The sequence below is a fragment of the Bombina bombina genome, chromosome 2 (assembly GCF_027579735.1).
Source record: "Bombina bombina isolate aBomBom1 chromosome 2, aBomBom1.pri, whole genome shotgun sequence".
Classification (NCBI taxonomy): domain Eukaryota; kingdom Metazoa; phylum Chordata; class Amphibia; order Anura; family Bombinatoridae; genus Bombina; species Bombina bombina.
In genome coordinates this window covers 657,179,033-657,251,121 of record NC_069500.1, presented here as the reverse complement: position 1 = coordinate 657,251,121, position 72,089 = coordinate 657,179,033, and positions in this window count along the sequence as shown.

The following is a 72,089-nucleotide window of genomic DNA, read 5'->3' as shown; positions in this document are numbered from 1 at the left end:
GTATGCTTATTGAACCTGAATTATTTTTGATAATAGTAATATGGGTTTTGATGCACTGTTTTGTAATACATTTCTCGATTACGCTATTACTCTGTATAGTGCTGCCAATTCTCTATGAATATTTACTTATTGTACTGCACTAAATAGGCCCACACAGCCTGTGTATCAGGTATGCTCCATGGTTTATCTTATGTTCCTTATAGTAATGTTGGCTTTGGGAAGGGATGTGTTTAGCTTTATTATAACTCTGTTTATAACTGCCCAGCTATAAGGATTATTTAGTTTTGGGGTTCAGTGATGTTTATATTGTTTGACTTTTTGTATTTACTATACACTGTAAGTCTGGTTGCTATGACAACCATTTTTGGCGGTTTTTCACAAGGGGGAGGGGTCTATGTATGTTTAAATGTTGGCTTCACTTGTATGTTGTTGGTCTGATGAAGGGGAGCATTCCCCGAAACGTTACCTATTAAACTATCTGTTTGAATTTAAGTCCAGAGAGTGCTGTTTTCTATTCTACTACATATCACCTACTCTAGCACCCTGGCCCTTGGAGAATTGTTTGTGAGAGTGCAACTGACTCATTTTGCTTATATATATATATATATATATATATATAATACAATCATACCCTACATAACACAAGAAGATAGAGTGAATTAATTCAAATTATACACATTCACTATAGTTGTTAAACAATATATCCCCAGTTCCCCTAACGTAGTATGAAGGGTCAATATATATATTTATTTATTTTTTGGCATTACACACTATAATATAAGATAGAAATTTTGTTTATGATAACATGAGCACATACATCACATTCCACATAACACATAAACGCTAAGTTAAATCATCAGTTAATTTTTTATATCACATAAATTATAGTATTAGTATTGATGAGAACATCGAATAAACAGCATTGGTTCACCTATTGCTATTTTACAAATACTGCATAGGGCTGAGAGAATCTCGGTTGCGGTACAGTTTTGGAACAACAATGAGCTTGCAGATTGTGATTTTAATTGTGACACCCACTATAAGGCTTAGTCACCACCTACGACTGAAAATCTCAGTTGCGGCGCAGATTTCAGTTGTGACACAAACTTTAGTTGTGACAGACAGACCATTATAGGGTCCAGCAACTTGATCAGCGATCAAGGGGTTGAGTGTAAATCTATCATTGTTACATTTAACCGATAGTACACACGGACCAATTAAAAAATAACATGAAAGGGTAAAGCATGCAAAGGCCAATCCTATAGGTTCTAGGATAAGTGGGCGGTTACAAAAACGGACATACCTTCGTTATGATAGGTCTCACATATTTGCCCTCATCAGTGAAGATATACATTGGCTAAGCAAGTGATCAAATGCTCAGATAGAGCATTTGATTTTGCAATCCTGGGTGCTTGCAGACTGCATATGCCTATCAGAAGTAGTCTATAAACAATCTGATATATGCGGTTTTGTGCAAAAGAGAAAGGGAGAATTAACTGATCACACACACGTGGATATAAAAGTAAGATGAATTTGGCACAACAATATACCATAAGAAAGGATGGAGGGATTTATTTTAATTTAATTTAAATTTTTCTTTGAAGTGGGTTTTTGTGAGACAATATTATATCATATGAACTGGTGATTTATATAAAAAAATCACTAATGACGATTCTGATAAAATGTAACAGACTGAAATGTATTTTCTTCCTTTTTCTGTTTAACCCCTTAATGACCGAGGACGTACGCCACACGTCCTCAGAAAAAAGGCAGTTAACGCCTGAGGACGTGTGGCGTACGTCCTCGGTTTGGAAAGCAGCTGGAAGCGATCCTCATCGCTTCCAGCTGCTTTCCGGTTATTGCAGGATGCCTCAATATCGAGGCATCCTGCAATAACAATTTGTACCCCTCCGGTGCAGAGAGAGCCACTCTGTGGCCCTCTCTACACCGGCCATCGATGGCCGCAATCGTTGGTGGGTGGGAGCTGCAGTGGGAGGCGGGTGGGCGGCCATCGATGGCTTCAGATTCACAGAGGGGGGCGGGATCGGGGGCGGGAGAGTCAGGGGCGCGCACAGACACGCGCGCGTGCACGGGGGATCGGCGGGCGGGCGCGTGCACGGGAGGGAGCGGGTGGGAACCACTTACACTACAGAAATAATTATGTAGTAAGTGGGAGGAAGAGGGGGAGTAAATGCCCCCAAAAACTAATCTAAGGGATCTGGGAGGGGGTGGGGGTAGGGGTTGGTCGTGGGGAAGCTACACTACAGCAAAATGTAAAAAAAATAAATACAAAAAGAGGAAAAAATATTGTTAACTGGGTACTGACAGACAGCTGCCAGTACCCAAGATGGCCCCCAATAAGGCAGGGGGGGGGGTTAGAGAGCTGTTTTTGGGGGGGATCAGGGAGGTTGGGGGCTAAGGGGGGATCCTACAAAGTAGCATATGTAAATATGCTAAAGATGTATTTTTTTTTTAAAAAAAAAAACTTTTATTTTAGTACTGGCAGACTTTCTGCCAGTACTTAAGATGGCGGGGACAATTGTGGGGTGGGGGAGGGAAGGGAGCTGTTTGGGAGATATCAGGGGGTCTGATGTGTCAGGTGGGAGGCTGATCTCTACACTAAAGCTAAAATTAACCCCGCAAGCTCCCTACAAACTACCTAATTAACCCCTTGACTGCTAGCCATAATACATGTGTGATGCGCAGCAGCACTTTGCGGCCTTCTAATTACCAAAAAGCAACCCCAAAGTCATATATGTCTGCTATTTCTGAACAAAGGGGATCCCAGAGAAGCATTTACAACTATTTGTGCCATAATTGCACATGCTGTTTGTAAATAATTTCAGTGAGAAACCTAAAATTGTGAAAAATTTAGCGTTTTTTTTAATTTGATTGCATTTGGCGGTGAAATGGTGGCATGAAATATACCAAAATGGGCCTAGATCAATACTTGGGGTTGTCTACTACACTACACTGAAGCTAAAATTAACCCTAGAAGCTCCCTACATGCTCCCTAATTAACCCCTTCACTGCTGGGCATAATACACGTGTGGTGCGCAGTCGCATTTAGCAGCCTTCTAATTATTAAAAAGCAAAACCAAAGCCATATATGTCTGCTATTTATGAACAAAGGGGATCCCAGAGAAGCATTTACAACCATGTATGCTATAATTGCATAAGTTTTTTGTAAATAATTTCAGTGAGAAACCTAAAGTTTGTGAAAAAAATTGTGAAAAAGTGAACATTTTTTTTTATTTGATCGCATTTGGCGGTGAAATGGTGGCATGAAATATACCAAAATGGGCCTAGATCAATACTTTGGGATGTCTTCTAAAAAAAAATATATACATGTCAAGGGATATTCAGGGATTCCTGAAAGATATCAGTGTTCCAATGTAACTAGCGCTAATTTTGAAAAAAAGTGGTTTGGAAATAGCAAAGTGCTACTTGTATTTATGGCCCTATAACTTGCAAAAAAAGCAAAGAACATGTAAACATTGGGTATTTCTAAACTCAGGACAAAATTTAGAAACTATTTAGCATGGTTTTTGTTTGGTGGTTGTAGATGTATAACAGATTTTGGGGGTCAAAGTTAGAAAAAGTGTGTTTTTTTCTATTTTTTCCTCATATTTTATAAAAAAATTTATAGTAAATTATAAGATATGAGGAAAATAATGGTATATTTTGAAAGTCCATTTAATGGCGAGAAAAACGGTATATAATATGTGTGGGTACATTAAATGAGCAAGGGGAAAATTACAGCTAAACACAAACACCGCAGAAATGTAAAAATAGCCTTGGTCCCAAACGGACAGAAAATGGAAAAGTGCTGTGGTCATTAAGGGGTTAAAATATATAGATGAAGTGAGGTGTACATTCAATCTTTTATTTTTAATTCTTATGCTATCTCTTGATGGAAAAGGTTCTGGGTTGTGTATTGTGATTGCCACTTCATACATATTTGGATAGTGCAATATAACACAGCAAACACAGCCTGGAGTTTTTTTTCCAATCATTAAGATATAATTAGAGTATGCAGGTGTGCCCATTTAATCAAGTAGAGAACACGCCTCCTTAAGGCTTGAACATGGTTCATTTGTGTTAGGTAGGAACTATATAAGGCAGATGTATTGGTAAGGTAAACATTATGCCTGAGGAAACAGCCCTAGAGCTGAGAACCCCGTTGCATGTATAGGGGGTTATTTGAATACCCTTTTTTCACTCTTTGTACTTTTTTTTAAATCCTTTTTAATAAATACAATTTTTTATATACAAAACATCTTTGAGTGGAAATACCTTACCTGCCTGCCTGTGTTCATTGATTTTGGAACACACTTACCAATCCTCCCCTACTCCTGGATCCTGTTCCTTGGGAAAATCCTTGGAGGTGAGCTGACACACCCATTTGAAATCTGCCAGCCTGCTTCTACCAGCACATTGGTGTGCTTGGACAGTATTGCATTCTCTCTATGCTTTATATATTCACTGTAGCACATAGGAAATCCTAGCTGGGGGTGAGCTGTTACACCCAATAATTCTACAGCCTGCACCTACTAGCACATTGGTGTGCTCTACTAATATGAGTACCCATTTGGCTCATTTTGTATTATACTCATATATATATTTAATGATCCTGCACATGAGGTGCCCCTCTATTTTTCTTCATATTCTGTATATATATATATATATATATATATATATATATGTGTGTGTGTGTATATATATATATGTATGGATCTCTGTGTTAGAGCCCTTTGCAGTCTCTTTGTTTTCTATCACTCATCTTTAAACATTTAAAGCTTTTTATTGAAAATAGTTTTTTAAAATATTTTTGTATTAGACAATGTTATTATGAGTGTAACTATATTTTTAAATATAATTTTCATGTGTTTTGTGCAACTTTTTTGTCTTGTGCTATCCCATCGCTCGTTAAGTCCAATTGTGCTTAAGAGAACTTCTTTACTTTTAACTCCTAATACGCACGCTACCTCCACTGCAATAAACCCCTTTCCGCATGCACGCAACTGTTAGCGTTGCACTCGTAATCTAGTCCTGTATGCTGAAAGAAAAAAAAAATTGTTAAAGTTATTGAGTATATTGCAGTATTTTTCATATATGTAGATTTTTATTTTTTACTCTAGTCTTTGGGAGCTTTACAGAAAGTCATCTTACCAAAGATCAATGGAAGCAATAACTTTTTCTTTTCTTAAAGGGACAGTCAACACCAGAATTTTTGTTGTTTACAAAGAAAGATAATCCCTTTATTACCCATTTCCCAGTTTTGCATAATGAACACAGTTATAATAATACACATTTTATCTCTGTAATTACCTTGTTTCTAAGCTTCTGCTGACTGCCCCTTTATTTCAGTTCTTTTGACAAACTTGCATTTTAGCCAATCAGTGCTCACTCCTAGGTCACTTCACGTGCATGAGCTCAATTCTATCTATATGAAACACATGAACTAATACCCTCTAGTGGTCAAAATGTATTCAGATTAGAGGCAGTCTTCAAGGTCTAAGAAATTAGCATATGAACCTCCTAGGTTTAGCTTTCAACTAAGAATACCAAGAGAACAAGGCAAATTGGTGAGAAAAGTAAATTGGGAAGTTGTTTAAAAGTACATGCCCTATTTAAATCATGAACGTTTTTTTTTGGACTTGACTGTCCCTTTAATTGAGCTCACAAAAAGTACATTATTTTATTGATTTTTTTTATCAAATGATCTTGAATTAGTCTGATTGCTAGAAAGAGATTTATACTCCCTGATGTCACAATATAGATCTCAAGCTGATTAGTATCTATACAAGTAGTTAAAATACCTGCAATTTTAAATGCCTTCCTATAGGGAGGAAACAATGGAGTATATTTGCATCTGACTGGTGCATGTTTTACTATTAAGGTATTTCTAAAGATTAATGTTAATCATGTTAACTGGTCAGATGCTTAACTCCGTGCCATGATAACTGGTCAGATGCTTAACTCCGAGATCCCTTATACATCTAAATTATTAAAAATTATTAAAGATACTGTCAAATATTCTATATTAGCCATAGAATATATCCATATATTTTACAGTATGTTTAATAATTTTGTAATAATTGTATTAGTTTTTTTTATATTTTATATGTAATATTTCAGTTGTGCTCCTTAAGAATGCTAACCCGACGCATTAAGATCTAAATTGTGAAACACAATGCACAAACACGTGCTTAGAACCCCTTAGACACAGCAGCCAGCAGTTCCCTGAAGATTTGGCATTGACGGACGATAAGTTACTGAACTAGGTAGGCCTTACAGTACATAAACCTAAAAACTACACCTTCAAGAAAGGAGGAGGACAAACACATGCCTAGAGCTGGCTGAAACTGGCTGCTCTACCAGAGGGGATGATGGTGGTGAAGGAGGGGGAGAAAATAAAGGAGGAGAAAGTGAGGAAGTTGTGCTACTGCCTATCGTGCACAGACTCTGTGGTGGAATCTCTTCCACTATCTCCTCAAGTTCATAATCAAATTCCTCCTGGTCCATAGTAAAGGCTATAGCAGACATGCTGGGAGCCACAGTAATATTCTCATCACTCTAAACATATAGTGGGGAAACTTGCTCAATACTTCCCTCTTCTCCCTGACTGCTTGGTACAATGAGATTATCTATATCTCGTGCATTTACCCTGCTGCTACAGTTGAGTGCATTTGCAGGAGAGTGGTGGAACTGGCAGCAGTAGAAATGATAGTGGAACTTGGGCAAACACTAGTGCAGGTAGTTTTGGGAGTAGACTGTCTAAAGAGCTGACATGTACAGAGGCTGCTTGGTAAGCTCTTACCTTCTCCCAACCCTACAACTAGGCTTGAAACCAAACAATGTCATTTCAGCATCTACCCCTTTAGTTACCCACATTGTCCACTTTTGTTTTATGGGTGGGTTCAGATGACCTTTATTGATGCTGCTACTAGTCATAGTAGAGGTGAGCCCTGTATATCTCCTACTCCTAGTGGACATGGGATTACATGTATATGCTACAGCAGATGCTGAATATGAACCTTCTTCTGCTGCCGCAACTACTGCTGCTCCTCTAGATGCTTGAGTTTGAGGAGCAGACAATGGCATTGAACATTATATTTGACAGGTTGAAGCAGAGGCAGCAATGCTTGTCCCACTTCCACACATTAAGTAGAAGCAGACACAGACTCCTTTGGCAAGATAACAAGTTCTGTGATATGTCTTTCCTGCATGCAATATAGTCTTTGCACGCGCTAAGTTCATTGACTTGATATTAAAAGTCGCTTATTCTGTCTTTCCCGCATGTGATATGGTATTTTCCGCAACAAACCATTTTGCACTTGAAGAGCTGTGCTATCCTCCACATCGCAAAGTGTCTAAATACACTCTTAACCCCTAAATAGCCACCCCCCAAACCTGTAATGGCAGCGCAATGCAAAACGCGAAAAAGTCATATTGATTTGCCGAACGACTTGTAATCTAGGTCCTCATTGGTAGTGATCATGCTGGTGGCAGTAGTACTACTTGTGATGGTGGTGGTGGCAGCCAGAAGCATACTACACTCTGAATTTTATGTCATGTAATATAATTATATATTATTAGCTACAAGGTTTTTTTTTGGTTGGTGCCAACACTGCAATAACAAATATTGTTTCAATTAGATGAGGGGTACACCATACTACAATATATGTAAAACAGATGGTATACTAGTAACAGTATAAGAAACAGGCATGCACTTTGTACAATATATCCAGTCACTGAGAAATTATTGTTATTGTTGTTATATATTTTACACCCAAATTAAAAGGTATGCTACTTAGAAACTATTGTGCTGTAGAGAGCCTGTAGAAAACTGTCAGGTACACATGGTGACCCCACTGCATTAACAAATATGCTTTCAGTTAGATGAGGGGTACACCTTACTACAATCTATGTAATACTGATAGTATACTAGTAACAGTATAGGCAACAGACATGCACTGTGTGCACAATATAGCCAGCCACTGAGATATTGTTAATATTAATTATTGTACTTATACATTTTACACCCAAATAAAAGGTATGCTACGTAACTACTATGGCGCTGTAGAGAGACTATAGCAAACTTCCAGGTACCCACAGTGTCCCTACTGCAATAACAATAAGGGTTTCAATTAAATGAGCGGTACACCATACTACAATATATGTAATACTGATAGTATACTAGTAACAGTATAGGTCCCAGACATGCAATGTGTGCAATATTGCACACCACTGAGAAATTATTATTATTAATTATTGTTATTATATATTTAATACCCAAATTAAATGGTATGCCACATAACTACTAAGGTGCTGTAGTAAATTGCCAGGAATCCACAGTGCCCCAACTGCAATGAGGGGTACAAGTAATATTAATATAATATCTCTAATTATATATTATATATATATATATATATATATATATATATATATATATATATATATATATATATATATATATATACATATAAATATATATATACAGTATATATATATATATATATATATATATATATATATATATATATATATATATATATATCCTGTATATATTAAATAATATATATTTTCTAACTATAGGAAAAAAAATATGAAGTACAATCACTGCAAGAAAATAAAAATATGCACACAAAGGGTTAAATTAAAACCTTCCCCCAACAAAGGCAGGCGACCTACCAGTTCAGCAAAGCTCACACTGCAATATAAATATACATTCAATTAAACTGTGATGCACTCACTGAAAGAAAAAAATATTTGGCACACCGGAGGCTAGATTACTAGTGACGCACTAACGTTAGCGAGTGCGCAAAATCAGAATAACACAGGAGCGTTAATTTACACCCCTTATTACAAGTTGAATGTTACGCGCAATTAAATGTAGTGCATGTTAGCGTGACTGAAGGCCTCACGTAAAGGGTTAGGGATAAAAAAAAAAAAGTATGCATCAAACACATTATAAATACATTAAAATAAACTGTTACACTCATGTAAACTCTATCTAATAAAAATGATTTATATAAACATTAAAGGGATGTTAAACAGTCTGTTTCATTGTTGTAATAAAAAAGCACTTGCTTATGCTTAATAGAAATAATAGCAATATGTATGATTCATCTATTGAAATGTATTTTACTTTTTTATTTATTTTTTAAAACTACATTTGTGCTTTCTGTCACAGCCCTACAAGGATGGCTTTGTAGGAAATTATATCTTAGCCTGATGTAATAAAATGTCTAGGCTAGTAAATATACTAGATAACAGGGAGTCAGATATGCTCATGCCTTAGAACTGAAAGAATAAAAAAAAAAGTTTTGAAAATTCTCTGCTCTTATTCCACTGGGGGCAAGGGCTACACTAAGAATTTCTAAATGCTAATTTTGCAAGGAAACAAGTAAGTTATTTGTAGGGATGGGTGAATGTTTCTAAAAATTCGAAATTTAAAACGAATGTCGATACATTCATTTGTTCAAATCGAATTTCAAATATTTATATAACATTCTAACATTCTATTTTTGAATTTTCGTTTTTCAAATTTTTCAATTAAATTCGAAAATATTTGTTCAAATAATAGAATTTTTAGCTATGTATTCATTCAATTTCGAAATGTAATATTCAAATTTGAATGTGACATTAAAATTCGAAATAGTATTTCTAGTCTACAACTGTTTTTAATAAATGTAATATTTGAATTTGAATGCTACATTCAAATGTCACATTCGAATTTGAATAAGTATTTCTAGTCTAATACTGTGATTTAAATGTAATATTCAAATTTGAATGTGACATTCGAATTCGAATGTCACATTCAAATTCAAAATAGTTTTTCTAGTCTAATACTGTGTTTATTAAATGTAATATTCGAATTTGAGGAATAGAAGAAAATAGAGGGGCGCCTCATGTGTAGGATCAACAGATATAAAAATCAGTAATAACAGTAGTAGAGCCAAATGGGTACTCACACACTTCACAAGCACACCAATGTGCTTCCAGTAAAATACAAATATTTATTAAAAACAAAAGTTAAAAAACACAACAGAACAATTGCTGTGTTAGGTGGATAAAAAAGGGGTTAACGGGGGGCGGAGCTTGGCCGCACTTGTAGATGGCCGCTTGCTAAGTTAGCTCTGAAGCCCCAGTGCATCTATGTGAAAAGCCTGAATAACCCAAAACCTGTCAGAACCCCAATTCTGCTACACAACGAATCTTGAACCCAAGCGGATACTAATATTTGAAGAAGAAGACCGCTTACTATCAGAAAGACCCCCCCTGGGTGAAGACAAACTGTGAGGCCTGGTGCGCGGAGTTTTACCGCGACGTGACTGCACTGCTGCCTACCCGCGGGCATATATCGCCCGGAACCAGGGACTCTCTTGCATCTTACCGGAGGTCGCCTTGTGCCGGGAACATCACACCGGCATACAACACAGGCCTGCTACGCTACGGCTCACTGCGTGGTGCGGCGGCCCTTCCCTAGCCACACGCACACTAACCCAGAGACCGGTTAAAACACAGAGAGGCTTGGAGAAACAGCCTGAACATCAACCAAGTGCGACAGAGAGATTGGAGGCCCTGGAAGTGCATTTTGAAGATCTGCCCTGTCCCGGTAGAACCGCACCAACGCAGAGCAGGTGAGAACACCAAATAATAACAGGGCCCAGGAGGAGTGGGACAGCTAATGTGTGTAACCTGCATTAGACCTCAGGGTGACAAAATTCCTAACTGCAGGGCTGCATTGTTCCCTCACTGAAAGAATAGGCTCCTAGAGTGGGGGAAGAAGATAATAAAGAATAATATATTACCCACGAGGCCTGCCTCTCTCACACAAGAAGCTTATTAGGCAATCAGGAGTATAGTGAGGTTACCTTCCTATTATCAGTATGTCCCAGAAACGACTTGCAAAATCAACTAAGGGCTCTCAGTCCTCTAGTTTGGAGAACTACCTTATTGCAGCTGATACCCAAACAAATACCACAAGGGAGGCCACTGAATCCAGCAAACAGACTGCAGCTGTACAAACTTCCAGCGCAGACCACATTTTCTCTAGTTATGTTACCAAAGAAGATATTAGGCACCTATCTTCCAAAAATGACATTAAAGAAGCAATGACGGATGTGAAAATGTTATTTGGGGAACTGAAAAAAGATATAGCTGCAGTGGATCACAGGGTCACACAAATGGAGGAAGTACAGGAAGAACTCAGATCTGACCTGCAACAACAAGCTAGTAGTATACAGTCTCAAGATACAACAGTACAAAGCCTCACAGACAGAATAGAGGATTTAGAAAACAGGAGCAGGCGTAATAACCTGAGGCTCCGTGGAGTACCTGAGACAGTTAATCCGCCTGACTTAAATCAATATATACAAGAACTGTTTAAATATCTGAAAAACACTCCTAATGCAGCTGAGATCCCAGTTGAAAGAGCACACAGGGCGCTCAGACCCAAGCCACCAGCCAGAGCCCCTCCTAGGGATATCATTATTAAATTACTCTCATACAAGGACAAAGAAGACATTCTAAGGCATTCCAGGAACAAACACCCCCTAATATTTGAGGGCACAGAGATTCAAATTTATACAGATTTATGTCCTGCTACACTGCAAAAGAGGCGAGACTTACGCTATATTACTTCTATCCTCAAGGAGCAGCAAATCCAGTACAGATGGGGCTTCCCCACATGCATAATAGCATCTAAAGAAGGCACCTCTGCCATCTTCAGGTCGCTGGATGACCTTAGCGCCTTCAATCAGGCATTCGGCCTGCAGATTAGACCTCCGGGAGGAGCAGCTGCTCGTGCACATCCTGGACTGGGGATGGCTCGAGGTGTGGATGGCCACTGATTTCAATCTGGATTCCTACCACAAAGGGACCTGACCCACTGTCATACTATGCACCACCTGAAAGACCCCAGAAATGGGAAACTTCCTCCACTTGAAACTACAACCCAGCTAGACTTCCAGACAGATAAGTAAAACACCTTCCACCCCTTTATTGCATCATGGAAGTGTCACATTCCCCTATTAGCTTAATTGCCCTTAGCTTATTTAATCTGTGTACAGGGAATAATGTCATTTTCTCTAATATGAGGGGGCAGCTACAGGCGGGACGGACTGATATTTGGACTGTAAAAAGAACCCTGTCCTGTGGCTGTACTCGCAATCTCTTGAACACTGGGACAAATGGGATGTTTTGGTTTATGATGTTTGTTTATATTATCACTAACTTGTCATTGCCAACACGTTTATAGTGATAGTGATATAGTGCAATTATTTTCTGTTACTTTAGACACAATAACAGGATAACTGGTTGATTACGCTGAAGGAAATTAGGTTTATGAGATACCATGCTATGTTACTAGTTTCAATTACAGTAGTTCAATATAATAAAAAAAAAAAAAATCTTAGATATGTATGTATGCATATACATAAAAGTTATATCTGAATGTATTCATATTCTTCCCTTAACTTACTGACCCTTGGCTCATGTACCTAAGCACAAGGAATTATGTGATTTTCTCTAATAAGACAAGGCAGCTACGGGTGGGACGGACTGATGCTTGGACTGTACAAAGGGCCCAGCCCTGGAGCTGTTCTTACACCTTTCCTCCAACATTGTGATAGTTTGGATGTTTTTACTTCAGTAGATTGTTTTTATTGCAACTAATCTGTCATAACCAACATATTTACAGTAACAATTCACAAAGCATTTCTTTTCTGTTATCAAAGAAATAGCAACTGATTGATTAACTATTTACACTAAAAGGAACTGAGCCTATGAGAAGCCATGTTTTATTCACAGTTTAAGCTCCCAATAACACATTTCAATATATAAAAAGAAAAGGGGGGGGGATGGGAGCCAAAAAAAAAAAAAAAAAAATTTAAAATGTATACATGCATAGATATCATATTTGAACACTCAAGTGTACCCCCAACACTCTGCGAAGTGGAGCTGGGATTTGAACGTCCATTTCTCAACCCTTATTAAAGGACAGACAGTGGGGACTATAACTTAGGTTCCCTTCACCTCGTTTTAGTTAAAAATAAATTATCCGCAATTGGTTCATACACACGTTCTGACGATTACTTTTTAGATAATTTAGGGTTATTTCACCTACAAAGTTTATCACCATAATTATAATCTGTATAGATGTTCTGGGGCTAATACCTCCTGCTATTTAACTACTCTTGTTTTACAGATTGTTCCCCTTTTCTTTTTTCTTTTTCCCTACCACTCTCCACCCCTAGAAACTAGGAACAGCGACCTTGGATCGCTACTTTATCTACCAGACAATCTCCCCTCCAACCCTCTACTAAACACCTTTTTAAGACTCACTCCCTTTCCCACTGTCACCTCTTTCCCCTTCCCTGACGACCTCAATAGCTCATTTATCTTAACAACCTCCACCCTATCCCCTTCCTACCTCCTTACCCTCCCCCCTTCCCCCCCCCCCTTTTTTTTCCCCCCCCCCCCCATCCGCTCCTTAGCTCAATATGCATTCACAGGCCAGGATACATACCTTAGATCTTGTTACTATCAATGTCAAAGGCTTAAATAGCCCAGAGAAAAGATCGGTCGTCACCAGAGACCTTAATAGGCAGGGAGGAGATGCGATTTTCATTCAAGAAACACACTTCGCTAAGACCAGAGAACCTAAATGGTTCAATAGACACTACCCGACCGCACACTTCGCATCTGGACCTTCCAAAAAGAACGGAGTGGGGATCTTGTTTCGCCACTCCACACCATTCCAGACCGAACAAGAATTAAAAGACCCCAATGGAAGGTACTTAATTTTAGTAGGTACGTTATATGGTAGACATATGACTCTGGTTAACCTCTACTTCCCAAACACTGCCCAAGACTTATTCTTTAAGAAAATTGTGCTTAAGATCCTTGAAATACAGAAAGGGATACTTTATGTGGGAGGAGACTTTAATGTCTCCCTAGACCCAGCCATGGATACCTCGGACGGTCTTTCCAGTGCCCCGAGCAGAGTAGTTAAGCACCTGACACGATCATTAAGGGATATGGTTCTGCATGACATCTGGCGGACCCTACATCCGAAAGAGAGGAATTATACTTTTTACTCGTTCCCTCACAAAAAATACACGAGGATAGATTACCTCCTCACTGACTCCGCGGGACTTACAGTCACGACGGATTGTTGTATCAATCCAATAACGTGGTCAGATCATGCCCCTGTCAGATGTACAATAGACTGGCCCAATACCCCGATAATACCATATCTTTGGAGATTGAACGAAAACCTATTGGATGACAAATCTCTAATGCAAAAACTACAAGATGGGATTAACGAATACTTTCGTTTCAACGTAGATGAGACTTTGGCAGACTCAGTAGTATGGGAGGCACACAAGTGTGTTGTCAGAGGTATACTGATGAGACACAGCGCAATGTTGCGCAGAGCAAAAAGAGACACCTATAATGCCCTCCTAGCTCAAGTGAGCCAAACGGAATTGGCTCACAAGGAGCAACCACACAACCGGGAAAGGCAAGAAAGCTTGTCTGAAGCTAGATCAGCCCTGCTGAATCATTTGCAGAAAGAACAGCATAGGAAAGCACTTACTTTGCGCCAACAGTTCTTTGAGCATAGTAATAAAGCGGGTAAGCTTTTGGCCCGGGCATTGGCTAGGAAGAGACTGCGCTCCTATGTTTATGAGATGGTCGACAAACAGGGCGAGAAACACAATGACGGGCAATCTATTGCTAATATCTTCGGACAATATTACAAGTCCTTATATAATATACGTGACTGTGTCGCTGGACAGGGTGCCCTAGAGGATGAGCAGACCCCTACACAGGAAATCCTAGATTACATCTCGAAGGCAGAACTCCCATGCCTATCAGGGGAAGAAGCAGAAGCTCTTGATTCTCCCCTTACCTGCGAGGAGCTCCTATCGGCCATTAAAGACCTCCCAGTAGGCAAAAGTCCTGGCCCCGATGGATTTGGGACACGTTACTATAAGAAATTTGCGGGTCTTTTAGTTCCTCGCATGCTCCGCCTATTCAACCAGTTATCTGAAACACCAGAATTGCCACACTCAATGCTTGAGGCATTTATCTCAGTAATCCCGAAACCGGGTAAACCAGAGAATCACCCTAGCAGTTACAGACCCATTTCTCTGCTTAACTGCGACATTAAAATCTTGGCCAAGGTATTAGCGAATCGCCTTAAGAAACTCCTCCCACAGCTGGTAAGTACTGATCAGGCGGGATTCATCCCAGCCCGTGAGGCACGTGACAATATTCTCAGAGTCATCCAACTGATCTCACATGCTCGGGCTGACTCCGCACCGTTGGTACTTGTATCAACGGATGCGGAAAAAGCCTTTGACCGGGTAAATTGGACCTTCATGCAGCATACCATGAGAAAAATGGGCATGGGGACAGATTTTATAAATTTAGTCCTCTCCCTGTATTCCAAACCTAACGCCAGAGTCCGGGTGAACGGCTTGTTCTCAGAGCCCTTTCCCATCACTAATGGCACGAGACAGGGGTGCCCACTTTCACCTCTGCTCTTTGCACTTGTTATGGAGGTTCTGGCAAGCCACATCCGAGCCAACCCTAATATCAGAGGCATACAAACAGGAGGACTGGAGCATAAGCTGGCAATGTATGCCGATGATGTTCTGTTGACATTGGCAGACAACTCTCGGTCCCTGCAATCTGCACTGGGGGAATTTGAGGTGTTCGGCAGGGTTTCGGATTTCTCACTTAACCTTTCTAAGTCCGAAATCTTGAATATATCAATGCCACAAGAAGCTTTCCTAAGCCTTAAAAGTAGCATCCAAACATTTGAAATATCTGGGCATTACCTTAACATCATCAATTTCAGATATAGTCGATGTGAACTATAAAGCTATCAGAGACGATATTCAGAGAGACGTTAAGATGTGGGAGAACAAAACCATCTCCTGGATGGGCAGGATTCATGTCGTTAAAATGAATATCCTGCCCAGAGTCCTATATGTCATGCAAGCGGTCCCCCTAGCTTCCGCAGGTCATCTAATTCACCAAATACAAGTGGCAATGGAGACATATGTCTGGATGGGACGGAGACCGAGAATACAAAAAAGGACAATGTACCTCCCCAGGAACAGAGGGGGGGCAGGAGTTCCCCGCCTGAGTGAGTATTTTACAGCAATCTCTTTGCAGCGCATAGTTGAATGGTGCCGGGGATCGGCAGACAAGGCGTGGATAGCCCTTGACAGGGAGATCCTGCAGAGGGGGAACGTGGGAGCGCTGGCTTGGATTAGTCCTAGCTCCCGCCCAGACCAAATAGCGCGCTACCCCCTGATTAGAGATGTTTTGCAAATCTGGGATAGAGCACTCAAGACGGGGAGTCATATCTCCTCCATAGCTTCCCCACTAATACCCGTTCGAGAAAACCCGGATAATGGCATTGCCAACAGAGCTTATTCCACGGGCTCAAGTTATCCACTGTCCGTAACAATGGTCTCTAACGCCTTAATAAATGGGAAATTGAAAACGCAGAGGGATCTTGCAGATTGGGATCAGGAGCTCTTCACTTCTTGGTTCCGAGTCACCCAACTTAAACATTACTTCAGCACTCTAGGGAGCAGAGACTCTTTAAACAAACAGAGAACGCTGTTTGAAACACTCTGCACATCAGAAATCCATCCTCGCCATTTGATCTCGACCTTATACAAACTCCTAATAGAAGGAGGAGAGGTAGCGCTGCCCTCTTACACGATTGCATGGCAGAGAGACCTGGGAGTGGAGATCGATCCCAAAACATGGCTGACAATCTTTGATAGAGCTAAACGAGCCTCTGTATCGGCAAGATTGCAGGAAATGCACTTTAAGTTTCTGAGCAGGTGGTATCTCACCCCTCAGAGACTGAAGAAAATATACCCCCACGCCGGTGGGGAATGCTGGAGGGGCTGTGGAGAAGAGGGATCCATACTGCATGTATGGTGGCAATGCCCGCTGATACAACATTTTTGGACGGCAGTTCTTGGAGAAAGTAGCAGACTTCTCCGGGTGATCCTCCCACCAAACCCCAATTACCTAATCTATCACGAACTCCCCAAGATGGCTTTGGTAGCCAAACGCCATTTACTCCTTCTCATGTTGAATGGGGCCAAGAGTCTCATTCCGAGACATTGGAAGTCGCCTCAGGCACCGAGCCTGGACGAATGGAGACGGGAGGTAAGAGATCTCCTGAATCTAGAGAGGTATCATTACCTGCGAACTGGGAAACTAGAGCTGCATGAATACATGACTCTAATTTGGGAAGGCAGAGACATATAAGCCATTGCTGATTTGGCAGAGTATACAAGACCTGACTTACATGAGTTACTGAGATAAACCCGTGAAGAGTGGAAACCTCTCCCCTCTTCTCCCCCCCCCCCTCTCCCCCCCTTTTTTTTTTTTTTTTTTCTCCCTCCCCCTTTCTGACCCTCGCATACCCCCCCCCGACCTGAACTTCTTAACCCCTTTGCTGATACCTTTGTCCCTCTACTAATGCCCCTCTTATTCATCCCTTCCCCTATACACCTTCACTTAACACTTCTTCAACCTCCTTACAAAGACCTGACCAGGCTGAGTGTGCCGAATAATCAACCAGCTATGATATACGGCAAACTTAGATCCTCAGATTACAAACAGTTTAGTTTTACACAACAGAGTTATACCGAAACACTCGGCTTGGAATGATTAAATTGCTTTTTGTGTTAAGAGTTTTTCTGATATAAAAAATGATCGGATGCCTTGTTATTACATAATGTTCATAATGCTTTAAGATACGCACAACACAACGTTATTTTGAATTATGTGGAGCTCTGTGCATTTTGATATGTCACTGTGTGATAATGATTGTAATATGATGTCTGATCATTCAATAAAGCTGATTTAAAAAAAAAAAAAAAAAGGGGTTAACAGTGACCCCGATAATGCAACGCGTTTCTCGGTTTTGCACCATTTCATCAGGCATAAAATTGTTCAATTGTTCAATTTTTATGCCTGATGAAACGGTGCAAAACCGAGAAACGCGTTGCATTATCGGGGTCACTGTTAACCCCTTTTTTATCCACCTAACACAGCAATTGTTCTGTTGTGTTTTTTAATAAATATTTGTATTTTACTGGAAATACGCCTTTGAGTGGATATCTTTACCTACCTACTGCCCTGCTGATACATAAGAGTCTCTCTACCTTTTTGGGACTTTGTGTTATCTATTGGAGCCATTTGATTACAGCATTAAGAAATCTGATCTGGGGTGAGCTGCTACACCTGCCTAAAATTTGCAGCTTATTTCTACCAGCACATAAGTGTGCTCATGGAGTATGTGAGTAACCATCTGTACCACTGAAAATATTGTTTGTTATATTTTTAACAGTCTGCACATGTAGTGCTTTTTTGCTGTGTCTCCTTTTCCATCTCCAGCATCACAGTACTACCTGAGAGGTGAGCTGCCACACCTATTTGAATCTGCAGCCTGCTACTACCAGCACATTGGTGTGCTTGTGAAGTGTGTGAGTACCCATTTGGCTCTACTACTGTTATTACTGATTTTTATATCTGTTGATCCTACACATGAGGCGCCCCTCTATTTTCTTCTATTCCTCATAGTTATACCCGGACCAGTCGGCGAGGAGGAGGCAGCCACCACAGGGCTTTTCCACTTGGCTTTGAAAAGGACTCATTTTTGCCTTGATTTTGTAATTATATTTGGACTTCCCTCATTTGAGAGGATTCTATTTCATTTTTCTTTTATTTTGTTTTATTATTTTTTTTATCTGTATTGTATACACAATTACCAATTTGCACTTCTTAAAGAGTATATAGATTAATATCACTATCTATATTATCACTAGCGCCCCCTTACTTTGCTGTAAGGCTATATATACATAATATTCGAATTTGAATGTGACATTTTAATTCAAAATTTTCTAGTTTACAACTGTGTTTAATAAATGTATATTCGATTTGAATGTGATATTCGATTTGAATGTGACATTCGAATTCTAAATAGTATTTGTAGTCTAATACTGTGTTTTATAAATGTAATATTCAAATTCGAATGTGATATTCGATTCGAATGTGATATTCGATTCGAATGTGACATTTGAATTTGAAATAGTGTTTCTAGTCTACAATTGTGTTTTATAAATGTAATATTCTAATTTGAATGTGACATTCAAATTCAAATGTGACATTTGAAAACTGTAAATAACATTTGAAAATTGAATTTTTAAGAATATTCTTTCTTATCATTCTATTATGTAAATCGAATTTCTACAATAACATTCATTCTAACATTCGAATTTGAATAAAAACACATTCACCCATCCCTAGTTATTTGCTGTTTTTTTACACAGTTTCTTTTTATATTCACTTAGATTTAACATAAGGAGCACTATTTAATATCCTTTTAATAAAAAAAAGTTATAAGGGTTCAAAGGCTAAATGGCTATAAATATATATGTATGTGTGTCTAAATAATAATTCTATAATAATATTTCATAATGTGCTTAACTGTTTATTTACTGTACATATTTCACATTCCAATGTTCTTCACAAGTATGTTATTTTATGTTATTATGTTATTTTTATTTTAAACAGATAGATGAATATACCTGTATATCTATTCCTATAGATATATAGGTATAGATACAGTTGTGCTCATAAGTTTACATACCGTGGCAGAATTTACGATTTATTGGCCATTTTTCAGAGAATATGAATGATAACACAAAAACGTTTCTTTCACTCATGGTTAGTGTTTGGCTGAAGCCATTTATTATCAATCAACTGTATTTACTCTTTTTAAATCATAATGACAACAGAAACTACCCAAATGACCCTGATCAAAAGTTTACATACCCTGGTGATTTTGGCCTGATAACATGCACACAAGTTGAAACAAAGGGGTTTGAATGGCTATTAAAGGTAACCATCCTCACCTGTGATCTGTTTGCTTGTAATTAGTGTGTGTATATAAAAGGTCAATGAGTCTCTGGACTCCTGACAGACCCTTCCATCTTTTATCCAGTGCTGCACTGACGTTTCTGGAATCTGAGTCAAGGGGAAAGCAAAAGAATTGTCAAAGGATCTGTTGGAAAAGGTAGTTGAGCTGTATAAAACAGGAAAGGGATATAAAAAGATATTCAAGGAATTGAGAATTCAAATCAGCAGTGTTCAAACTCTAGTCAAGAAGTGGAAAATGAGGGGTTCTGTTTGATAACATACTGCATTCATCTTGCCATCAATTCTGACCAAATTTCCTGTGCCTAGCTCACACATCTCCAAAACATCAGTAATCCACCTCCGTGTTTCACAGTAGGAATGGTGTACCTTTCATCATAGGCCTTGTTGACTCCTTTCCAAATGTAGCGTTTATGGTTGTCACCAAAAATCTCAATTTTGGTCTCATTTCTCCAAATGACTTTGTGACAGAAGGTTTGTCTCTGTGCTGTTTGGCGTATTGTAAGTGGGATACTTTGTGGCATTTGCGTAGTAATGGCTTTCTTCTGGCGACGCGACCTCCTTATTGTGCATCTTGAAACAGCCACACCACATGTTTTCAGAGAGTCCTGTATTTCACCTGAAGTTATTTGTGGGTTTGTCTTTGCGTCCGAAACAATTTTCCTGGCAGTTGTGGCTGAAATTTTAGTTGGTCTACCTGACCATGGTTTGGTTTCAACAGAACCCCTTATTTTCCACTTCTTGATTAGAGTTTGAACAATGCTAATTTGCATTCTTAATTCCTTGGATATATATTTATATCCCTTTCCTGTTTTATACAGTTCAACAACCTTTTCCCGCAGATCCTTTGACAATTCTTTTGCTTTCCCCATGACTCAAAATCCAAAATCGTCAGTGCAGGACTGGATGAAAGATGCAAGGGTCTGTCAGGAGTCCAGAAACTCATTGACCTTTTATACACACACACAAATTACAAGCAAACAGATCACAGGTGAGGATGGTTGCCTTTAATAGCCATTCAAACCCCTTTGGGGGGTAGTTATCAAGCCGTCTACTTTACCTGCCTTCGCCAGTTCAATATGCCCACCTAAGCTCGCCTACCATTGCTGCCGCGAACCTGCAAAATTTTGCCTAAGTTATCAAAAAATAAGTGTCACGGGGCGATGAGCAACGGACTGTGATAGTTATCACTCATCCGATCTCGCTGCTCTTCAGCTTTTTGACAGCTTTATTGCTAGCCTGTCACTAAGCACCCACACTAACTACACTGTTCTACCCCCTACATCAGCGCCCCCGGAGCCCCCCGCAAATAAATAAAGTTATTAACCCCTAAACCGCCGCTCCTAGACCCCTCCGCAATTATAATAAATGTATTAACCCCTACACTGCCGCTCCCGGACACCGCTGCCACCTACATTATACCTAGTAACCCCTATTCTGCCCCCCCTATCCCGCCTCCCTCTATAATAAAGTTATTAACCCCTATCCTGCTGATCCCGGACCTCGCCGCAACGAAATAAATAGTTTAACCCCAAAAACGCTGCTCCCGGACCCCGCCGCAACCTATATTAAACTTATTAACCCCTAATCTGCCCCCAATACACCGTCGCCACCTATATTAAACTTATTAACCCCTAATCTGCCCCCCCTACACCTTCGCCACCTATAATAAATTTATTAACCCCTATCCTGCCCCCCACTACACCGCCGCCACTGTAATAAAATTATTAACCCCTAAACCTAAGTCTAACACTAACCCTAACACCCCCTAACTTAAATATTAATTAAATAAATCTAAATAATATTTCTCTTATTAACTAAGTTAATCCTATTTAAAACTAAATACTTACCTTTAAAACAAACCCGAATATAGCTACATTATAAATAATAATTATATTGTAGCTATCTTAGGATTTATTTTTATTTTACAGGCAACTTTCAATTTATTTTAACTAGGTACAATAGCTATTAAATAGTTATTAACTATTTAATAGCTACCTAGTTAAAATAAAGAGAAATTAAGCTGTAAAATAAAAACTAACCTAAGTTACAATTACACCTAACACTACACTATACTTTAATAAATTATTTATATTTAAAACTAAATACTTACCTGTAAAATAAACCCTAAGATAGCTACAATATAATTAATAATTAAATTGTAGCTATTTTAGGATTTATATTTATTTTACAGGTAACTTTGTATTTATTTTAGCTAGTTAGAATAGTTATTAAATAGTTATTAACTATTTAATAACTACCTAGCTAAAAGAAATACAAAATTACCTGTAAAATAAATCCTAACCTAAGTTACAATTAAACCTAACACTACACTATCATTAAATTAATTAAATAAATTACCTACATATAACTACAATTAAATAAAATTACATAAACTAACTAAAGTACAAAAAATAAAAAAAATAAGTTACAAACATTTAAAAAATATTACAACAATTTTAAGCTACTTACACCTAATCTAAGCCCCCTAATAAAATAACAAAGCCCCCAAAATAAAAAAATGCCCTACCCTATAAAAGGGCCTTTTGCGGGGCATGCCCCAAAAAATTCTGCTCTTTTGCCTGTAAAAGAAAAATACAACCCCCCCAACATTAAAACCCACCACCCACATACCCCTAATCTTACCCAAACCCCCCTTAAAAAACCTAACACTACCCCCCTGAAGATCATCCTACCTTGAGTCGTCTTCAGCTAGCCGACCATCGATGGAACCGAAGAGGAGATCCGGAGCGGCAGAAGTCATCATCCAGGCGGCGCTGAAGAAGTCTTCCATCCGATAGAAGTCTTCATCCAGACGGTGTCTTCAATCTTCATCCATCCGGAGCGGAGCGGAGCCATCTTCAGACGAGCCGATGCGGAGCCATCCTCTTCTTCCCGACGACTAACGACGAATGGATATTCCTTTAAGGGACATCATCCAAGATGGCGTCCCTTCAATTCCGATTGGCTGATAGGATTCTATCAGGCAATCAGAATTAAGGTAGGAAAAATCTGATTGGCTGATTGAATCAGCCAATCAGATTGAAGTTCAATCCAATTGGCTGATCCAATCAGCCAATCAGATTGAGCTTGCATTCTATTGGCTGTTCTGATCAGCCAATAGAATGCGAGCTCAATCTGGTTGGCTGATTGGATCAGCCAATTGGATTGAACTTCAATCTGATTGGCTGAATCCTATCAGCCAATCGGAATTGAAGGGATGCCATCTTGGATGACGTCCCTTAAAGGAATATCCATTCGTCGTTAGTCGTCGGGAAGAAGAGGATGGCTCTGCGTCGGCTCGTCTGAAGATGGCTCCGCTCCGAATGGATGAAGATTGAAGACGCCGCCTGGATGAAGACTTCTATCGGATGGAAGACTTCTTCAGCGCTGCCTGGATGATGACTTCATCGGATGGAAGACTTATTCAGCGCCGTCTGGATGATGACTTCTGCTGCTCCGGATCTCCTCTTCGGTTCCATCGATGGTCGGCTGGCTGAAGACGACTCAAGGTAGGATGATCTTCAGGGGTTAAGTGTTAGTTTTTTTAAGGGGGGTTTGGGTTAGATTAGGGGTATATGGGTGGTGGGTTTTAATGTTGGGGGGGTTGTATTTTTCTTTTACAGGCAAAAGAGCAGAATTCTTTGGGGCATGCCCCGCAAAAGGCTCTTTTAAGGGCTGGTAAGGTAAAAGAGCTTTGAACTTTTTAATTTAGAATAGGGTAGGGCATTTTTTTATTTTGGGGGGCTTTGTTATTTTATTAGGGGGCTTAGATTAGGTGTAATTAGCTTAAAATTGTTGTAATATTTTTAAATGTTTGTAACTTATTTTTTTTATTTTTTGTAACTTAGCTTTTTTTATTTTTTGTACTTTAGTTAGTTTATTTATTTGTAGGTAATTTATTTAATTAATTTAATGATAGTGTAGTGTTAGGTTTAATTGTAACTTAGGTTAGGATTTATTTTACAGGTAATTTTGTATTTCTTTTAGCTAGGTAGTTATTAAATAGTTAATAACTATTTAATAACTATTCTAACTAGCTAAAATAAATACAAAGTTACCTGTAAAATAAATATAAATCCTAAAATAGCTACAATGTAATTATTAATTATAGTGTAACTATCTTAGGGTTTATTTTACAGGTAAGTATTTAGTTTTAAATAGAAATAATTTATTAAAGTATAGTGTAGTGTTAGGTGTAGTTGTAACTTAGGTTAGTTTTTATTTTACAGGTAAATTTCTCTTTATTTTAGCTAGGTAGTTATTAAATAGTTAATAACTATTTAATAACTATTGTACCTAGTTAAAATAAATTGAAAGTTACCTGTAAAATAAAAATAAATCCTAAGATAGCTGCAATATAATTATTATTTATATTGTAGCTATATTAGGGTTTATTTTAAAGGTAAGTATTTAGTTTAACCTCTTAAGGACATATGACGGAATTTTTCCGTCATAAAACAATTGAGCAAACTGAAAGCTGCGTCCTTAAAGGGTTAAATAGGATTAATTTATTTAATAAGAGAAATATTATTTAGATTTATTTAATTAATATTTAAGTTAGGGGGGTGTTAGGGTTAGGGTTAGACTTAGGTTTAGGGGTTAATTATTTTATTACAGTGGCGGCGGTGTAGGGGGGTAGGATAGGGGTTAATAAACTTATTATAGGTGGCGACGGTGTAGGGGGGGCAGATTAGGGGTTAATAAGTTTAATATAAGTTGCGGCGGGGTCCGGGAGCGGTGGTTTAGGGGTTAATACATATATTATAGTTGCGGCGGGGACCGGGAGCGGCGGTTTAGGGGTTAACATATTTATTATAGCTTGCAGTGGGCTCCGGGAGCGGCGGTTTAGGGGTTAATAAGTTTTTTAGAGTGGCGGTGGGCTCCAGGAGCGGTGGTTTAGGGGGTAATAACTTTATTTAGTTGTGAAAGTGTAGGGGGGACAGATTAGGGGTGTTTAGACTCGGGGTACATGTTAGGGTGTTAGGTGTAGACAGCTCCCATAGGAATCAATGGCATATCTGGCAGCAGCGAACATGAACTTTCGCTATGGTCAGACTCCCATTGATTCCTATGGGATCCGCCGCCTCCAGGGCGGCGGATTGAAAACCAGGTACGCTGGGCCGGAAAGGTGCTGAGCGTACCTGCTAGATTTTTGATAACTAGCAAAAGTAGTCAGATTGTGCCGCACTTGCGTGCGGAACATCTGGAGTGACATAAGAATCGATCTGTGTCGGACTGAGTCCGGCGGATCGAAGCTTACATCACAAAATTCTACTTTTGCCGGTATCTAGGGCTTGATAACTAAGGCGAATCAGCCTCACCACAAATACGCTGCGGAATTCCAGCGTATTTGAGGTTGACGGCTTGATAACTACCCCCCTTTGTGTCAACTTGTGTGCATGTTATCAGACCAAAATTACCAGGGTATGTAAACTTTTGATCAGGGTCATTTGGGTAGTTTCTGTTGTCATTATGATTTAAAAAGAGTAAACACAGTTGATTGATAATGACTTCAGCCAAACACTAACCATGAGTGAAAGAAAAGTTTTTGTGTTATCATTCATATTCTCTGAAAAATGGCCAAGAAATCATAAATTCTGCCACTGTATGTAAACTTATGAGCACAACTGTATATACAGTATTTTAACATTATCTGATATATATATATATATATATATATATATATATATATATATATATAATAGCAAGTGGTGAAGGATCCAAACGGATGGGTTCCGTATCCAGCAAAAACTTCACACAGCAGGCACAGCAGGAATATATAATCCGTTTAATGTGTAAATAACCAAACGTTTCGGCCCTCACATGGGCTTTTGTCAATGGTAAACATAAGCCAGGACAGACATAACACATACTGCTACCCTCCACCTTTAAATACCAACCTCCCTTAAGTCATAGCCAATAAGGACGCCTGAGCGGTACACACCCACAAGTAACGAGCAACTGCAAACAGCTGTAGAGACAAGACACAATACCTAGGAATGGATCAGCCGGCTCAACCCCTAGCTTGTCATGCATAGACAAATGAGTCAAGCTCATTACTGTGTAAAGCAAGCACACATGTGAAATGTGGGCGGTACCACAAGCGGCTAATACTGACAGGGGCCAATATGACAGCAGCCATAAACACCCAAAACAATTAAAGTGTAAATAAAGAGAACATAGTTACAGGGGATTAATTCAACATAATAATATAAATCTAGAAGTGTGGGTAGCAACCTCTATACTCATAGGTATCAAGGTGACAAAGTTCAAGAACACCAGCGAGTCAAATTTAGCGCTAAAAAGTCAAAGCTTTATTTTAATAAAAAGCAGATAATCATTACATCACAGCTCATCCCTTAAGCTGTCTTACGCGTTTCGGCCCCCTGGCCTTATTCATAGACATAAATTCACATTGTAAGTGTCCCTCTTTTATACACAATAGCCAAAATGGCTCCTGAGATTTGCTGCGATTTCATTTGTTCAAATGTTAATTACTGAAATGTCTAACACTTGCATAGGATTTAACTCTTTCATTTCCGGCATTATTGTTGTAGGTTATTAGTTATACCTGATATAATACATATGCACATCTCTATTATAAGTACTATAAGTTAAATATAGATATTATAATCTTATTTGTAAAACATTTATATATACTATGGCCTAGATTTAGAGTTCGGCGGTAGCCGTCAAAACCAGCGTTAGAGGCTCCTAACGCTGGTTTTGGCCGCCCGCTGGTATTTGGAGTCAGTGATTAAAGGGTCTAACGCTCACTTTACAGCCGCGACTTTTCCATACCGCAGATCCCCCTACGCCATTTGCGTAGCCTATCTTTTCAATGGGATCTTTCTAACGCTGGTATTTAGAGTCGTTTCTGCAGTGAGCGTTAGAGCTCTAACGACAAGATTCCAGCCGCCTGAAAAAAGCAGGAGTTAAGAGCTTTCTGGCTAACGCCGGTTTATAAAGCTCTTAACTACTGTACCCTAAAGTACACTAACACCCATAAACTACCTATGTACCCCTAAACCGAGGTCCCCCCACATCGCCGCCACTCGATTAAAATTTTTAACCCCTAATCTGCCGACCGCCACCTACGTTATACTTATGTACCCCTAATCTGCTGCCCCTAACCCCGCCGACCCCTATATTATATTTATTAACCCCTAACTTGCCCCCCACAACGTCGCCGCAAGCTACTTAAAATAATTAACCCCTAATCTTCCGACCGCAAATCGCCGCCACCTACGTTATCCCTATGTACCCCTAATCTGCTGCCCCTAACATCGCCGACCCCTATGTTATATTTATTAACCCCTAATCTGCCCCCCACAACGTCGCCGACACCTACCTACACTTATTAACCCCTAATCTGCCGAGCGGACCTGAGCGCTACTATAATAAAGTTATTAACCCCTAATCCGCCTCACTAACCCTATCATAAATAGTATTAACCCCTAATCTGCCCTCCCTAACATCGCCGACACCTACCTTCAATTATTAACCCCTAATCTGCCGACCGGAGCTCACCGCTATTCTAATAAATGTATTAACCCCTAAAGCTAAGTCTAACCCTAACACTAACACCCCCCTAAGTTAAATATAATTTTTATCTAACGAAATAAATTAACTCTTATTAAATAAATGATTCCTATTTAAAGCTAAATACTTACCTGTAAAATAAATCCTAATATAGCTACAATATAAATTACATTTATATTATAGCTATTTTAGGATTAATATTTATTTTACAGGTAACTTTGTATTTATTTTAACCAGGTACAATAGCTATTAAATAGTTAAGAACTATTTAATAGTTACCTAGTTAAAATAATTACAAATTTACCTGTAAAATAAATCCTAACCTAAGATATAATTAAACCTAACACTACCCTATCAATAAAATAATTAAATAAACTACCTACAATTACCTACAATTAACCTAACACTACACTATCAATAAATTAATTAAACACAATTGCTACAAATAAATACAATTAAATAAACTATCTAAAGTACAAAAAATAAAAAAGAACTAAGTTACAGAAAATAAAAAAATATTTACAAACATAAGAAAAATATTACAACAATTTTAAACTAATTACACCTACTCTAAGCCCCCTAATAAAATAACAAAGACCCCCAAAATAAAAAATTCCCTACCCTATTCTAAAATACAAATATTACAAGCTCTTTTACCTTACCAGCCCTGAACAGGGCCCTTTGCGGGGCATGCCCCAAGAATTTCAGCTCTTTTGCCTGTAAAAAAAAACATACAATACCCCCCCCCCCAACATTACAACCCACCACCCACATACCCCTAATCTAACCCAAACCCCCTTAAATAAACCTAACACTAATCCCCTGAAGATCTTCCTACCTTGTCTTCACCATCCAGGTATCACCGATCCGTCCTGGCTCCAAGATCTTCATCCAACCCAAGCGGGGGTTGGCGATCCATAATCCGGTGCTCCAAAGTCTTCCTCCTATCCGGCAAGAAGAGGACATCCGGACCGGCAAACATCTTCTCCAAGCGGCATCTTCTATGTTCTTCCATCCGATGACGACCGGCTCCATCTTGAAGACCTCCAGCGCGGATCCATCCTCTTCTTCCGACGACTAGACGACGAATGACGGTTCCTTTAAGGGACGTCATCCAAGATGGCGTCCCTCGAATTCCGATTGGCTGATAGGATTCTATCAGCCAATCGGAATTAAGGTAGGAATATTCTGATTGGCTGATGGAATCAGCCAATCAGAATCAAGTTCAATCCGATTGGCTGATCCAATCAGCCAATCAGATTGAGCTCGCATTCTATTGGCTGATCGGAACAGCCAATAGAATGCGAGCTCAATCTGATTGGCTGATTGGATCAGCCAATCGGATTGAACTTGATTCTGATTGGCTGATTCCATCAGCCAATCAGAATATTCCTACCTTAATTCCGATTGGCTGATAGAATCCTATCAGCCAATCGGAATTCGAGGGACGCCATCTTGGATGACGTCCCTTAAAGGAACCGTCATTCGTCGTCTAGTCGTCGGAAGAAGAGGATGGATCCGCGCTGGAGGTCTTCAAGATGGAGCCGGTCGTCATCGGATGGAAGAACATAGAAGATGCCGCTTGGAGAAGATGTTTGCCGGTCCGGATGTCCTCTTCTTGCCGGATAGGAGGAAGACTTTGGAGCACCGGATTATGGATCGCCAACCCCCGCTTGGGTTGGATGAAGATCTTGGAGCCAGGACGGATCGGTGATACCTGGATGGTGAAGACAAGGTAGGAAGATCTTCAGGGGATTAGTGTTAGGTTTATTTAATGGGGTTTGGGTTAGATTAGGGGTATGTGGGTGGTGGGTTGTAATGTTGGGGGGGGGGTATTGTATGTTTTTTTTTACAGGCAAAAGAGCTGAAATTCTTGGGGCATGCCCCGCAAAGGGCCCTGTTCAGGGCTGGTAAGGTAAAAGAGCTTGTAATATTTGTATTTTAGAATAGGGTAGGGAATTTTTTATTTTGGGGGTCTTTGTTATTTTATTAGGGGGCTTAGAGTAGGTGTAATTAGTTTAAAATTGTTGTAATATTATTCTTATGTTTGTAAATATTTTTTTATTTTCTGTAACTTAGTTCTTTTTTATTTTTTGTACTTTAGATAGTTTATTTAATTGTATTTATTTGTAGCAATTGTGTTTAATTAATTTATTGATAGTGTAGTGTTAGGTTAATTGTAGGTAATTGTAGGTAGTTTATTTAATTATTTTATTGATAGGGTAGTGTTAGGTTTAATTATATCTTAGGTTAGGATTTATTTTACAGGTAAATTTGTAATTATTTTAACTAGGTAACTATTAAATAGTTCTTAACTATTTAATAGCTATTGTACCTGGTTAAAATAAATACAAAGTTACCTGTAAAATAAATATTAATCCTAAAATAGCTATAATATAAATGTAATTTATATTGTAGCTATATTAGGATTTATTTTACAGGTAAGTATTTAGCTTTAAATAGGAATCATTTATTTAATAAGAGTTAATTTATTTCGTTAGATAAAAATTATATTTAACTTAGGGGGGTGTTAGTGTTAGGGTTAGACTTAGCTTTAGGGGTTAATACATTTATTAGAATAGCGGTGAGCTCCGGTCGGCAGATTAGGGGTTAATAATTGAAGGTAGGTGTCGGCGATGTTAGGGAGGGCAGATTAGGGGTTAATACTATTTATGATAGGGTTAGTGAGGCGGATTAGGGGTTAATAACTTTATTATAGTAGCGCTCAGGTCCGCTCGGCAGATTAGGGGTTAATAAGTGTAGGTAGGTGTCGGCGACGTTGTGGGGGGCAGATTAGGGGTTAATAAATATAACATAGGGGTCGGCGATGTTAGGGCAGCAGATTAGGGGTACATAGGGATAACGTAGGTGGCGGCGGTTTACGGAGCGGCAGATTAGGGGTTAAAAGTGTAATGCAGGGGTCAGCGATAGCGGGGGCGGCAGATTAGGGGTTAATAAGTGTAAGGCTAGGGGTGTTTAGACTCGGGGTACATGTTAGAGTGTTAGGTGCAGACGTAGGAAGTGTTTCCCCATAGGAAACAATGGGGCTGCGTTAGGAGCTGAACGCTGCTTTTTTGCAGGTGTTAGGTTTTTTTTCAGCTCAAACAGCCCCATTGTTTCCTATGGGAGAATCGTGCACGAGCACGTTTTTGAGGCCGGCCGCGTCCGTAAGCAACTCTGGTATCGAGAGTTGCATTTGCGCTAAATATGCTCTACGCTCCTTTTTTGGAGCCTAACGCAGCATTTGTTTGAACTCTCGATACCAGAGTTAAATTTATGGTGCGGCCAGAAAAAAACCCGCGGAGCGTTAACAGCCCTTTTACCGCCGAACTCCAAATCTAGCCGTATGTGTTTTATTATTTACTTAATCCTTATTTAGATGATATAACTTATGTCATATTTAAAAAACCAACTAACTTTATATGCTTTTACAATTCGCTGATCCTTATTAGCAAAATGTTTGGAAATGTTCAGGGATTAAGGTTTAAAAAGAGAAAGGGGATAGAAAATATCATATTCTCATAACTACCTAGATTCCAGACTTAACATCTTGTGTGGTCTAATTACTAGAATACAAAGTATCTGGCACAATAAACAGTGATGTATCATGTAGATGACTCATCTTATTAATCTAAAAATTGCTATATGAAATAAAGTATTGTTATCGTAGGGGGACGGTATCTAGCCTTTAAAGACTAAAAATTGAACCGTTCTCCTGCATCTATACTCTAATGCTTCTGCATAATTATAGAAACAAATGATGCACTGATATTTAAATCTTTTTCCAAAAATTAATGACATCCCCCTCAATATTTAAGCCCTTTGGTTTTCGTGTTTGTAACTGGAAAATCCAGAAAGCTTCTCTATACAGGAGGCGACTAGTTCTATCACCTCCTCTTGATCTGGGTTTTACTAGTTCTATTATTTGCCAACTAAAGGAGGTTACATCTTGATTATGGCAGTAGAGGAAATGTCTAGACAGATCTGAGCATTCAATGTTATTCTTGATATCATTTAGATGCTCTCTTACTCTAGTCCTTGCCTCGATAGTGGTACATCCTGTATATTGTAGCCTGCAGCTAGTACATTCAATAAGATAAACAGCATATGTGCTGCGACATGTACTACAACTTTCGTGAGTGTACACCTTATTAGTAACACGTGATTGGAAAGTCTGACCAATACATACATGTGAACAGGCAATGCAGTTTGTAAAATTACATTTATAGTGGCCTTTCATTGTGAGCCAACTATTCGTGTATGTTCCCGTTTTTTTCAACTGACTAGGTGATATTAAATTACCAATAGTACATCCTCTCCTAGATACATAGTTACAACCTCCTTCTACATAGTCCTTCAGGCTATCTTCAGCTGACACTATTGGCAGATGTTTCTTAATAATGCCACAAATATCATAAAATTGAGGACTATAAGTAGTAGAGAAGGTGGGTCTTGAAAGATCAAATCGTTTATGTCGATTGATGGTTTCATTTTTTATAAGTGTAGCCCTATCCATTCGTGACACTTCTAAGAGTGCTCTATTTACTGTCTTGGGACGATATCCTCTCTGTAATAGAGACTCTTTAAATTTGCTGCTCTCTAGGAGAAAATCACTATCTTCGGAGCAGTTTCTCCTAATACGCATAAATTGCCCTTTTGCCACCCCAAAACCTGTATGTTTGGGGTGGTTACTCCTTGCGTGTAATATCGTATTTGACATGATAGGTTTTCTATACAATGAAGTCTTGATGCTATTAGTTTCAGTGACCCCTTCTAAGATAATGTCTAGATAGGGAATCTTTATCTTTTCAAACTGATATGTGAACTGCAAACCAGCTTTATTTGCGTTCAAATAATCAACATATCGCTTAGCCTCCTCCTCAGTGCCCTGCCATATGAACAAGAGGTCATCAATAAAGCGTTTATATAGTTTTATCTTGTCATGAAATGGGTTCTCACCTCCAAAGACGTGGGACTGCTCCCACCATCCCATATAGATGTTAGCGTAGGATGGTGCAAACTTCGCACCCATCGCGGTCCCACGTCTCTGGAGGTAAAAATCACCCTCAAAACGAAAGAAATTATGCGTTAAAAGGAAGTCCAATGCCCTGCATATAAACATCCTTAGATTATAATCATAGTTGCTGAAGTTTTTTAAGATTTCTGCTACTGCATCTACCCCTGTGTTGTGTGGAATTGCCGAATAGAGGCCAACCACATCTATTGTTAACCAGGAGGACGTGGTACTCCAGGACATCTTGTCCAGATTAGACACCAGATGTTTTGTGTCACGCAGATATGAGGGAAACTGTAGGACTAAGGGTTGTAAAAGTGTTTCAACCCAGTTGGAGAGGTGTTCAAAGAGGGAACCAATACCTGACACAATAGGTCTACCTTTCACCTCCTCCAAGGATTTATGCACCTTGGGGAGGTGATGAAAAATCGGTATGACTGGGTTTACAACCAACAAATAATTAAATGTGTCTTGGTCAAAGATTCCCTCCTGAACACCATCATCCAATAGGTCCAATAGATCCCTTTTGAAAGTCTCTGTAGGGTTCCTCACAAGTCTAGTGAATATATGAAGCTTTATCTAAGGCAACATTACTGCCGCCCTTATCGGCTCGCCTAATGACTATATCATCATAGGATTGCAAGTCCTTCAAAGCTTGGCGAAGCTCAGGTCGTAGATTTGAATGTGTTACTTTGTTATTAGACAATTTCACTAGATCTTGTTCCACCCTATGGTGAAAGGCCTCCAAAAAGGGACCTCTCATAGCTACAGGATAAAACACAGATCTAGGTTTAAAATTACCATGTGAGACCTTTACATGTGCAGGATCTCTTAAATGATGAGACCCAAGATCCTGCAACACATAATAGTCACTTGCCTCCTCAAAATCAAAGATATCTGAAATACTAGGGTATCTATCTATAGGACTGACATTCGTGTCATTGTCAGACTGACTGTCCATATCACTGTTACTATTATTGTGCCAGATATATTTCTTGAGGGTAAGATCCCTTACTAACCTATTGACATCTGTGATGGTCTCAAACAGATTAAAAGATCTGGTAGGGACAAAACTAAGGCCCATACTCAAGACTTCCAATTCATAAGGAGTTAAATCTCTACCAGATAGATTAATCACTTTTAGATCTGGTATTTGTTGTAATGCACTCTGCCTCTTTGGGCCCTTGGATTTTGACCTCTTCCTCTTCCTCGGGGTCCCCCTCCCTCTCTTTGGTGTTGTCCCTGGTAAAAAACCTGAGATTCTTGGGGTTGTGTTAATGTGTGTATCATTGTACTACTCGCACCTAGATCCCCCTCATTATCACTCAAAAATACTGCTTCTCGAGAGGTAGGCTGGCTAACAGAGACACTACTTCTATTATCTCTGGTTTGTTGCCTAGTCACAATACTATTTGCGCTTAAATTAGCTCTCCCTCTGTGTGTTACATTACTATTTCTGATGATACTCTTAGGAGGGGGTATATAATCCTCCTCGCCACTAGAATCACTTATTGCTGAGAGTACTCCTGCTTCATCATCAGTACCCACAAAGATTGATCTAACTCCAGCATATCAACAAACGATAGATGCAAGAACATAGTGTGTATAGCATAATACATATCAACTATGCTCCTTAGCATAGTTGATATGTATTATGTTATACACACTATGTTCTTTTATATATATATATATATATATATATATATATATATATATATATATATATATATATATATATATATATAGTGTGTGTATTTATATTATAATAATAATATTAAATTATTTTTTTGATGTGAAGAACATTATTTATTATTATTTTTCAATGATTCTATTTAATAAATAGATAGCGTATAATGCTGGGTTAGCGCACATGAAGAATTAATGTACTCCTTTCCGGTTTCACTCGAAAACGTCACAAAAATGTTTTTGGTTGTTAAGTGTTTGTTCAGAATTGAAACTAGGAATCCAACCAAAACTGTAATATGCAATGGCCATATCACACCTCTTCAGCTTACATTTCAGTTGTTTTGAATCAATCTCTTTGTACAATGAGTAAGGGAAATCAACATTTAAAAAAAAATGAATACTATTTGTTTATGTGCATGATAAATATTCTGGACATGCTTTCTTAATGATTATATTATTGACACTTTCAACTATTTTAAAGTTGTTTTTTTTTTTTTTTTTTCCAATCACTGATTGAGAAAGCACCATTTTCAAATGTGGCAACATATACATTAGAAATCAATAACAACACTGCAGAATTTTTTTCTATTTGAACAGCTGCTTAATAAATGGTGCCCATGGTGTCTATGGCCATTTCACAGCGCATTGCATAGGCATAACATAATATAATTATTCCAAATCATCTTGAAAACCTTGTAAATTTGTAGAAAAGGACCGTTCATTGCATTATCGAGAGCTTTTAGCTGTTGAATTCAACACCTAAAGGTATATAAAAAATGGTTTAAAATTATTGTGAAAATAGATTGTGATTTATGTCATAAATTGTTTTGGGGTTTTTTTGGGGGGGGGGGGCAGCCCATAACATGTTTTAAGATCCCAAAAAATGTTGTGAATTTTATAGACTCATTTCACACACAACATTATGTTTGAAATTCATTGAGGCTCATTTTACCAATATTTTTCTAGCCTATTATCAGTGGTTGTTCCTGCCATTAACAACTATAATTGTGTTAACTGGCCTTATATATGATATCTCGCACAGCTAATGTGAACCACCAGAAATATAAAGAAATAATAAATCTAATCACAACACTTTGGAATCATGTTTGCAAAACGTGATGTGTAAATGTGTGTAAATATTAAATATTTGCATGTCTATTTCGTTAACGTTGTCTTGCTTGATAGAATATATTTGTTTTGGCATTGTCACAGATATGAGAAAGAGATTGATGACGTGCTCTGGGATACTCCAGGGTGTTCTCTAGACGTGTTCAGTATCTTTCCACTTAACTGCGACTTATCGTGGGAAAATTTAGAAAAACACTATTGCCTTTGTGTGAAGTATCTTTCCTCATGGTCATACCTGATTATATCAAAGATGACAAGGTTGTCTTTTTTTTTTATTTTTGTTTTCCACATATTAGATTGGGCTGTTTTATAGAGGCTGTTTATTATTTATTTGCTTAGTAACCTTTTTTTTATAAATATTTTTGTCATGCTGGTACCCTTAATGGTGAAAGTGGTTTAAAGGGACATTGAACACTTTGAGATGGTTATATAAAATATATATATATACTAGTCCTAAAGCCCGTGTACACGGGCCAATTTTTTAAGTACAGCGGTTCCAACCCTTGCTCCCTCTCTCTCCCCCCTCTCTTTTGCACTCTCCCTCTCCCCCCCTCTCTTTTGAGCTCTCTCTCTCCCCCTTATTTTACGCTCTCTCTCTCTCTCTCTCTCTCTCTCTCCCCTCTTGTGCTCTCTCTCCCCCACTTTTACTCTCTCCCTCTCTTTTGCTCTCTCTTCCCCCTCTCTTTTGCTCTCTCCCCCTCTTTTGCTCTCTCTCCCCTATTTTGCTCTCTCTCTCCCCCCTCTTTTGCTTGCGCTCTCTCTCCCTCCCCCCCCCCTCTTCTGCTCTCTCCCCCCTCTTTTGCTCTCTCTCACTCGCCCTCTTTTGATCTCTCTCCCATATTTTACTCTCTCTCCCCCTCTTTTACTCTCTCTCCCCCTCTTTTACTTTCTCTCCCCCCTCTTTTGCTTTCTCTATCCCCCTCTTTTGTGCTCTCTCTCTCTCTCCCCCCTCTCTTTTGCTATCTTTCCTCCTCTCTTTTTCTCTCTCTTCCCCTCTCTTTTGCTCTCTCTCCCCATCTCTTTTGCTCTCTCTCCTACTATCTTTTGCACTCTCTCCCCCTTCTCTTTTGCGCTCTCCCCCTCTCTTTTGCTCTCTCTCTCCCCTCTTTTGCTCTCTTCCCCCCCTCTTTTGCTCTCTCTCCTCTCTTTTGCTCTCTCTCTCCCCCTTTCTTTTGCTCTCTCTCTCTCTCTCTCTCTCTCTCTCTCTCTCTCTCTCTCTCTCTCTCTCTCTCTCGCTCTTCCCCTCTCTTTTGCTCTCTCTCTCCGTTCTCTTTTGCTCTCTCTCTCCCCCTTTCTTTTGCTCTCTCTCTCTTCCCCTCTCTTTTGCTCTCTCTCTCCGTTCTCTATTGCTCTCTCTCTCCCCCTCTCTCTTTTGCTCTCTTTCCTCCTCTTTTGCTCTCTCTCCCCCTCTATTTGCTCTCTCTCTCCGCTCTCTTTTGCTCTCTCTCTCCGCTCTCTTTTGCTCTCTCTCTCCACTCAATTTTGCTCTCTCTCCACTCTCTTTTGCTCTCTCTCTCTCTCTCTCTCTCTCTCTCCCCTCTTTTGCTCTCTCTCCCCCCTCTTTTACTTTCTCTCCCCCCTCTTTTGCTCTCTCTATCCTCCTCTTTTGCACTCTCTCCCCCCCTCTCTTTTTCTCTCTATCCCCCTCTCTTTTGCTCTCCCTCCCCCTCTCTTTTGCTCTCTCTCTCTCCTACTATCTTTTGCACTCAATCTCCCCTCTATTTTGTGCTCTCTCTCTCTCTCTCTCCCTATTTTGCGCTCTCTATCTCCCTCTTTTGTGCTCTCTCCCCCTTCTTTTAAACTCTCTCTCTCCCCCTCTCTTTTGAGCTCTCTCTCTCCCTCTCTTTTTGTGCTCTCCCCCTCTCTTTTGAGCTATCTCTCCCCCTCTTTTGTGCTCTCTCCCCCTCTTTTGTGCTCTCTCCCCCTCTTTTGCACTCTCTCTCCCCCTCTTTTGCTCTCTCATCCCTCTTTTGTGTTCTCTCTCTTCCCCCTCTTTTCTCTATCTCTCCTCCTCTTTTGCTCTCTCTCCCCCTCTCTTTTGCTCTCTCTCCCCCTCTCTTTTGCTCTCTCTCCCCCTCTCTTTTGCACTCTCTCTCCCCTTCTCTTTTGTGCTCTCTCTCGCTCCACCTCTCTTTTGCTCTCTCTCCCCCTCTCTTTTGCTCTCTCTCTTCCTCTATTTGCTCTCTCTATCTCCGCTCTCTTTTGCTCTCTCTCCCCCTCTCTTTTGCACTCTCTCCCCTTCTCTTTTGTGCTCTCTCTCGCTCCACCTCTCTTTTGCTCTCGCTCTCTCCCCCCTCTTTTGCTCTCTCTCCTCTCTTTTGCTCTCTCTCTCCCCCTCTCTCTCTCTTACCCTCTCTGTTGCTCTCTCCACTCTCTTTTGCTCTCTCTCTCTCCCCCCTCTTTGCTCTCTCTATCTCCCCCTCTCTTTTGCTCTCTCTCCCCCTCTCTTTTGCTCCCCCCCCTCTTTTACTCTCTCTCTCCCCCCTCTTTTGCTCTCTCTCTCTGCTCCCCTCTTTTGTGCTCTCTCTCCCCCTCTTTTGTGCTCTCTCTATTCCTCTTTTGCGCTCTCTCTCCCCCTCTTTTGCTCTCTCCTCCCTCTTTTGTGCTCTCTCTTGTCCCCCTCTTTTCTCTATCTCTCCTCCTCTTTTGCTCTCTCCCCCTCTCTTTTGCTCTCTCCCCCTCTCTTTTGCTCTCTCTCCCCTTCTCTTTTGTGCTCTCTCATGCACCCCCTCTCTTTTGATCTCTATCCCCCTCTATTTGCTCTCTCTATCCGCTCTCTTTTGCTCTCTCTCTCCACTCTCTTTTGTTCTCTCTCTCCACTCTCTTTTGCTCTCTCTCTCCCCCCTCTTTTACTCTCTCCCCCTCTCTTTTGCACTCTCTCTCTCTCTCTCTCCCCCTCTTTTGCTCTCTCCCCCCCTCTTTTGCTCTCTCCCCCCCCTCTTTTACTCTCTCTCCCCCCTCTTTTGCTCTCTCTCCCCCTCTTTTACTCTCTCTCCCCCTCTTTTACTCTCTCTCCCCTCTTTTGCTTGCGCTCTCTCTCTCTTCCCCCCTCTTCTGCTCTCTCCCCCCTCTTTTGCTCTCTCTCACTCGCCCTCTTTTGCTCTCTCCCCCTCTTTTGCTCTCTCTCCCCTATTTTACTCTCTCTGTCCTCTCCCCCTCTTTTACTTTCTCCCCCCCCCCTCTTTTGCTCTCTCTATCCCCCTCTTTTGCGCTCTCTCCCCCTCTCTTTTGCTCTCTTTCCTCCTCTCTTTTTCTCTCTATCCCCCTCTCTTTTGCTCTCTCTCCCCCTCTCTTTTGCTCTCTCTCTCCTACTATCTTTTGAGCTCTCTCTCCCTCTCTTTTTTGTGCTCTCCCCCTCTCTTTTGAGCTATCTCTCCCCCTCTTTTGAGCTCTCTCTCTCCCTCTCTTTTTTGTGCTCTCCCCCTGTCTTTTGAGCTATCTCTCCCCCTCTTTTGTGCTCTCTCCCCCACTTTTGCGCTCTCTCTCCCCCTCTTTTGCTCTCTCTCTCTATCCCTCTTTTGCGCTCTCTCTCCCCCTCTTTTACTCTCTCCTCCCTCTTTTGCGCAAAAGAGGGGTAGAGAGAGCGCAAAAGTGGGGGAGAGAGCACAAAAGAGGGGGAGAGATAGCTCAAAAGAGAGGGGGAGAGCTCAAAAGAGAGGGGGAGAGCACAAAAAAGAGAGGGAGAGAGAGAGCTCAAAAGAGGGGGGAGAGAGCAGAAGAGGGGGAAGAGAGAGAGAGTGCAAGCAAAAGAGGGGAGAGAGAGCAAAATAGGGGGGAGAGAGAGTAAAAGAGGGGGAGAGAGAGCAAAATAGGGGAGAGAGAGAGCAAAAGAGGGGGGGAGAGTGCAAAAGAGGGGGAGAGAGAGAGAGCTCTCTCTCCCCCCTCTTTTGCTCTCTCTCTCCCCCTCTGTCTTTTGCTCTCTCTCTCCCCTTCTTTTGCTCTCTCTCTCCCCCCCTCTCTTTTGCTCTCTCTCCCCCTCTCTTTTGCTCTCTCTCCCCCTCTCTTTTGCTCTCTCTCCCCCTCTCTTTTGCTCTCTCTCCCCCTCTCTTTTGCGCTCTCTCCCCTTCTCTTTTGTGCTCTCTCTCGCTCCACCTCTCTTTTGCTCTCTCTCCCCCTCTCTTTTGCTCTCTCTCCCCCTCTAATTGCTCTCTCTATCCCCCTCTAATTGCTCTCTCTCCCCCTCTAATTGCTCTCTCTCCCGCTCTCTTTTTCTCTCTCTCCCCCTCTCTTTTGCTCTCTCTCCCCCTCTCTTTTGTGCTCTCGCTCCACCTCTCTTTTTTTCTCTCTCTCCCTCTCTTTTGCTCTCTCTCCCCCTCTCTTTTGCACTCTCTCCCCTTCTCTTTTGTGCTCTCTCTCGCTCCACCTCTCTTTTGCTGTCTCTCCCCCTCTCTTTTGCTCTCTCTCCCCCTCTATTTGCTCTCTCTCTCCACTCTCTTTTGCTCTGTCTCTCCACTCTCTTTTGCTCTCTCTCTCTTCCCCTCTCTTTTGCTCTCTCTCTCCGTTCTCTTTTGCTCTCTCCCCCTCTCTTTTGTGCTCTCTCTCGCTCCATCTCTCTTTTGCTCTCTCTCTCCATTCTCTTTTGCTCTCTCCCCCTCTCTTTTGTGCTCTCTCTCGCTCCATCTTTCTTTTGCTCTCTCTCTCCGCTCTCTTTTGCTTTCTGTCTCTGCTCTCTTTTGCTCTCTCCCCCCTCTTTTGCTCTCTCTCCTCTCTTTTGCTCTCTCTCTCTTACCCTCTCTTTTGCTCTCTCGCTCTCTCCACTCTCTTTTGCTCTCTTTCTCCCCCTCTTTTGCTCTCTCTATCTCCCCCTCTATTTTGCTCTCTCTCTCCCCCTCTCTTTTGCTCTCCTCCCTCTTTTGCTCTCTCTCTCCCCCCTCTTTTACTCTCTCTCTCTCCCCCCTCTTTTGCTCTCTCTCTCTCTCTCCTCTCCTCTTTTGCTCTCTCTCTCCCTCCTCTCTTTTGCTCTCTCTCCCCTCTTTTCCTCTCTCTCCCCTCTCTTTTGCTCTCTTTCTCTCTTCCCCCCCCCCCTCTTTTGCTCACTTTCTTTCTTTCCCTCCTCTCTTTTGGTCTCACCCACCTCTTTTGGTCTCTCCCGCTGGCCACGCCCCTCCCGTGCTCTCCCGCGAGGCCATGCCCTAGTCACGCCCCCATCGCGACATGCCCGGCCATGCCCTCACCAGGCAGCTTCTGCAGTGCGCACTACTCTGCTGCTCAAGGCCAGGTATGTTTGTCCTCTGCAGTCTCTACTGCGCATTACTGCATCTGACAAACATACCTGGCCTTTTATTATATAGGATTATATATATAAACAATATACTGTCACTATCTATGTTTTCCCTTTTCCTGTGATTCAATTCTGAAATTGTGAGCTTTTCAGTTCCTGTTAGAAATGGAAGTGCAGAACACTGTTATATTCCACACAGCAATTGGCTGCACACTCTAGTGACCTATTTATAAAACTGTCCCTAAGTGGCCACAGCAGAGAAGGTAACCTAAGTTATAATATGGCAGCTCCAATTGTTTTATACACACTACACTTAATTGTTCAATATTTAAACAGCTAATGAAACTTTAAAAAATACATCTACGTATTATTTTCAGACTAATCTTTTCTTTGAATGCATAATTCTATACAGCATTTATTTAGTGTTTATTGTCCCTTTAAAGTAGCATGAAGCTAAATGCTGAAAATAGAATCACTGGTTTCAATCTCACCATTGGCTGCTCTGAGAAGGGCAGGTACAAATATCTTTGAATCTGGCAATTTTACAGCTAAGTTTTTTTCTGTGAGATATTCAAGAGTTTAATAGAACCTATCACCTAGATTACGAGTTTTGCGTTAACAGGGGTGTACTGCTAATGAGCAGTTTTCCCTCACCGATCACCTACAGACAACGCTGGTATTACGGGTTTTTAGAAACCCAGCGTTAGCCGCAGAAAAGTGAGCGGAGAGCAAAATTTAGCTCCACATCTCACCTCAATACCAGCGCTGCTTACTGTAGCGGTGAGCTGGCAAAACATGCTTGTGCATGATTTCCCCAGAGGAATCAATTGGGGATAACCGGCTGAAAAAAAAACCTAACACCTGCAAAAAAGCAACGTTCAGCCCCATTGATTCCTACGGGGAAACACATTTTATGTGTCCTTACACCTAACACCCTAACATGAACCCCGAGTCTAAACACCCCTAATCTTACACTTATTCACCCCTAATCCACCGCCCCTGACATCGCTGACACCTTCATAATATTATTAACCCCTAATCTGCCGCTCCGGACACCGCCACCACCTACATTATACTTATGAACCCCTAATCTGCTGCCCCCAACATCGCCGAACTCTAAATTATATTTATTAACCCCTAATCTGCTGCCCCCAATGTCACCGCAACCTAACTACATTTATTAACCCCTAATCTGCCGCCCCCAACGTCGCCACCACTATATTAAATGTATTAACCCCTAAACCTAAGTCTAACCCTAACCCTAACACCCCCTAACTTAAATATAATTTAAATACATCTAAATAAATATTCCTATCATTAACTAAATTATTCCTATTTAAAACTAAATACTTACCTATAAAATAAACCATAAGATAGCTACAATATAACTAATATATATATATATATATACTATACTAATAGTTACATTGTAGCTAGCTTAGGGTTTATTTTTATTTTACAGGCAACTTTGTATTTATTTTAACTAGGTACAATAGTTATTAAATAGTTATTAACTATTTAATAGCTACCTAGTTAAAATAAATTCAAATTTACCTGTAAAATAAGTCCTAACCTAATTACACCTAACTCTACACTATAATTAAATGAATTACCTAAACTAAATATAATTAAATACAATTAAATACAATTATCTAAAGTATGAAAAAAGCCCACTAAATTACAGAAAATAATACAATAATTACAAAATAATTATTTAGTTTTAAATAGGAATAATTTAGTTAATTGTAGTAATTTTATTTAGATTTATTTAAATTATATTTAAGTTAGGGGGTGTTAGGTTTAGGGTTAGACTTAGGTTTAGGGGTTAATAACTTTATTATAGTGACGGCGACGTTGGGGGCAGCAGATTAGGGGTTAATAAATGTAGGTAGGTGACGGCGACATTGGGGGCAGCAGATTAAGGGTTAATAATATTTAACTAGTGTTTGCGAGGCAGGAGTTCGGTGGTTTAGGGGTTAATATATTTATTGTAGTGGCGGCGATGTCTGGTTCGGCAGATTAGGGGCTAAAAATTTTATTTTAGTGTTTGCAATGTGGAAGGACCTAAGTTTAGGGGTTAATAGGTAGTTTATGGGTGTTAGTTTTTTTAGCACTTTAGTTAAGAGTTTTATGCTACAGCATTATAAAACTCTTAACTACTGACTTTAAAATGCGGTACGAGTCTTGACAGGAGAGGGTCTACCGCTCACTTTTTGGAAGACTCGTAATACCGGCGTTATGCAAGTCCCATTGAAAATATAGGATACGCACTTGACGTAAGTGGATTTGCAGTATTTTCGAGTCTGACCAAAAAAGTGAGTGGTGAGCCTGTCATTTCAAGACTCGTAATACCAGCGGGCGTTAAAAAGCAGCGTTGGGACCTCTCAACACTGCTTTTTAAGGCTAACGCAAGACTCGTAATCTAGCCATATGTTAATGTTATGTATATGGTTAATTTAGCTTAAAATGGATGATGATGCAAAAAGAAAATGCCCATTTATATATCCAATCTTATATTTTTTCTTGTGCAGTGCAACTTAAGACTAGTTTTAGAAATTAAAATAAATTATTCAAAATATGCAGTAAATATATTTTTAAGATAATGGCCATTTGTATAATTTAAGATTGCTGGTGCGGTATTTTTGGGCAATCAATAGCTTTTTGCTATAATGGTCATTTGAAATCTTAATACTTCCATGAAATGAAGCTTTTATTCTCAAGCATCTGTTATCTTTTGTGTTGAAGGTGACATTGAGTCTCTCTCTTGCTGAGTCAGTCATTTGAGGAGACATCGAATATCTTTGATTATGTAAATATAGAACATTGCAGAGGAATCCAAATACTCATTTACCTTGTAAAACAAAAAGCACGTAAAAAAAATGAAAAAAATAACAGTGTGGTTTCTTTTCAAATGACAACACAAGCTATATTTGCCTTTGGAGATGTGAGAAGATATAAAAACTGGAACAATAATGCTTTTCCCAGAATGACAGATTGGTAAGAATAATGGTTATTACTGAAAGCAAACTCCCTGAATCAATACAATGATAGCAGCTAATGTAAAGATTAGGATCAGAATATTTAAAAATGTAATACTTTTACTATGCTCTCACTTTGGAAGTCAATATCTTTTTAAACTCGGTTCTTGTTCTTGAAAGCATTGTATATTTAATGTAGCTAAATAATTAATGTAATCCACAACTATTAAAAATAAAATGGTCATCCATTAAGCCTTGTGGCTTGTGTTTGCGTATCATTTTTCTACGCTAATTTCTGATAAATATACTAGTAAATGCTGACACATACTTATAGCATAATGATATCAGTTGCATTAACATAAAATACAACATCATTTAAGAGCCAAATGCTTTATTTTGCAAATAGTTGTCTTCTGTTACTGCCAACTGACGGCTAAATTATTAAAAAATAAAAGCAAATTGGGTGTTAACAATAAAAATTCTACAGACTCTTTTTTTCATAAAGTCACCATTATTTATTCTAAGGTTGAATAGATTCACTAATTGAATAGATAATAATAGCATTCTCCAGGTGATGATGACCACCTAAGTAAGGACTGCCTTACCCCTGCTGCAATTTAAACAAATGTACAATCAATTAATGCTGATATTTATACTCTCTAGATAATAGTTTCCGGCTTTAATATTTAAGAATGCTCCAATTTATCAAGCCAACTGCTGCCTTAAAAAATTTTACCCTCAAATCTATTCATCTTAAAGTGCCTGGACCCTGTGTCTTATTTGCCTTTAAGCACAAGAACCATGAACCTAACATTTTATTAACTTTAATTACCACCTTCACCACATTAACAATTTCTTATCTGAAATTTAGCCACACACACCACAATGTATTTCATCCCTTAGAGTAAGATCCCCTGCAAGGGACAACCATCACTAAATATTGCTTCCCTCTTTATGGGAGTTCCTCTGCCCATAATGTTTTCTTCCATTGACTCCCACAGTTAATAATTATTACTCCAGGTCACCTCCACAAGCCATAAGGGACACCTATCCCACAATACTTTCTGAAATAAAGCCTTCCTAACACTTATAATTCTCCTAGAGAACGCCTTTTATTTATAGATGACTCTTACTAAGAGACCACTTTAACTCATACTGGTCCTTCCCAAGAGATCTACTAGTAGATCAACCTCAACACCAGATCAGAACACTGTTGAAACAACCCAAAGCATCCAAGGCCCCATTAAGCATCCAAGAATCATCCTAGAATTAACAATATGCACTGTCTTGTACACAGACCCTGTATTCTGGGTGGGGATCACCTATAAAGTGAGCAGACTTCCCAGCTCTGTACTCGCCACCTAACAGGGACTGTTTTTTTTTTCCCAAAAACAGCTTAGCACATAAAATGGTCCATGGGTTGATCCACCAACTGCCCACTACAACAGATCCTTTTGAGAGGGCTTTAACAGACCCGCACCCCCCTTAGAGTTATATACAGCTGGGCCACGTTCTTTAAGCAAAGGCTACCACTACTATCATGGATATTTAAGGTTAGTGGATTCTGGCCTTGCTTGTTCCACTTCTTTGCTCCTCAGTCTATTAAAGCTGACAATGTGGCTATACCCAAAATGTAATCAAGCATAACACAAAAGATCCAAATAAAGCAGATACTTGCGGTTGCTAAGGGGGGTGTCTCGGCGGGTTTTCAGATGATGCCGCCTCTGATATTCCGCTGTTGTAGGCTGTCGTCTCCTTGTTGTCAGGGACCTGCACAGCGTGCACTTCTGAACCGTCGTGCTCTGCTCCGGTGCTCCTGTCTTGGCACTCCTTGCGATAGTGTGTAGAGTTAGTGACGGCACCCCCTTTGGATGCAGCAGTCCGTCTTTACACCCGGGCTCCTGGTGCCCCAAGCAGCTGGCCGTGGCGAAGTCGGCCCAACGCCTAAGATCTGGCTTCCAGCGCCCGCCAACTACAGATGCTGGCTTGCATGCCCAGTTTGGTGTTAGCTGCCAAACAAGGGCTATGGGCGCCGCGGTGCTGGAGAGTTAGCTCAGGTAGCTCCGACAACGTCCACGCTGCCGTGTTCCTTAAGCTCCACCCCGGAAGTACATAAAGTTGTTAAGGAGCCTCAAAAAGCCTAAAATGAAGGAAGTTTGATGTGAAGGAAGAAGAAGATATTCCTACAAAAGGGGGAAAAAGGGAAACTTTGCTGGACATAATTTATTGTGTGGTGATCATAACAGGCTTTGCAGTCCTCTTTTCCCTCTGTTAAACCTTATCTCTCTACTTTTTTGTACCCTTTCAGGGGATTCTGCGTTTGCTCTCCAAGAGGTATTGGAGCATATAAATGTGATGCAAAGTTGAAATATGTGTATAGCAGGTGCAGGTGTAAGTGCCTGAAAACAATATCTAAAGATGGTTAATTAAGTAAGAGAAAGCTTTATTAGAGGAATCATTACAAATGCCATGTAAGGACTCATGAATATAGCTTAATAGAGAGGCTGCCGATGATAAACAGTGTGTATTTATCTTGAGAGCTGTTAAATAAGTAATAGTTTTTGAGATCAAGCTAATTTACTTGCAGTGGGTTTAAAGGAGGTAGAACATGGCAAGTGTTGAGACTATGAGTCAGATAATGGTACAAGCGAGTGAGGGTCTGTAATCTAAGATTTTGGTTAGTAGGGGCAAGGCAAAGTTCTATTAAAGGTCACTTCCCCTTGATCTAGAGATTTCACATGCACGCGTTTATTAAAAATTAAAAAAAAAAAAAAAATCATTCACCTTTTTTTTGTTTTTTTTCCCTTTATTTTTTTCTTTTCTGAGTATTTTTTTGCACTAGGAATAATATTTGAGAATTATTTTTTCACAGAGAACACAATATAAGGTGTGTTGATCCTGTCCACAGGTTACATTCTCGTTAGGAGAGAGGAAATTATTATCCATAGCGGATATTTTTGCACAGATACTACTATTACACGCATCTTTCACTATATATGGAAAAATTTATTAAAACTAGATCACCAGCCATGCCTCCCAAAACCAAAGATAAAAAAATATTAAGTAAAAGTAGCGAACAGGTTGCAGAAATTAACCTAGACAAGTCACATTTGAATATGACAGACTCACACTCACTTATGCAACAAATCTCAGATTTAATATTACCTCAGTTTAACAATATAAAACAAGAAATAGCCATGCTATCTACTGAAATCAGACAATATGCAAACAGACTAAATGAAGCAGAATTAAGGATCTCTAATGTAGAAGACCAGGTATATAATGCAGAGCAAACACTATCTGTTCATAACAAACAATTGCTTGCCATGCAGAATAAAATAGAAGACCTAGAAGACAGAGCCCGAAGGAATAATATCAAGATAGTGGGGCTGCCTGAGTCAAGCGAATTTAAAGATCTGATCACTTTTGCGTCTCAAACTCTACCACAATATTTAGGCATACCTGTGGAAGAACTCCCAATTAAAATAGAGAGAGAACATAGAATAGGTATTAAGAGATCAGAGCAAGATCATATTAAAGGGAGGCCTATCATGATTAAAGTACTAAATTTCCAGGACAAGGTCACCCTACTAAGACAATACCGTAAACACCACGAATTCATGATATCTAATAACCGTATCTATCTTTTCCAAGATTTCTCAGCAGAGACTAGTAGTAAAAGACGTGAGATGGCTCCCTTTTGTACCAAGTTGATTGAAGCTAAATGGTCAGCGCGAATGATTTATCCAGCTAAAATACTTGTGGAAATCAATGGTACAATGAGGACCCTTCTGACAACTACTGAGGCTAAAGATTTCTGTCTAGAACAGGGCTTGTTATAGGGGCACATACCAGATTAGTGATAGAATCACCAGGGCAAGATGTTGACTAAGCAAGCTATATTTTGTGTTGTTTGTAGTTTCTGTTTTAAGATATTGAAACATTATGTGGATTTTATTTTCGGCAATGTTTTGTGGACTTTTTATCGGAGGGAGGGTCTGGTGTGCCGGGGGGAGGGGGGGGGGCGAGCTAAATGAGATGGGTGATGTGAGGTCTTTAATTGAGTTAAGGTCAAAATAGGATGTTGGAAAAAATTAATTTTATATCTTGGAATGTAGGTAGTATTTCATCGCCCATAAAAAGGAAGCTAATATTAACCTCTTAAGGACATATGACGGAATTTTTCCGTCATAAAACAATTGAGCAAACTGAAAGCTGTGTCCGTAAAGGGTTAAAGCAATTAGGACAGTTTAGGCCGAGTGTGGCGATGGTACAAGAGACGCACTTAAAACCATCCGAAGCGGAGAAATTAAAAAGTAAGTGGGTGGGGCAGGTAGTAGCTACACCGTATTGCGGCAGGAAAAAAGGGGTAGCGATTCTATTTAATAAGAATTGTGAATATAAAATATTAGCACAAGAGATAGACATACAGGCAAGATATATAATCATAGACACCCAAATCAATAACTTAAATGTAGTTCTATGTAACGTATATGGTCCAAATAAGATTGACGATGAGTTTTGGGTGGGGCTGAGCAAGAAATTAATGAAATATATAGGGAAGAACATCATTATAGGGGGGGATTTTAATTTGACACCGGTACCTTTAGTAGATAGACTTAAGTGTAGTCTAACTAGGAACATCAAAAAGGAAGGGAGTCTTCTGAAAAAATTCATGAAAGGGCTGAGGGTGCTGGATGTCTGGAGAGATCAAAACCCCGATGCACGTAAATTTACATGTGTATCAAAAACATTTAAGACCCTCTCAAGAATCGATTTTTTTATGACGGGACGCAACCCAGCCAGAAATATCCGTAAAGTTCTCGTTACACTAGATCAGTGTTGTCAAGACATGAAGCAAAATCTCAATAAAGACTGCCCAGACTTAGCGGTGTTAGCAATAGATGCGGAAAAAGCATTTGATGCTATAACCTGGGACCATCTTTTTACAGTATTAGGGAAGTTTGGAGTGCAAGGGAATATTGAGTCCTTTATAAAACTTATATATAGAGAACCGGCATCTAACTTAATAATTAACGGTGAAACTACTCCAGACATTGTGCTTAAAAAAGGTACAAGACAAGGTTGTCCCTTGTCTCCCATGTTGTTCAATCTATCAATAGAGCCATTAGCTATTAGGCTAAGAAAAGAGTTAGAAGGCATTAAAATTCACCAGCAGAAGATCGTTCTTTCTTTATTTGCGGATGACTTACTACTGTTTCTTTCGAATACTACCAATAGCATTAAAAAACTTCTGGACATCATAAAGCAATTTAGTGCATTTTCGGGCTATAAAGTCAATGTAGATAAATCGGAGATTATGTGGTTATATGGATCAAGCCAGAAGTGTAAAGACTGTCCATTCAGGGTAGTTGAACAGATTAAATATTTAGGCCTAACTATTACTAGGAATCCGAAGCAATGGTATGGCAAAAATATTACACCATGTCTGGATAAATGTATAGCAGATTGCAAAAGATGGTGTAACTTACCTATTAATATCTCTGCCAGAGTTATGTTAATTAAAACAATAATTTTCCCTCGAATATTGTATCTTCTGCAGAATTTACCTATTATAATAACACAGAAAGACTGCATTAGTTTTAATAGGATGTGTAATAGGTTTATATGGGCAGGAGGGAAAGTAAGATGCGCTGCAGAAACAACAACTCTTCCCCTCAAAGCTGGGGGGCTGGCACTTCCAAATCTCCAAGCTTATAATATAGCCGCATTGGCAAAATATGCGATAGATTGGATTATTGAGGGAAACTATGTTTCCTATGGTCCGCTAGAAGCAGAGATATGCGCTCCCTATACGCTGAAAGCACTTCTGCATTGTGAATCCAAAAATCTCCCAAAAAAGATTAGGCAGCGGTTAACGTTTAACAACATTATAATAGCCTGGCATAAACTGGGTAAAGGAGTAGGAATAAACATGTATAAGTCAAGGTACCTATCGATACTAGGGAATCCGAAATTCCAAGCAGGATGTAGCGAAAGTGGAGTCTTTCATAGATGGCGCAGGAAGGGCATTGTTAATTTGATACAAATTGAGGAGAATACAACACATATAGTTAAATCATTTGATGAATTAAAAGATGAATTTCAGCTAAAGAATACAGATTTCTTTGCATATCTGCGAGTCAGGCACTTTCATAGTGAGTTACAGGCTAAATATGGGAATGACTGGTCATTAGGAGGATTAGATAAAATTATTACAGTATTTGCACAAAAGAAATATGCAATCAGCATGATCTATAATTTCCAAATGAACTATAAAATAGAAATACATTTACAGACGTTGAAAGATAAATGGAGGAAAGTACATGTTATAGTGTCAAGGGAGGAGTTAGCAGATAGTCTCAACACTGTCCTAAGGACAACCAAGGTTACTACTTGGAGAGAGTCACATTTTAAAGTAATCAATCAACTATATGTCACACCTAGTAAAATAGCAAGATGGTACAAGAATATGGATAGGGCTTGTTATAAATGCGGCGCTAAAGAAGCTGACTTAGAACATTGTTTGTTTGTCTGCCCAAAAATTTGGCAGTTTTGGTATAATGTACAATTTTGGTTGAATAGGTGGCTAGACCAGAAACTCCAAATAAATAATAAAATGGTGCTCTTTTTTTATCAGGGTACAGATTGGCACGAAAACCCCAGTCTTATTAACACGGCAATCCTCCTAGGCAGATCACTGATTTTGGGTAATTGGAAAACCTTAAAAGCACCAAGTATTTCACAGTTGGTAAGAGGGATGAAGAATCAGATGATCTTGGAACAATATGATATCTATCCAGATGTAAATAAAGATATAAAAAGGGTTTTCCACAAATGGCTAAACATAATAGAAACTGAGTCAGTGGGTGTACAACTTCAAATTATTAAACCTCTAATTAAGTAAAAAATAGTTAGATCCATGATTGCCAGGGAGGAATTGCCAAGCGCCTGGAGTGCTCTGCTATAGGAGGTAGCATTGAACCTCAGTGAGGGTGCTCGCCCCCCCCCCCCCCGCGCACCAGAAACTAGTCTGACCCACTCCGATGGGAGTCCACACTTGTGCTATATGTGGGTTTTTGTTGTGTTTTTTTGTTTGTTCGTTTTTGTTTTTTTCTTTTTTCTCTCCCCATGCCGCCCTCCCTAACTCTTATTCTTTGATGTAGCATAGGTATATGGCGCCTGGGCTTGCTTCTCCTTTTTCCCTTTTTCTTTTTTTCTTTTTTGTTTTTTTTTTTCTTTTTTTTATGTTAGGTGTTTGTACCCTTTGAGGTTATGTATGGAACAAAGGGGGACGGCAGAAAATTATGTACAATTATGTATAATTATGGTTTTGATGTGGGGGGCAAGAAAGTTTATGTTATTGCAAGAAGAACTGTATTTGTGTTGACAAAATGTGATTGACCCTTCAAACATATATATCTGTATAATAATTTATAAAACAATAAAAAGATTTTAAAAAAAACAAAAAACAAAAAAACAATGTGCACTCCAAACTGTCACCCAAATCATGCACATGTCATCATACACTGAGACAAGGAAAAACAGTTGATCCCAAACACATTATGAAATATATATATATATATATATATATATATATATATATATATAAACTTTGGATTATCATTACAGTCCATTAGCTCTTCTGTTTCTTTCAGAAATCAACAATACTGAAGTTCCTTATATTTATAGATTTTTAAACAATTCTTTAATGTAATTAATCAAAGTGTGGGCAGAATCAATTTGGAAAGATGCCCCACCAATTCACATTCCTGTTTGGATAATATAATGAAAACATCATTATCTAAAAAAAGTGTAAATAGAGAAGGAACGCTTATCAAGATAAGTCATTTGTGATAGAAGGTTTGGGCAAGAGGTATTTCACATTGGGGGTTTATGTCAGTATGTTTAAAGTTATTTGCAGTGAAATAAGATTATAAATAAATATCTCTTTCTTTTTTAATTCTTTAAATATTGTGCCAATATTTTGCACGATACAGAAGTGTGAACTTAGATCAGACACCCCTGCAGTACCTTTTATGACTACTTAAACATAAGTGAGACATCAGAAAATATTCAAGCTCCCATAGTTCTATTTATTTCAGGTATAAGCCTAACTGAGACTTCAAATCAAATGCATGGCCCTTGAATCCACTTATTTTACCTTTTATAAATGAGAGACCAAATTGAAATGTTGTCTTCCTTTGAACGGATGGTGAATATATTATATAGTTTCATCCAAACATAATTACTGACAGAGAATAAGCAATATGCTTGAAAGAAAATTGTTACAGCCATACATATACACATACACTAATATATTTATAATGTACATTTCCAGAAAAAAATTAAATTATAAGAAATATACTGTATGTATCAATATTTTAATGCAATATATGTGACAATACTTCAATGAAAATTTTTTTTTTACAGTAACATATAATTTATGTTTTCATAAATTGGCCTATTGGTTTTAAACTTTTAACATATAAAAAAAAAAGTAACTGACCAACTCTATAAATTTAAATTTAGGGGTAGATTTAACAAATGGCGGGCGACCATGATTCGCTGTAGCGAATCATGTCCACCCAACATCGATAATTGCCGACAGCATATGCTGTCAGCATTTATCATTGCACAAGCGTTTCTGGTGAAATTGCACATTCATGGCCAATTGGGGTTTTAATCATCTAGATCGTATCTTGATCGAGATGATTGCAGTCTGCCACCTCCGAGGTGCAGACTGCTGCTTCTTGAATCCTGATTCCGGTGAGCCGGAAGGCTCGCTCGGAATGAGCAGCATACGCTGCTTAAAAATCGTCACCTTAGTCTCCATTTAAAAAGCTGCAGGTGTACAATGTTTCCAGAAGGTACCTGTCCACCTACACTTGCCTCCAGTGATCTAATAACTGGTGGCAGAATTTAAAATTGCTTAAGAACTCTATTGTCCAATCCCATGTCCTACTCTTGTGCAACCAATCATCACCAGGAGTTTTCAATCACCCAGGTTTGATCAGTCTGGGGTTATTTTAATCCACCTTCTCTTAGGGGGTGGAGATGGTTGGTAGCAGTAGCTTTACAACCTCTACTTCTTAAATTGCAGTTGCAGACTGGCAGGAAATGGAATGAGCCTTTAAAGCAATGGTTCCAATGCTGCATCTGCAGCTTCGTAAATAGAGAGCGAGAAAGAGTATGTTGATGTACTGCTGTATGTGTTATTTTTAAATGTAGAATTTAAGAAACACAGATATTGGTTTAAAATTAAAAATGTTATACAGGTCTATATATATATATATATCACATATTCACGTGTTTTGGTAAATTATTATTACTGTTGCTATCACCATGATTACTGTTATTATCATTATTACTATTATTAATAGTATTTATTATTTGTACAGCAACATTTTATGCAGAGATAAAAGAAATGGGAAATGGATTTTGCCCTTGATCACTGTCAATAGTGGAGGTACTTTTCTTAGATTGCACTACAATGTGAAAGCTTACAATCAAAAGCAGGAATTGGCAAGGTAAGCAGAGTCAGATGTCAATCCAGTTTCATAAATAATGTGCAGGTCAGACAGTAGAGAGGAAAAACCATAAAAAAAGTTATATTGACTTTCCAATTTACTTCTCTTATCTATTAATAGAGGCATACATGTGCAGCCACCAATCAGCAGCTCCTGAGCCTAGCTTTGCCCATTAACAACAAAGGATACCAAGAGAATACAAAAATAGAAAATAGAAGTACATTGGAATGTTGTTTACAATTTCATGCTCTTTCTAAATCATAAAAGAAAAAAATGTGGGTTTCATGACCCTTTAAGTATTTTTTCTATCACTGTATGTTTGCACAACCCTTAGGATAGTAACATAACAATATTGCAGCATATCATACGCATTCAGAAGCATAGATTCCTTTAGTTACTGATGTAAACTATCCTTATTTAACCTCACAAATGTATAGGTTCCCCAAAGATTTCCTAACGATGTACAATTTATGGTATATACTGTAACATCTTGCAAGAGGTCTTTATGGAAAAACCCAAGACTTCTAGGCATAATTCTAAGCAGTTAGTGGTAGGTATAAAGAAAAAAAAATCTAAAAAAGAATGATCTATGGCTAGTAAACCCTACAAACTAGTAACATGTCACACGTCTATGATAATACAGCATTTTATGACATAATTACAAAAGGCAGCCCTTTAGTTACCAGGACTTGATCTATGGAAGTACGTGGCCATTAATTGGCTTCAAAAAATGTTTTTTTAATTTTAATATATTTTACATGTGTTTACATGTGTTTCACATGTGTTTTGTTAAACTTTTCTTCTAGCCTTAATACTTTACTTGAGGTCTCGAGTCTCATTACATTTTTCAGCTCTGTTATGTGTTGTGCTCACAATTTGTAATATGAGCAATGTTTATCTCGGCTGCGTTAACTATTGAAAGTATAGGGCATCTTAAAGAGATGTTGGCCAATATGTGTGGACCCTCAATATTTGATAGAAAACCCTACATTATCAATATCTCTCCACTTGCAATCTAGGCCTTAGTGTCCACAACAAACACCTGTATCAATGTCAACAAAAATTCCAGTGAATGTGATAATCCACAGCAAGAAAATATTCTATCTGATAGATACTCCATAATATAAAAAAATGAGGAGTAAAAACTCTTATGGTACACCCCAGAGTGTGACAAATGTGGTAAAGTAAATCCGACATATATTTCACTATTCAGCTTTGTTAAGGATTATATATTTTATATTATATTACAACTGCCATTTCCAATACAAGGCAAATCTAAGCTGCTTTACTACAGTGCCACAATTTATATAGGAACCTGCAAAACTAGAAGGGATGGGGGAGTTCCTTGTGTGTGTCTAAAGCTCTCTCACAACTCATTATATTCTCTTAGCAATTTATACCCACATATCTCACATACTTAACTCCAAGCTGTATGTAGGTGAAGTTTATGCAAAGTTTACAATACTTTTATTTACCTGACAGAAAAATAATGTTACTAAAAAAGTAGTGACAACATTTAAATTTTAGTTTTTTATCAGTTCCCTGTTAATCTCTCCCCATGTAAGGTTCTCTATCTAAGAGAGATTTATTACTTTCTAAAGTAGGCAGCTCTCATCTCTCTGGGACTTCCAGGTTCTACCTTTTTTTTTAGAGAGAATTAAAGGGACACAATACCCAAATGCTAAATCACTTGAAAGTGATGCAGCATATCCCATAATTTCCTCAGTAGCCACATTCCAGTAGCCATAGTCCATTGTTAAGCATCCAGTCAGGATGCATGCCCCAGGACTGGCAAGGGAGTGTGCATCTGGCAATTGCAGCTTCACTTCCTTCCTCAGTTTAGGGAAGATTACTATGAAATCTCATGGGATTTCAAATAAATCCCATATGAGATCACAGTAAAGAACTGATATTGCTGATTGTATGCTCCCCCTACTGACAGAGTCCTGCACTGCAGTTAGATTAATGTGCTGAAGAAGACGCACTCTTTAATTGGTGACATAACTGACAAACTGTACTGCACTGTGGACTCCAACAAAACAAAAGCTAATGTGTATGAAATAACTTAAAAATAATTAAAGTTTAAACTACCAATGAGTATTAAACAAAATCAAAAGCTATCAGCATGTTAATTTTCATGAAAATACATTCAGCCATGTCAGCTGTAGAACTTGCCACAAATCCCAATTAAAAGTCAATAGATTTTTTTTTTTTTGTGAAAACAGCACTTTTTCTACATTAATGGAATATGAAACCCATAAATTGTACTTAATGATTTAGATAAAGCATACAATTTGAAAGAATTTTCCAATTTACGTCTATTATTAAATTTTGGTTTGTTCTTTTAGTATCCTTTGTTGAAGAAACAGCAATGCACTAATGGGAGTTAGCTGCATACATCTGGTGAGCCAATGACAGCAATGACATATATGTGCAGCTAACAATCAGCAGCTAGCGCCCAGTAATGCATTGCTGCTTCAGAGCCATACATCTGGTAAGCAAATGACAACAGGCATATATGTGCAGCTACCAATCAGCAACTAGCTCCAAGTAATGCATTGCTGCTTCAAAGCCTACCTAGATATTATATTCAACAAATGATACCAATAAGATTAAGCAAATTTGATAATAGAACTAAATTGGAATGCTTTTAAAATGTCATGCTCTATCTGAATCATAAAATAAATTTTTTGTCTTTCATGTGTTTTTAAATAACTTTAAAATGGCTTGACCAAGAGATGTACCTTAATTTATGATTTGCTAAATTTTTATAAGGTATATGAATTGGTCTCTTGTGCTTTAGCCTAGGCTCATTAGGGATTCCTGAATGTTGGACCTTTTGGAAAAACTTTGTGTTGTCTGTGAGTTCTTTAAAGTGAGGATTAGTTGAATAGTTTGGTGAGTATATTTGCTTAAAATAATCCTTCTGGGTGTTATCTATATTTAAGTTGTAAGTGTCATTATTCTCTTCCTTATTATATGGTTCCTCTGACATTAGGCCCAGTTGTTGAGATATTTTTTATTTTCTATCGCCTAGATTTAGAGTTTTGCGGCCAAAGGGGTGCGTTAGCTAGGCGTCTTTTTTTTCTAACGCTGCTTCTAAACAACGCTGGTATTTAGAGTTCTCTGAAGGGCTGCGTTAGGCTCCAAAAAGGGAGCGTACAGGCATATTTACCGCCACTTCAACTCTCAATACCAGCGTTGCTTACGGTAGTGGCTAGCTGGAAAAACGTGCTCGTTCACGATTCCCCCATAGGAAACAATGGGGCAGTTTGGGCTGAAAAAAAACCTAACACCTGCAAAAAAGCAGCGTTCAGCTCCTACCGCAGCCCCTTTGTTTCCTATGGGGAAACACTCTCTAAGTCTGCACCTAACACCCTAACATGTACCCCGAGTCTAAACACCCCTAACCTTACACTTATTAATCCCTAATCTGCCACCCCCGCTATCGCTGACACCTGCATTACACAATTAACCCCTAATCTTCCGCTCCGGACACCGCCGCAACCTACATTATCCCTATGAACCCCTAATCTGCTGCCCCTAACATTGCCGACACCTATATTTATTAACCCCTAATCTGCCCCCCCAATGTCGCGGCTACCTTACCTACACTTATTAACTCCTAATCTGCCAACCGGACTTCACTGCTACTCTAATAAATGTAGTAACCCCTAAAGCTAAGTCTAATCCTAACCCTAACACCCCCCTAAATTAAATATAATTTTAATCTAACAAAATAAATTAAATCTTATTAACTAAAGTATTCCTATTTAAAGCTAAATACTTACCTGTAAAATAAACCCTAATATAGCTACAATATAATGAATAATTATATTGTAGCTATTTTAGGATTTATATTTATTTTACAGGCAACTTTGTATTTATTTTAACTAGGTACAATAGCTATTAAATAGTTATTAACTATTTAATAGCTACCTAGTTAAAATAATTACAAAATTACCTGTAAAATAAATCCTAACCTGTTACAATTAAACCTAACACTACACTATCAATAAATAAATTAACTACAAGTACTTACAATTAAATACAATTAAATAAACTAAACTAAATTACAAAAAAACCAAACACTAAATTACAAAAAGTAAAAAAAATTACAAGAATATTAGGCTAATTACACCTACTCTAAGCCCCCTAAAGTAATCATCTCTTTTGCCTGTAAAAAAAAAAACACAATACCACCCCCCAACATTACAACCCACCACCCACATACCCCTACTCTAACCCAAACCCCCCTTAAATAAACCTAACACTACCCCCCTGAAGATCTCCCTACCTTGAGTCATGTTCACCCAGCCGGGCACCGATGGACCAAAAGAGGACATCCGGAGCGACAGAAGTCTTCATCCTATCCAGGCAGAAGAGGACATCTGGACCGGCAGACATCTTCATCCAAGCGGCATCTTCTATTTTCGTCCATCCGGAGCGGAGCCATCTTCTTCCAGCCGACGCGGATCCATCCTTCTTCACTGATGCCTACTCGCCGAATGAAGGTTCCTTTAAGTGACGTCATCCAAGATGGCGCCCCTCGAATTCCGATTGGCTGATAGGATTCTATCAGCCAATCGGAATTAAGGTAGGAAAAATCTGATTGACTGATTGAATCAGCCAATCAATCAGCCAATCAGATTTTTCCTACCTTAGGGGACGCCATCTTGGATGACATCATTTAAAGGAACCTTCATTCGGCGAGTATGCATCGGTGAAGAAGGATGGATCCGCGTCGGCTGAAAGAAGATTGCTCAGCTCCGCTCCGGATGGATGAAGATAGAAGATGCCGCTTGGATGAAGATGTCTGCCAGTCCAGATGTCATCTTCTGCCCAGATAGGATGAAGACTTCTGCTACTCCGGATGTCCTCTTTGGTCCATCGGTGCCCGGCTGGGTAAACACGACTCAAGGTAGGGAGATCTTCAGGGGGGTAGTGTTAGGTTTATTTAAGGGGGGTTTGGGTTAGAGTAGGGGTATGTGGGTGGTGGGTTGTAATGGTGGGGGGTGATATTGTGTTTTTTTTTTTTACAGGCAAAAGAGCTAATTACTTTGGGGCATGCCCCGCAAAAAGCCCTTTTAATGGCTGGTAAAAGAGCTGGTTACTTTTTAATTTAGAATAGGGTAGGGACCTTTATTATTTTGGGGGCTTTTTTATTTTATTAGGGGACTTAGAGTAGGTGCAATTAGCCTAATATTCTTGTAATCTTTTTTTATTTTTTGTAATTTAGTGTTTGGTTTTTTTGTAATTTAGTTTAGTTTATTTAATTGTATTTAATTGTAGGTACTTGTAGTTAATTTATTTAATTTATTTATTGATAGTGTAGTGTTAGGTTTAATTGTAACTTAGCTTAGGATTTATTTTACAGGTAATTTTGTAATTATTTTAACTAGGTAGCTATTAAATAGTTAATAACTATTTAATAGCTATTGTACCTAGTTAAAATAAATACAAAGTTGCCTGTAAAATAAATATAAATCCTAAAATAGCTACAATATAATTATTTGTTATATTGTAGCTATATTAGGGTTTATTTTACAGGTAAGTATTTAGCTTTAAATAGGAATACTTTAGGTAATAAGATTTAATTTATTTTGTTAGATTAAAATGATATTTAACTTAGGGGGGTGTTAGGGTTAGGGTTAGACTTAGCTTTAGGGGTTAATACATTTATTATAGTAGCAGCGAGGTCCGGTCAGCAGATTAGGGGTTAATACTTGAAGTTAGGTGGCAGCGATGTTAGGGAGGGCAGATTAGGGGTTAATACTATTTATTATAGGGTTTGCGAGGCGGGAGTGCGGCGGTTTAGGGGTTAATACATTTATTAGAGTAGCGGCAAGGTCCGGTCGGCAGATTAGGGGTTAATAAGTGTAGGTAGGTAGCGGCGACATTGGGGGGGGGGCAGATTAGGGGTTAATAAATATTATGTAGGTGTTGGCGATGTTAGGGGCAGCAGATTAGAGGTTCATAGGGATAATGTAGGTGGCGGCGGTGTGCGGTCGGCAGATTAGGGGTTAAAAATTTTTATAATAGTGGCGGCGATGTGGGGGGACCTCGGTTTAGGGGTACATAGGTAGTTTATGGGTGTTAGTGTACTTTAGAGCACAGTAGTTAAGAGCTTTATAAACCGGCATTAGCCCAGAAAGCTCTTAACTACTGACTTTTTTTTGTGGCTGGAGTCTTGTCGGTAGAGGGTCTACTGCTCACTGCAGCCAAGACTCTAAATACCGGCGTTAGGAAGATCCCATTGAAAAGATAGGATACACAATTGGTGTAAGGGGATCTGCGGTATGGAAAAGTTGCGGCTTGAAAGTGAGCGTTAGACCCTTACCTACACGACTCTAAATACCGGCGGGCGACCAAAAGCAGCGTTAGGACCCCTTAATGCTGCTTTTGACGGCTACCACAGAACTCTAAATCTAGGCGAATGTTATTCTGTTTGACTATATAGTAGTCTTTTAAGATTTTTTTTTCTTTTTGTTTTCTACCTGTGTTTCAAATATCTTGATTTTATTTTAAGTTTTCTATGTCAAGTTCCTTTATAGTATACATCTCCCTTAAAAGTGTTTAGTTTACGTCTTATATCCGTTATTTGTTCAGTGAAGCTTTTTACTTTTTTAGTCCTGTACTTAATTAGTATATTCATAAGTACTATTGAGCAGTCCTCTAAAGCAGACTCCCATTCTCACAACAATTCTATCTCGGTCTCCTCAAAGACGGGTGTTTCTTCTAATTTTAAACCTTTTAAGAGACACTAACCCCAATTTTTTTTCTTTAATGATTCAGATAGAGCAAGCAATTTAAAGTAACTTTCTAATTTACTCCTATTATCATTTTTTCTTTGTTCTCTTGCTATATTTATTTAAAAAGCAGGAATGTGATGCATAGGAGCCGGACCATATTTGGTTGAGAACCTGGGTTATGCTTGCTTATTAAAGGGTTAATGTTATCCTCCAATAAGCAAGCGCTATCCATGGTGCTGAACCTAAAATGGGCTGGCTGCTAAGATTTACATTTCCTGCTTTTAAAATAAAGATAGCAAGAGAACAAAGAAAAATTGATAATAGGAGAAAATTAGAAAGTTGCTTAAAATCCCATGCTCTATCTGAATCATGAAAGAAAAAAATTGGGTTCAGTGTCCCTTTAAGGGATAATACGATATCTGGTGTATCTTTCTAAATTATTGCTTTCTTGCCAGTTGAGAAGTTGATTTTTACTCAGTTTGTCTAGTTTCTCAAACAGTTTTTTGGGATTTGTTAAATTCAGGTTAGTTTCTAAGATCATTTCATCCTTATTTACTGACAGGTTCCTTTGTTTGGAAAGAGGGTAAATATAAGCCCCATATTCACGGTGTACAACAAGACCCTACAAAAAGAGACTCCTAGAGCATATAAAAAATATTAAAAAAGGAGAAAAAGCTCATAGTCTGTCAGCCTATTATAGGACATGTCATAATAAAGATCAGAAATGTTTGAAGGAAACTATTTTAGAACACATAAAAGACCCCTGAAGGGTTGAGCAGAGAAGTACATCTCAGGAGACGGGAGACCTTTTGGAAGGAGACAGCTACAAACAGTCTCCTATATTCAATTAGTGCTCATTGCCCACATACAGTCAGATCCCTGCCAATAGTGGGAATTCCTCCGTGCAAAATTAAACTGCTCAGATAATTTAACATATCAACAACGAGCAGCAGAATTGCAAGACCGACTGAAAGCAAAAGGATACAGCAACCATAGCATAAAGAAAGCTAAACACAGAGCTGAAATGACGGACACGAAAAAATTACTGTATAAAAATAAAAAGGCAAAGGATGAAACAACAAGAATCATTGTGACTTACTCACCTCAGGTGAGAGAGGTAGCAAATATCCTAAACAAACATCTAGGAATATTGAAATCGGACCCAGTACTAGACAAGATTCTAGGAGATAAAGTTCATGTGGGATATAAAAGATCAAAAAACCTCAAAGATATGCTTAGCCCAAGTCACTTTGAGAAAAGAAAGAGACAATTAATTCCTATTGCACTTGGCAATTTCAAATGTAGAAATTGCTCAGTATGTAAACATCTCTTACCACTCAAATCCGTCTCTGATCGGTTTGGCAAGATACACACAATCAATTCTCATATTAATTGGAATACGGAGGCAGTAATCTATGGGATCACATGCAATTGTATGGTGATCTATGTTGGTATGACTTCATGTAAGTTAAAATTTCGGATGTTGGAACATCTGAGCAATATCAGGAACGCAAACAAAGACCTGAAAGCAAAGAAAATCATAACCACTGTTGCATCTTATTTCTATAAAAAACATCAAGCCAATAACTCTGAATTTCGCTGTTTTGGAATTCAAACAGTGAGATTAGGAATAAGAGGAGGAGACATTGAACAGTTACTCTTGAAAGAAGAGAGCCGTTGGATATATCTTTTAAATTCTATCCAACCTAATGGATTAAATGAGAATAATAATTTCTTTACAAATTTATAAGTAATTGAATAGTTACTATATAATCAATAATGGTCAGTACAATAAAATACCGATATGGAAAGGATTTCAGTTCTACAAATCCCCCCTTTTTTCACTCCCATTCAATAAATTTTTTTAACACAGTATACATTAATTTTATTCACTAACTTTATTTACTCTCACCATATATATATTATTTACTCTCACTTATATATTTAATATATGTACCGGTATATATAAACTAATTTGGTCTTATGGTAATTAACCAATAGAGGCGTATCATCTTTCTATACTGTCAGCCACATCACATGTGTAAATAAAGCAGTCTGCCAATCTCAGGATATGTCCGATATTCTGTGGTTTCGATTGGCTATATGCAAATTAAGAGGCGGACCTATCTGAAAAAGCCGGAAACACGGCGAAACATGTCAATGGAGGGGAGTGAGCTGATGGGAGCTCTCTAATTTTCTAATTTTAAAATACTTGCGAGCAGCAATTTATGGGGGTAATTAATCGCCAAGGGAACTAGAGGCCAATATTCAGTGCATCAATAGGCAGCCTCACTATTACTTGTAAATGTAGCGTGTATCATTATTATTGTCAACATTAGAACCTGGGAGCATATTGGCCATACTGAATTCGATATTCATATACGGTTAATGTGACTGGCGGCTACAAGCCATATCTAATACGGAACCTTTTGCTGTTACCACTGCTAACCTTTAATCTCTATAGCATATTTTGCTTATTTTCACAATAGATAAGTTGACTTTTTAGTTATATCAATAGTCATATGTATCAATGTTACTACATATAGAGCTGACACTCCCATTGTTGAGTGTTTAGTTATAAACTGATATTAACTATAAGCATATCGCTACTTTATGACCAATAATACTAAACAACTATTCACACTATTAGTCGATCGATTTTGTGATCTATGTGACCTATATAATATCAATGGAGATTTAATTCTTTAAAACGAAAGAAAATACAGAGCGCATCCCACTCTAAGTGTAACACCGTTTAATAGAACAGACACACAAAGTGCTAAAATAACATGTACAATGTGGTAAAAGAAAATAAGCACAGTCACCAAGTCCTAGTAAGTTCCACCAGATACTGTGGGTGTGTTCTCCATCACCTTGTCAGCTGTGTCCTCGAAAGCGCTTCCGGAAATCCGTAAGAAGACTTGCTGTACCAGGGGATACTCAATGTTCAGCGCCGGCGTTTCAGGAACCAGGAGAGGGTGAGAGTGCAGCCTCAACGCGTTTCTTCAGGCTACGACCTGACTTTCTCAAGAGTTGTATAAACCGGATGATCTTAATCCTGTTTTTAAAAAAACCCGGGGCGGGCACGCCTCCAAATACAGAAATGTCATTGGCTATGTATTCATTCGGGACCTATAAGCAAGACTGTTGTTCATATTACACCGGTCCAGTCATGTACTTAGTTGCCACTGTATAGGATACATTTAAAATACATTTATAAAAAGAAATAATCAATATTTGATCGTAGTTAAAAATTACATAATCTAAAAGCACACATTTCATAAATAATACATTATAACCATGATACATTAAACGAATAATCATTATCTAAACCGAAAACAAATCTGTAAAATATATTATAATATTATGCATATGATAGTTTAAAAAATGGTTAGGGACACTATGGTTGTCTACTTTATTCTTTATATTATTTAAATGTTCATTGAAACGATTTTTTTAAGTCTTTTAGTACGCCCAATATAGACACATTGGCACTCACACATCAAGAGGTATACAACGAACGTGGATTTACAAGAAAATTTATATTGTATTTTATATGATTTTGAACTATTCACATCATTAAAAGTATCACCTCTGATGATGCGATTGCACATATTGCAATTCTTTTTTCCACAGGGCCAAGGGCCATTGGTTCTACTAAGCCAGTGTTTATTATCTGTTGAAATCGGTTTCTGTGTTCCTTTAAGTGCTAGTAAGTATTTTAGGTCCTTTTTTTTCTAAAGGTAACTAAAGGCCGATAATTTCTGGAATCGAATCACTTACCAGTAATTTATCGGTCTATATAGATTTTTTTCTCCAACCCCTGGTTAAGACCACAAAATCTTTTCTAAAAGATACAACTGAGACAATTCGAAATTTCGAAGGTCTCAAATGGGAGCAAGATTACCTATGGCTGACATGAGATGTCGCATCTTTATACACCTGCATCCCTCACTAACTTGATACTAAAGCGGTAGAAAATAGCTTACTTGATAGTGATCTTCGATCTATACAGGTTGATTTTATTTTGAAGAGTATAAATTTTATTTTAACACATAATTATTTTGAGTTTAATTCACTATTTTTTTTTACAACAACAGGGTACTGCGATGGGGATGATATTTGCCCCATCGTATGCCAATTTATATATGAACTCTTTTGAAAATAAGTTCATTTGGTCCAACAATCCCTTTAGCAGTCAAGTGTATAAGTATTTCAGATACATTGATGATGTGATTATCATCTGGAGAGGCAAGGAGGAACAGGTTTCCAATTTTATTGAACATATTAACAACAATAATATGAACTTAAAATTTACTAGTAAAATGGAAAGGGAACGGATAGAATTCTTAGATCTAGTATTATTCGTTGACAAAGATAGCAAAATCGCAGTCCACAACTATAGGAAACCCAATGACAAAAATGGTTTCCTTAGTGCTAAAAGTGGACATCTGCCAAGATGGAAGAAAAATATTCTACTGGGGCAGTATCAGCGAGTACGCAGAAACTGCACCCACCTTATGGATTTCCTCACAGAATCTGCAATCTTGAATCTTGGACAATAGGTTCCAAGAAAAGGGCTATGATCCAGCCCTCCTCGTTAATGTTAAGAATAAAGTGGCAAATATGGATAGGGAGGCCATGCTAGATGCAAATAAGAAGAAGAACATGCAGTATAATCTAGGGGGTAAAGATAACAAGATTTATTACCACATATAGCCAGGGGAGTAGGGAAATAGAAAATATCCTTAAGAAACACTGGAAAGTATTAACTCTAGATCCCATACTAGGTAAGGTCCTACCAGAAAGACCAACAGTTACCTTTAGAAAAATAAGGACCTAAAAAACTTACTAGCACCCTCTAAACTTAAAGGAACAAAGAAACCGATTTCAACAGATAATACACACTGGCTTAGTAGAACCAATGGCACTTGGCCCTGTGGAATAAAGAATTGCAATATGTGCAATTGCATCATCAGAGGTGATACTTTTAATGATGTGAATAGTTCAAAATCATATAAAATACAATATAAATTTTCTTGTAAATCCACGTTCGTTGTATACCTCTTGATGTGTGAGTGCCAATGTATCTATATTGGGCGTACTAAAAGACTTATAAAAAATTGTTTCAATGAACATTTAAATAATATTAAGAATAAAGTAGACAACCATAGTGTCCCTAACCATTTTTTAAACTATCATAAAGCCAATCACTCAGGATTGCGAATTATGGTGTTAGACTGAATTGCTCCTAATAGTTGCAAAAATAGGCTCAGGAGTTTGAGACAACGTGAAACCTATGGGATTCACGAACTCCAAACCCTCAATACAGTTAGCGTGAAAGGCCTAAACATTGATTTAGACCTACAGCCTTTCATGTAAAGCTTAACTAAATATAATGAATTTGCTCCTTGAGTCATCCTGCTCTGCTCTCTCTCTCTCCTTTTTTAGAGAAAGTTTTAGAGAAATATTTATTAAAATATCTTGTTCCCTAATTGTCATATTAAATATCTGATGTATGACATTTTTTATTTAATTATTTATTTATTTTTACTATTAATTATTTATATTGTCCCCTTTTCTGTATTTGGAGGCGTGCCCGACCCCGGGTTTTTTAAAAACAGGATTAAGATCATCCAGTTTATACAACTCTTGAGAAAGTCAGGTCGTAGCCTGAAGAATGCGTTGAGGCTGCACTCTTACCCTCTCCTGGTTCCTGAAACGCTGGTGCTGAACATTGAGTATCCCCTGGTACAGCAAGTCTTCTTACGGGTTTCCGGAAGTGCTTTCGAGGACACAGCTGACAAGGTGACTGAGAACACACCCACAGTATCTGTTGGAACTTACTAGGACTTGGTAACTGTGCTTATTTTTTTTACCACATTGTACGTGTTATTTTAGGGCTTTGTGTGTCTGTTCTATTAAACAGTGTTACACTTAGAGTGTCATGCGCTCTGTGTTTTCTTTCGTTTTTTAAAAAGAAATGCCAAGATACAGCGCTACACTACCCTCAGATGAGGGTTGAGTTGCTAAAGATGGTGTCCACGACTAGGAATGTGTATACATAAAGGTTAATATATAATATTGTATTACACAAAGAATATATATAAAACCATGTGAAAAAAGTACTTAAAAGGTAAAAGATTGAAAAATTTAAAAATATATATATAGGATGCAATATTAAAATGTATTAAACAGACATTTTATTAACATAAACTGATAGTTAAAAATACAGTTAAAAATAGGTTCAACAATCTAATGGATTGTCCCATACAATGTCCAAGAAGTTATGTCCTATGTAACATACAAGTGGTTAAGTCCCATACCAAAATGTCCAAAGCAAATGTTCAAAGTTAATATCCAAACAATAGTGTCCAAAAAAATGATAATGTGTCCAAAGTTGGTGTAAAAATCAAAAAGGTGAAAAAATGTAAAAAATATAAAATATTAAAAATAATTTGTGAAAAGATGAAAACTGAATAAAAATATATAAAAAATATTTATGAGTTGTGATCAGCAACCCATATGGAAGGTATATATTATATGTGATAGTGAATGAATATCGTGAGGTGTACACCTAAAAAGTGTGTATAAAAATGTGTTTAAATAAAAGGGTGTGATAAAAAATGTGTCATAAAAAATGTGTCATAAAAAAGGATTCAAAATCCTGGTGAAATAAATAAAGTCCAAATAGCTCCAAAAAAATGTGTATATAATTCCAAGTACTCCAAAATGTGAGTCTTGAGAAAGGTCCCTGAGGACTGAAACGCGCTGGCTATACACTGGTATTGCAGCTCAGAATATATCTGGTGAGTAGAATACTGTTGTTGCCATTCTAAAGTGATTTTATTGCACTATGTCTATTTTCTGTACACTTTTTTAGGTACAGGAGGATATCCCATTACATTTGATAACCTTTTAAGAAGAGGAACATCAACCCAGCACTTTATACACTCACATTTTAGAGTACTTGGAATTATATACACATTTTTTTGGAGCTATTTGGACTTTATTTATTTCACCAGGATTTTGAATCCTTTTTTATGACACATTTTTTATGACATATTTTTTATCACACCCTTTTATTTAAACACATTTTTATACACACTTTTTAGGTGTACATCTCACGATATTCATTCACTATCACATATAATATATACCTTCCATATGGGTTGCTGATCACAACTCATATATATTTTTTATATATTTTTATTCAGTTTTCATCTTTTCACAAATTATTTTTAATATTTTATATTTTTTACATTTTTTCACCTTTTTGATTTTTACACCAACTTTGGACACATTATCATTTTTTTGGACACTATTGTTTGGATATTAACTTTGAACATTTGCTTTGGACATTTTGGTATGGGACTTAACCACTTGTATGTTACATAGGACATAACTTCTTGGACATTGTATGGGACAATCCATTAGATTGTTGAACCTATTTTTAACTGTATTTTTAACTATCAGTTTATGTTAATAAAATGTCTGTTTAATACATTTTAATATTGCATCCTATATATATATTTTTTAATTTTTCAATCTTTTACCTTTTAAGTACTTTTTTTTCACATGGTTTTATATATATTCTTTGTGTAATACAATATTATATATTAACCTTTATGTATACACATTCCTAGTCGTGGACACCATCTTTAGCAACTCAACCCTCATCTGAGGGTAGTGTAGCGCTGTATCTTGGCATTTCTTTTTACTCTTAACTTTGGAGTCTGGTTGGGAGACTCCGCCTATATCAGATATAGCTTGTATGGTATTATTGTGGCGCTGATAGATATACATTCTTTCGTTTTGTAGCATCTTCTATGATCAGGAACACAGCCCTGCGTCTTACACTGGAGCAGCATCCACATGCTACACTGCAGCTGGGAAGTATTTTTACCCCTCTGACCATTGTTTGATGCCATTATCGGTATTGTATTACACTTTATTGGGCTGCAGAATCTACTCTGACTGCCTATATTCCTGTCAACTGTGCACAGCTGAGAATAGAATTACTGTATATTTTTAACTTTTCTACTTTTTGAAGACTTTTTTACTATTTGATCCTGACGTGTGCATAAATAGAGCTCATATGTATTTTTAATAATGCCAACTGGCTATATTTGAGAAGCGCAGCTTTGTTGTGATTTTTTTGTATTGTGCAGATTTAATTCTTTATCTATACTATAGTATTTAGCAAGCAAGTGGGTACTTAGTGATTTCTCTGACTATATTTATAACAAATTGAAGTTTAGCGATAACAGGCAATATTACCTGGACTAACTCCACTTAATTCTTTACAGTGGCTAAAAGGGTATGGTGGCACAATCTAACCCTCTTTCCAAGTAAAACATTACAACATATATTATCCCAGTATATTGTACATATGATCATTTTGCTTCATTCCTTTTATTCAAATAATTAGAATTAACTTCATATAAACTCAAATTACTTATTTAAGTAAAACTTGCAAACAGCGAAATGCATGGTGCTATGAACACAGGCACTAAACCTGCTAACTTATGTAAAAAGTGCACCTACACAAACAGCTCCTCTATACTCAATAATACGTTCATCAATAAGTGTTATTAACCTTATTCATTAAGTTAGGCGTAGGGATGGGCGAATGTGTAAATTTCTGAATTCGAATGTTAGAACGAATGTTATTACCGAAATTTGAATTACAAATCCGAATGTTGACACGAACGAATATTCTTAAAAATTCTATACTCGAATGTTATTTACAGTTTTCAAAAGTCACTTTCGAATTTGAATGTTTATAATTAGATTGAATGCCCACATTCGAAATTTTGAATTTAACATTCCATTTAACAAATACTATTCAGAAGTTGAATAGTTCATGTGGTAGGGAATCTAGTAAATTGATATATAATAGATATAAATATATCAATTTGAATGTTTCTATTTCGATCAAATATTGCATAATTTGAATATTACATTTAAATAAAGCATTAGAAATACTATTGCAAACATATAAATTAGAATTTTTTCAATTTGAATATTGCATAATTCGAATATTACATTTAAATAAAGCATTATAAAAATACTATTACAAATATATAAATTCTAATTTTTCTAATTCGAATATTGCATAATTCGAATATTACATTTAAATAAAGCATTATAGAAATACTATTACAAATATATAAAATCTAATTTTTCTAATTCGAATATTGCATAATTTGAATATTACATTTATAGAAAGCATTATAGAAATACTATTACAAATATATAAATTCAAATTTTTCTAAACTAATATTTTCAAATGTAATCATAAAATTAGAAACTGAACATTCAAAAATCGAATATTAGAATGTTATGTAAACAATCGAAATCTGATTTGAATGAACGAATGTGTTAAAATTTGTTTCATTTTTCGAATGTTAAGAAACATTTGCCTATCCCTAGTTGGGAGACAACTTTGTTCAGGGTACTATACCTGAGCATAATACTAATAATATTTAGTTCATCCTATAATTACTATCCCACTACCCTGCATTGGGTTTCTGTATTAAACTTTAACCTAGCTTCATATTTCAATTGACTGATGCCACAATTGGCTACCTTGTGACCTCCCTAATATAACCGGTATTATAACTGGATTCTTTGCTGCCAGCATTTTAGTTTTAATTTTCCCCATTGTTTTAAATATGTTCTAATAAAGTTTTATGTTTTATTTTTGTATGGCATTTTTCTAGTCTCTAATTTACTTTAGGGTCTTATCTGAGTGCTTATAAGTATCACTTTCTTGGTTTAGTTTCTTTAACTGACATTTAGTTAATGTCGCTTCCTATATCACAATATATATTGTATTACAGGCCAAATGTGACCTTATTTGAATGGTAATAGACCCCTTAATCGCTACCGAGTAGTGCCATCATTCTATATTTTTTTCTCAAAAGACCTTTTGGATCCATCAGCTAAGCACAATGACACCAAAACGTCTCAATAAAGACATTGACCTGGCAGCATTCCTCATTGGTTAGAGAGGCATATCCTAAAGTATATAATATATATACATATAACATATGTCTCTCAAGGGACCAAAAGATACAGAATTACACTAATCCCCCTGTAAATCAAGTTTAAGGAAAGGGAAACTCATTTATCTACATCTTTCAAGTTAAAAATACTGAATCTAAAAATATTCTCGGTCAAAACTTAGTGGTACCTCTAATTTATGTTTACCTATCTAGAAATTTCCTGCTTATAAGAACTTGTATCTCCTAGTAATTAAGATATGACTAGTATGATATACTATTAAAAATACTCAAGTGACCTTTACTGAACTTCAAAGTTGTCTATTTATCAAACTTTATGTGGTAATAAGGTTCACATAAATATTGACATCAGTTATCACTTTTATGTATGTAATATGTGCAACTATTAGCAACCGCAATGTTTACTGCTGACTCTTGGATGACGTCATGACGTGGACATCCTGGCACGTAACCACGTGACTCGAGAAGGACCTATTAGAAGAAAAGTTCATATTAGGGGCATGCCGCCTGGCTTTATAAATTCACAGTATGCATACGATCAGAACTCTGAACCTTCTGAGGAAGAAGGAACACTACATCTTTTGAAAGCTTAAGGGATTACCCATCTGGGACATTCTAAGCATAATAGTTCAGTTTTATACTGGACTTTTAGAGACTGAGTTTTAGTTTCATTTATTGTCAATTGGGACTTTTTAACTCATTCTTGGATACACAAGGTGATCCTGGATTCCGTGGCGGGGCCTTGTACTGATTGGTTTTTACATAACTTAAATGTTTGAGGTTTTTTTATGTGAGTAGGATTCATTCCTGTATGTTATTTATTTATTAAAGCAGAATTACACTATGTTTTGTTTCCACTCTTTTTGGCTTGTATAAACCACCTGACTTATGGAGAGACACTCAGGAGTATAAGTACACCATACCCCAAGAGAAGAAGACCTAATCGGTTTCCACTACACATCCAGACGTACCCTATCGGAGATCCAGCCGGAGGCATTACTCTCACAGATGCGGCAACTTACCTCATAAGATTGAGGTAATTTCTTTTAAGTGCAATACCTCCCGGATATTATTTACTAGTACCTTGTGAATACTGCACTTTTTTATTAGAAGAATAACGGTTTCCTATGCTGAATTCTATATCAAATTGCTGATATTGATTAATTTATGTGACTGATATCTTTAGATTGTTCTATAAGCGCTATCTCAAACATGTATTTGTCATATATATATATATATAAATATATAAGTTCAAAGAAAATAGAGGCACTCTCCGTGTGCAAAGTGTTTAATCAAGTATTACAGAGTTAACGTTTTTGGGCTGTGATGCCTGTCCTCAGACTCCTGAAAAAAAAAAAAAAAATATATATATATATATATATATATATATATATACACACATCCAAATTCTAGCTTCTCCCACAAAGGACAATCGCCTGGGTGCAGACTTGCAAGTAATATATCAACCAAAAAGATGCACTCTCAGGACTTTTTGAAATGAAGTAACAAGATTACTTTATTTGGAACGTTTTCGGGGAACTTGTCCCCTTTGTCAGTATAAAACAACAGTGAATATATCAAACATTTATAGTGTTCATAACAAACAATCAACTCATACCCAGCTCAAACAGTGGCACCAAACCTCCGCCATGGAACGCTGATTGCGTTCCACTGACTCGCTAGACCGGATGTAGTGCGTACGTCACTTCCGGTTTCGTACTTCTATGTAAAATATAGTGATTAATCTTTCACTCTTTGTCAAATGTACATAATTGTGAAAAAACATATTAAACAATAGAGGAACTTTAATACACCAGTGATGTCCTCATTTAAGTGTGGAAAAATGTGTGCAATTACACCTACGTTTAAACGTTGCCATGGCAACTTGTTAAGCTCCCGGTAGTCATAGATACTTATATACAGAAAGATAGGTGTAACCAGGGAAATTTGACTACTTACTCGTAAACCTGTGACGAAATTCTTATTCAAACACAGTGTTGTAGCATATCAATTGCCTAAAGAATATCTTCCTTAAATGTGTAAAAAAAGCCAAAAGGCGAAACATGTTAGGGACGCTAGGGTACTGGTGATGAGCCCTTGGAGCTCATGTATTTTTAGCTAGCCTCAGGACTCGTTTAACTCATGTATAACTCTTTATTTTTATAACTTATGCTCATACCGGGTTGTGGGTAATTGTGGTATGTGGACTTGAATG